Raw genomic sequence first — 72,089 nt, forward strand, 5'->3', positions numbered from 1 at the left:
AGAAGCAGTTCTCACAGCCACATATTTGATTAACAGAATTTCTAATGCTCTTAATTTGGGAGTCTCTCCTTATGAAAAATTGTATGGTAAGGCTCCAAAGTATTTTCATTTTAGAGTATTTGGTTGCACATGCTTTTTCCTCCGTCCTCATACTGAGTGCTCTAAGTTGTATGTACGATCATGTATGTGTGTGTTTCTTGGTTATGGTGATGGACAAAAAGGATATCGTTGTTATGATCTGGTAACACAAAAACTTTATGTTTCTCGTCATATCACCTTTCTTGAACACATTCCTTTCTTCTCTATTCCAACAAGCTCTAGCATTTTAAATGAGTCTGAACTTGTTAAAATTGACCCCTTTACTTGTGATATTGATTTAGAGTCTTCCCTAATTGCTCCTATTTCTTCTCCTTGTTCTTCACTTTATTCTGCAGGTACAAATCTCCCATCCTCCCTGGAGGACACCTCTTTATCTTTCAATCATGTGGACCCTGCATCTTCTCGTTATCCAACGCTACTACGCAGGCCCCCTTCTCATCTTGATTCATATGTTCTTGCATCTAATTCTTGTTATTCTTCTAATTTTGCTACTTTTTTAGTTTCTTTTCATTTCCATTGTGAGCCTGCTTCCTAACTATAAGGAGGCAGCTCTTGACCCTCTTTGGCAACGGGCTATGAATGAAGAACTTGTTGCTTTGTATAAGACCGGCACGTGGGAGTTGGTACCTCTTCCTCCTGATGAAACGGTAGTGGGATGTTGCTAGGTCTACAAGATCAAAACAAGGTCTGATGATTCTCTTGAAAGATATAAGGCCCGTTTGGTTGCAAAAGGGTTTACTCAAAAAGTTGATTTTGATTATGAGGAGACATTTGTACTAGTTGCTAAGATGACATCGGTACGTACTTTGATTGCAGTAGCTTCTATTAATCAGTGGAGCCTCTCATAGTTAGATGTAAAAAATGTCTTCCTAAATGGGAATCTCAAAGAAGAAGTTTATATGTCTCCACCGCTGGTATTTTTCGTCATCCAGGGGAGGTCTATAGACTAAGAAAAGCTTTGTATGGTCTTAAACAAGCTCCCAGGGCTTGGTTTGAAAAGTTCTCTAAAGTACTTTGTTCTTTTGGCTTTCTCTCAAGTGATCATGATTTTGTTTTATTTACTCGTTATACATCTGCTGGGTGAATTATTCTCCTTCTTTATGTAGATGATATGATTTTAAGTGGCAATAATACAAATGAGATTGTAGAATTGAAATCAAAGCTGCACCACCACTTTGAAATGAAAGATTTGGGACCCCTGAGATACTTCCTTGGCATTGAGGTAGCGTATTCTTCTAAAGGTTATCTCCTCTCTCAGTCTAAATATGCAGCTGATGTCATTCACAAGCCTCGTCTTACTGATACTCGAATTGTAGAAACTCCTCTTGAACTCGATGTTCATTAGACCTCTTATGATGGGGTTCCATTGGCGGATCCAATTTTTTCTGTACTATTGTTGGTAGTTTGCTCTATCTTTCCATCACTCAACCTGATATTACATATGCAGTTCATATTGTGAGTCAGTTTGTATCCTCTCCCACTATGATCCATTGGGCTACTGTTCTCCGTATCTAACATTATATTAGAGGGACATTGTATCGGAGTATATTACTTCCTTCTACATCTTCTTTGGAACCTTGTGCTTATTTTGACACTGATTGGGCTGGAAATCCTATAGACCATAAGTCCACAACTGGTTTCTGTATTTTTTTTTGTGACTCTTTCATTTCCAAGAAAAGTAAGAAGCAATCTGTAGTTTTTCGTTCTTCTACTGAGGCTGAGTATCGTGCCATGACTTCAGCTACTGCTGAAATAGTTTGTTTGCATTGGTTACTTACTGACATAAGTGTCTTACTTGCTGAACCCACTCCTATGTATTGTGACAACACTAGTGCTATTCAGATTGCTCATAACTCTATCTTTCATGAACGTACTAAGCATATTGAAATTGATTGTCACCTCACACGTCATCATCTTCACCTTGGTACCATCTCTCTCTCATTCATTTCCTCTACCATGCAGTTGACAGACTTCTTCACAAAGTCCCACACTATTAGTTGTTTCCAGTTTTTACTTGGCAAACTCTCGATGCTACTTGGTGCACCATCGTGAGTTTGAGGGGAGATGTATCTAATATATATATTTAGTAGGGGCATTTTAGTCTATGTAAATATATTAGGTTTAGGTTTATTTTTATTATGTATTTACTCTCTTTGTAGTTGTTGCTTCACACCATTGAATTCTGGCTTGCTATGTGCAGCCCTCTCTCCCTATTTGCAATCTTTGTCTCTCTCTCTCTCCTCTCTTTTGCATTGGATTATGAACTCTAACATATAGTACATTGGGATGTGTTTGCCATACCAAATTACGGACCTCAAATTTATATTTATTTGAACTTAAAATTTAATGTAATTTAATATTATTTTTATCTAGAAATATTCAAACTTATATTTAAAATCTAAACTTCAATATTCTAAAGTCCTAAATACAAAATTAATATATTTTCTGACAAAAAGAAGACAAGCAATGTATTAACAATCAGACCCTTAAATTGAAAATATAATAGTTTCCTATTTTTAAAAACTGATTTTAATTACTTAAATTTATTTACGATTATGAAAAAATATTTGCCATATCAAAAAGTGTAAATTCATAATTGCATGTGAGAATATCCAGAATCCAAAATTTTTGGAATATCCAAAAAATCCAAATCATTGAAGCATCAAATCTGATTCTTTAAAGTTGAAAATTCAATACTCGAAGATTAATGGGTGCGCACGACGCCTGTGCGCAGTCCGCGCCAAGCGCATTCAAGAACTTTCCGTAAAGCTTAAAAACCTCTCTCCCTCCCCCTCTCCCTAATTCTGCAACTGTAGAAAACCCCTACTCCATGAGACCCTCCGGCGGAGCTCCCTTCTTTTCATCCTCTTCTACCACCTCCACCTGCGGTTGCCAAAATGACCCAACCACCCACCGGCCAGACCCCCGCATCACCGAAATCCCCACTGAGTCGTCGATGAAACAGTCCACCAACCGCTCCCACGCAGTCTGCGCCCTCGTCATGGAAGTCACCGCCGTCGAATCGGAAGCCGCGCGGCTGGAGCGCCTCCTCCATCGGCAGGAGACCGTAGACGCCCTACTCGGCGACGACCGCGAGAAGCTGAGGATGAACGAGTCCTTAATGGCGCTGCTCCTGCGGCTGGACACGGTGCCTGGCGTCGATCCGGCGGTGCGGGAGATGCGGCGGTCCGTGAGCCGTCGGATCGTGGGGTTGCAGGAGATCGTGGACGCCATCTGCGACGCGAAAGGGTTCCATTGGAACGGGATTTTGAGTGAGCGGGGCCGGGATGTGGCGCATAGTGAAGATTGTGCTTGCAAGGGGAGGTTTCGTGCTGGGAATTTAGGGTTCCGGTGAGACGTGAAATGATCGTCTGGTGGTATTGTTGTCATCCAAAGGCGGCAGAAGGAGCATTTCAATTTCTAGGAGGGATATGATTTGAAATTTTAGATAAAAGAAGAAGATAGATTATGGAGGTGGAGGAAATGAAACTCCCACAACTGTTCCCCCAAAAAAATAAAAAAACGAAAACGAAATTGGAAAAATGCAAATTGTTTCTCATCCCAAATTATTAAATTTGTTGTTTTTTCTGTAGATCCTAATTTTTATTTTTTTTATTCGTGATAATTTTGAGAAATATGTGCCAAACATATTAGTGGATGTATTAATATTTGAAATTGTCTGGGTCTATTTAAATTAAGAATTTTTTATTAAAAAAATAAAAAAAAGGAAAATGAGAAAGAAATATTTTTTATTGTATTTTCTCTTTCTATCAAAGATTACTAAAAATAAAAATTTTTGTTCTAATATGATTATAAATTAAGAAATATTAAATGTTAATGTTGTATAAAATCAAATTTTTGTTCACTAATTTGATGTATATTTTATTTTCTTTCTTACTTTTTGTTATAACTAAACATGAAAAATTGAATTCCTTTATATATATATATATATATATATATATATATATATATATATTTTTTTTTACTTTTTCTCATATTTTTCAAGTTTCAAACAAAACCTTAAAATAATTTAAGACTTATCGACAATTGGAACTCAATTATTGGGGTTTGTCTCACATAGACTGTGGAAGAGGTTTGGTGGTCAGTTATTAAGTCTTTCTCAATTTTTGTTATAACTAAACATGAAAAATTGAATTCCTTTACATTTTTTTTTTCTTTTTCTCATATTTTTCAAGTTCCAAACAAAACTTTAAAATAATTTAAGATTTGTCGACAATTGGAACTCAATTGTTGGGGTTTGTCTCACATTGATTGTGGAAGAGGCTTGATGGTCAGTTATTAAGTGTGAGAGAAAGTCTTGCCCTATGAGCTAACTTTTGGGGTTGAGAAGGTCCAAGACCACCTAACACTGGTATCAGAGCCTATGATTTCTTCTTAGGAGGAGTTTAGAACCCGATGTGTGAGAGGGAAATTGTTGAGGTTTGTCCCACATTAATTATGGAGAGAGTTTGGAGGTCAGTTATTAAGTGTAAGGGAAAATCTCACCCCATGAGTTAACTTTTGGGGTTGTGAAGGCCTAAGATTACCCACTTGTATCACTTGTGTAAGTGTAAACACACAATATATATTCTAATTTTAAATTTTACATTCAAAGTCTTTTTCCATAATTTTTTGTTCCCTCAAAAGACTAATTATTGTTCCTCGATTTAGTTCATTGGTTCTTGTTAAACGAGGCATGATTTTTTTGAATCATAATGTTGCACAATCTGTGTTCATAATATTGCATTGCTACATTGTAGAGTAGACTAAATGCGGACAATTGCATATAAATTTTTCGAGTTGCAATAAGTTTTGTAGTCTAGAATTTTTATACTACTATCGTAGGCATAAAAAATTGCAATGTAAATTAAAAAAAAAAAACCAAACTTCAAAATATATAAACATTTGACTAATTATACTAACATACTCAAATTAATAAAAATATTTTACATTGGGCCTCAGGAATGGTAAACTTAATAGAGGGACATGGATTTAACTAATTAAAATATTGTTAGCAAACTCCATACACAATAACACGTGCTAAGATATTAGAGCTTTTGGGATTTAATCCAAAAAGTTTTATTCTACTTTTTCAATGTGCCTTCATTAACAAAAAATTGCAATGCAAATATAAAAAAAATTAATTAGTTAAATTAAAATACATAAATATTTGACTAATTATACTAATGGGCTCAAATTAATGAAAAATTTTACATTGAGTCTTATGACCGGTGGACTTGATAAAGGGACATGGGTTTAACCAATTAAAATATGATTAGCAAGCCCATTAGCCCAAACTCCATACACAATAATATATGCAAGACATGAGAGCTTTTGGGATTTAACCCAAATTTAGTCTCAACAATTGAAAAATATTCAAGTTCTCATCAATTTCGTTTTCTTCCAAAAATCCATTGCTCATGATTAGAAGTCCAAAGAATTGTCAACTTATCAAATCAACATATCTTATTAAATTGATCTCAAATAAAATAAACCCAACTTACATAGATTGTCAAATTGATCATCTAAAATATCCAACATCAAATTGTTCGGGAACAACCTTGAGCTCTAAAATTGACAGATCTCACCAAACATATCAAAGATTAACCTTTCATAGATTATCAAATTGATCCTTGCAAAGATCCATCATCTACTATGTCAAATCAATAGATCTTATCAAATCAATCCAAGATTAAGAAATCTATTGATCCTTTAATAGATTCAGTCAATGGTATTATTCATTATATTCATTGCTTTTAAAATATTGCACTCGTAAATAGCCACTATATATAAATGGAATGCTAAAGTTTAGGACTACAAATTTGTTAGCCATTAGAGCATGTCTATAATTTAGGAAACATATTTACAATCAATCTATATACGGAAGTATACCAACTTGCAAAGTCAAAACTTCTAGAATCTTCAACACTTCCCCTCAAGTTAGTGCGTAGATGTCGCTCATTCCCACTTTGTTGAGACCATCATGAAATGCTCGACTTGATACGGCCTTGGTGAGTAGATCAGCAAGTTGTTCTTGAGACGAGACATAAGGTGTTTCAATGATCCTTGCTTCTAGTTTCTCCTTGATGAAGTGCCTATCAACTTCCACATGTTTGGTTCGATCGTGTTGAATTGGGTTGTGGGCAATATCACAAGTTGCCTTATTATCACAATATATCTTCATTGGGCTGTCATGCTTAATATTCATATCTTCTAATAAATTACAGATCCATAATAATTCGCATACTACCTTAGCAATCCGTCTGAACTCAGATTCAACACTAGATAAAGCAACTACAACTTGCTTCTTGCTTCTCCAAGTGACCAAATTTCCTCCTACAAACGTGAAATATCCTGCTATAGACCGCCTATCTTTGATTGATCCAGCCCAATCTGCATCAGTGTATCCTTTGATATCCAGATTATTCCCCTTTTTAAACATAATCCCTTTCCCTAGAGATGACTTCAAGTAATGCAAAATGCGGGTAACTGCATTCATATGTTCTTCGCTTGAAGAATGCATGAATTGGCTTACGACACTTGGTGCATATTCCATGTCAGACCGAGTATGTGTAAGATACATCATTCTCCCAACTAATCTTTGATACCTTTCCTTGTTTTTCGGAACTTGATCCAGATATATGCCTAGCTTCAAATTTTCTTCCATAAGAGTGCTAACTGGACTACATGCTGTCATACCAGTCTCACTTAGTAAATCTAAGACATATTTTCGTTGAGATAGAAAGATACCTTCCTTTGATCTTGACACTTCAATACCAAGGAAGTATTTCAATGGACCAAGGTCCTTCATCTCAAATTCTCGGGCTAGGTGGTTCTACAATGCACTTCTCTCTTCTAAATCATTTCCTATTACTATCATATCATCAACATACATAATGAGACAAGTAATCATTCCTTTATTATGCTTCACAAACAAAGTATGATCTGAGTTACTCTGCTTGTATGCAAATCTTTCATTGACTTTGTAAACCTTCCAAACCATGCTTTTGGAGATTGCTTCAGACTGCATAGGGCCGTTTTTAATCTGTAGACATGTTTTCTGATTATGCGTCTAAATTGCGTAATTAGGCGTTTAAATTCATTCGTTAAAGATTATAATTTTAATTAAATGCTTGATTATGTTCAATGTTTTAACATTGAGCTCAAATTATAATATTTAGATCTTTACTCGATAATTTACGAATTTTCGGTAACTTATTATTGCACGATAAATTTTTGGACATTTAAGCCGAAATTAAAAGTGTACGTGAGCTGGAGTCCGAATTAGGGTTGTGCGCATGAAGCCGAATATTGAAGATCAGACCGTAAGCCACATGCATGCAACTGACAAGCATTTTATGTGGGTCGTGCGTGAGCTTGAGCCCGCGTAGAAGCCTTGAAAAAGGAGCTAAACAATTGTGAAGATGCATGCGTATGTGTGGGTTTCATGCATGTGTGCACTGGGATAAAAACAAGAAGTAGCAGGCCCGTGAGCAAAATAGAAGAAGCATGTGGTGGGCTTGGACGGCTGGTGTGTGTGTAATGGGTTCATGAGATAGCTGAAGCCAAAATGAAAGAAAAAAAAAGGGGGGGGGTCCGGGTCTTGATGTGACCCAGACATGCAAGGTGTGAGTGGGCTTCTTGTGGGTGCTGGGCAAGTAGGGCTTCTTGGGGGGTCTTTAAAAGTTTTTTTTTAACATAGCAAACCAGGGCCTCAGCCTCTCCTTCCCTTTTGCCTCAATTCTCTTCCCTTCTCTCCCATTCTTCTCTTCCTCTCATCTGCCTCACCTCTCTTCTCTTTTCGTGCCTCCCTCTTGTCTCTCAACTCTCAACTCTCTCACCCTCTCTCCCTCTATTTTATTTTTCTCTCCCTCTTTTCTCTTTTATTTTTTTAGCACCTCAACTCTCCCTCAAAACTCTCGGTTATACCCCTCCTATGTGTTGTTGCTGCTGCTATAATTTGCTGCAACCCAAGCCCTCTTCCTGTCATCTGCTGCTTTTCTCTGCCTTGCCTGCTGCCGTGGCCAGCTTCCCCCACAACAGAAAAAACCTGAGAACCTGAGGCTACTGCCGCTTCAATGTGCTATGGGCTTGCTTACTCTCTCTCTCTCTCTCTCTCTCTCTCTCCGTCTCTCTCTCTCTCTCCGTCTCTCTCTCTTTATTCTTACATTAAGTAATTGGTTAAACATTGTTAATTTTCAATTGAATTTCTATTAAAGTTTTGAACTTTTAAATCTTTGTTGGGTTATTATTATTAAAGTCAAATTTTTTTCTTTCTCTTATTTAATATTATCATTAGAGTTAATTTTTGGTTGGTTTTTTTTTTTTTTTTTTTGTTATTGTTAAAGTTCGGTTTGGTCTCTTTAAAAGAATTTTTTTTTTTTTTAAGGATTTAAGCTTTGTTGGGTTCTATTTAATTTAAGTTCAGTTTAATTAAAGTATGAGTTTTTATCGTGTTTTAATTTATTGTTAAAGTTCTTAAAGAGTTAAGTTAAATTCTTGATTGTGTGTAAAGTTTATCTTTTTGTGTTTGATTGAGGTTTTTTAGAGTTGCGTGCTCAAGTTACGTAGTAAAGTTATCGTCTTTAGGCTTTTGTCCGAAGTTCAAACGTGGGATTTATTTCTTGCCTGGTTGATTAAACGTAGGGTTGTGTTTGATATTTAATTTTGTCATTGACTATTTCATTATACCTTTTTTTGTTTCTCGTTATTAATTTAATGCGTGGTAGGATTCATAATTTAAAATTCACGTTATTTTAATTCGTCAAAAAAATCTCAAACGTCTCAAAACCCGAATCTGAACTGTGTTTAGTAAACCTTAGTTTCTTTTTTTTTTTTTTTGGAATTCCGCAAAATTTGGAATTAGATTGCATTCCCTAGAGAGACAATCTGACATTTGGGTTAAGTATTACACGACTGAACTCTTATACTTGGGATAACTTTCGAGCTGCTAATTTTTACAGTGAGTCAAGTTTTTGGCGCCGTTGCCGAGGAATGCCAATTTTAGTTTCAAACTAGTATTTTTCCCGTTATTTTAATTTTTACCATGAAAAAAAAAGTTAAAAAAAAATGAGTTTTGAAGAAAATATGGCTGCACCTGCACCACGCACACTTATAGATTTTTTGCAGCTCATACGAATTACACAACTATCTTGCATCATATTGCCTGAGAATGCATAAAACTTTAACATTAAGCCTGAAATGATATCTATGATACCTCAATTTTATAGGATGGTGTGTGAAAATCCGTATCAGCATTTAACTGATTTTGAGCTTGCATGTATTACATTCATAGATGGGGTTACTATTAATCAGGCAATTAAATTGTGTCTATTTCCTTTTTCATTGAAAGATAAGGCTAAGACGTGATTTAATTCTCTTAGGCCTTATTCTATCTCTAGTTGGGCTGATATGCAAAATGAATTTCTACATAAATTTTTTCTTTTATAAAGAACTCAATTTTTGTAGGAATAGATCAATCGATTCATGCAAGGAGTTGATGAGATATTTCATAAATGTTGGGAGAGATTTAGAGATTTGGTTAACATGTGTCCCCACCATGGATTTGAATCATGGCACCTGGTCAATTATTTCTACATTGCATTGACTCTTGAATCGAAATAGTTCGTTTATACTATGTGTTCAAAATATTTCTTTAACAAGGAGGCTGATGAGGCATTGAATTTTTTGAATCATTTAACTAACTATGCTCAGCAGTGAAACACTAGGATTGATAGAAGACCTATTGCAGTTCAACCATTGAGAGCAATATATGGTGAAAAGTGGTATGAACTGAAAGATGATTTTTATGCTGAGGCACGTATGGATGAACTCACCAGAAGAGTGGAGGCTATGGAGATAGAAAAGGAGAATAGTACAGAGCAACTTTGTAATTAACCTTCCCAGTCCTATGCACCCCTTTATCAGCCGTCATATCATCAGACTACCTTTCAGCGTTAGTATCAGCCACAACGGATCTCTTAGAGCTACACACCTTCAGGATTTCAATTTAATGCAGCACCTGCTCCACCGGAGAAGTCTATTGAGGATGCTCTTTAGTAGTTCATGCAGATTAATACTCAGACCATGAATGAATTGCGGGAAACCATTAATGAGATGAGCATGCAGTTGAATATCTTAGAAAAAGGGGAATTTTCGATGGAACCTCAACCTAATCCTCAAGAATACCAGCATTAATAGCAACAAATACATAATATTTATCTTGAGGAGCAGAACCGTTATTATTTCGAAAAGCGGAAATGAAGTTTTCCAACTTGAGATACCCATCGATAGACCAACAGTTGTCCAGCCACTTGAAGTAACAACTAAGATAGATGAGGTCAAAGAAAAATTAGAGGAAGCGAGCCCAAAATTGAAGAAGTCAGTTAATGTGGAGATCGAGACCAGTAAGGAGTACCAATATGTGGTACCTTACCCTCAGAGATTGATAGCCATGAAACCATCACTTCTTACTAGAGTAAATGTCAAGGAGTGCAATGCTGAAGCAAATCCCTGCAGTGGTAATGTAACGATCCCCCTTTCGGGTGTTGTCACTTTCCCTTAGGGGCCTTGCGCCGATGGCAACAACGGGTACCTATCAGAGCCCTCACTGAGATTGAGGCGTTACGTATCGCCATCCCTCAATTCAGCAAGCCCTCGGGCGGAGAGTCTTACTTCGCCACAATCATTCATAAGCGAGAGTTCCCGAGAATCAGGGGTAACTACCCCTTTGCTCTGATACCATGGCAACCCAAAGGGCGCAGCTAAAGCATACCAGGACACTTACCTTACTCAGTAAGCCCTCAAGTGTTAAATTAATCTCGTACTCATGCATTCAACAATAGTTTACCGGCAAAGGCCCCAAGGATAGGGAATTCTACCCGTCCATACAAGTAGATTCCCTCTACCCTAGTGCGTTATGCAGCTACTGCCACATCTAAAGCTACTAGTGCACTCGCCTTACTTAGCAAGCCCTCAGGCGAAAGGTATACCTCGCTCAATCGTAACATGTTCTATGTACATACATACTTCTAATATCATAATACATCATTCTTTCTATCATTATTCAATCATACACATTTGTTCATATTCATGGCTTAACATTACATTTCACTTTAAGTGACTCTTTCCCATTTTACATTGTTCACATTTCACATTTCATTTCTATTTCATTTCTTTCCCTTTTCATTTCATTTTCATTTCATACTCATTTTTTTTAATTCATAAATACTCGGCATCTTTCCAGCCGTGGTTGGTTAGCTTCGGCATCCTTTCAGCTGTGGTCGGCATATTTTTAGCCGTGGTTGGTTAGCTTCGGCATCCTTTCAGCCGTGGTCGGCATCTTTTCATACGTGGTTGGTTAGCTTTGGCATCCTTTCAGCCGTGATCGGCATCTTTTTAGCTGTGATTGGTTAGCTTCGGCATCTTTGTAGCCGTGGTTGGCATCTTTTCAGCCGTGGTTATTTCCATGATTGTATTAACACTCACATGCAGCATATTTCATATATCATTTTCATGCTCATTTCATTTTCTATATATCTTGCATCTCGTATATATATAACATAATTCCACATAAAATTCTATTTTACTCATGCCACACAATTTAGCAATAAAATTCATACACTGCCAGTAAAATAAGCCAACAAACATTTAATGTTTATATACTGAAAATACCTTTCATTTCTTACATAATTATCCTGAAAATATTTCCCACTTTCATCAGTTCATTTTCGCATATACATATCTAATAAACATCCCTAAACTTAAAAAAAATATATAATTTAAACAGTTGACATTTTACCCATACTGAAACATATAAACGTACATATAACACAATTTATTTTTCCATTAAATTCATAAAAAATCTGAAGAGGGACAAATATGTTGGGGGACAAAGATCTGATAGAGGTAATCAGGGACGTCAGAGTGATTCGTCACCTCCCTATTGTGCTCGTTGTAAGTTGAGGCATTGGGGAGAATGCCTAGCCAGGAACATTAAGTGTTATCGTTGTGGCAAATACGACCACATGGCCCGAGATTGTCGGGGACTGCCAAACAACGCACCCGCTCCTGATCAGCACCAGAGGAATGAGCCACTGCCTCGTGGTGGTCTAGCGCGTGTTTATACCATGGTTTCGGCTGATAGGGATATTGCTCGTGGTGTAGGAGCAGGTATGATTTTATATTAAAGATTGATTTGATTTTAGATTCATAAGCTTATTTGGAATTGTGGAGTATATTGAATTTGTGGTGTAATGATGATTAGGTAATTTTAGAATTTTGTAAAAAGTATTGATTAGCGAATTTCGAGGACGAAATTCTTTTAAGGAGGGGAGAATGTAACGACCAAAAAAAAAATAATAAAAAAAATTATTAATTCAAAAAGTTATTATTATTAATTAATTAATTATTATTAAGAAAATTAATTAAATTAAGAATATGAGGATTGTGGATATATATATATATATATATATATATATATATATATATAAGTATATATGTAAGTAATATGTATAAGTATATATAAGTATATATAAGTATATGGTAAGGTTAAAGAAAGATAAAGGAAAGAAAAAAAAAAGAAAAAGAAAAAGAAAACTTAATGTTTAAGTTTTCTGGTGGAACAAAACAGAAGGAAAGAAAGAGAAAAAAAATTCACGCGCACAGAATAGAACAAGAAGGAAAAAAAGAGAGAGAAAGAGAAAGAAAAATTAAATATATTCTCTCACTCTCCACTCCTCTACTTTCTATGATTTCGCGATCGATTTTTGTCCATTTGAAAATACCATCAAACTCCATTCTTCGCCACCGACATATCTACCGAAGTGGATTTGTCTTAGGAGTAACGTGAGCATATCTCGTGGGGTAAGCCAAATTCTCATTCTTATATCAATTTTTCCTAAATTTTAAGCCAAATGGATGATCGGATACCACCACGAGAATCTAGGGATGATTCTCTACAAGTCTAGCGGAGTGAAATTCTCGTGTGGTTATTGTAGAAATAGTCCAAAATTAAGATAAATGTGTTATTTAGAAATTAATTATTATTTAATTATTATAAATTAGGAAATATTAAAATAATATTTTATTTGGGTTGATTTGATTGAATCAGGGTTCGGGTGAGCGTCGCGAGTATAAGTTTGGGAGCCCTGCAAGTGTAATTCAGGGAATTAGGTAAGGGGGAATAAAATTATATCAGTATTTTATTAAGGTGAACCGGTTATTTACGAGTGTATGAAATTTATTATTTATCTATATAATTTTCACAATAGTCTGATTACTGGAAAAAAAAATGATGATTTGGTTTAAGGTTATATTTGGGATAATTGTTAATGATATAAAATTCGTGTGACAGGGGAGTAATTTTTCCTAATAAATTGAATATGAATTACTGTAGTATTTGGGTTTGCATGTGGGGGTGTTTGAAATGATTATGGCATGATGAATGAGTTGTTATGTTTGACTCCTGTGTGGAAATGTATTGATCTATTGGATTACTATGTGAGAATGTATTAATCTGTTGGATTCCTGTGTGGAAATGATTTGATGCGTCTGTGTGAACTAACTGGTGTGGTTATTCATATGCATCTCAATATAACGTTGACATGAGGAGGTTGTTATATTGCCTATATATAAATGATGATGTGACGTTGGCAGGTCGAGGAGCTCGTCGTATTGTTATTTATATGGGGTAGGACATTGGCAGGTCGAGGAGCTTGTTCTACTGATGTATAACGGGTAGGTCATGGGGATTGGATACTGTGAATAATGCCTGTGTGGGCCATGTTATATACCCTGTGTGGGTAGTGGTGCCTGTGTGGGCCACGTTATATCCTGTGTGGATAATGGCGTCTGTGTGAGCCATATTATATACCCTGTGTGGGTAGTGGTGCCTGTGTGGGCCACGTTATATCCTGTGTGGATAATGGCGCCTGTGTGGGCCATGTTATGTACCCTGTGTGGTTAGTGGTACCTGTGTGGGTCACGTGTAGATAAGAAGTACGTAGGTGCCTGTGTGGGCCACGTACTGACATGTACGCAGTTGCTCTGTGTGGGCCACGTATTGAGGACATTGGAAGATGAAGTATGAGATGCATGATTCCTGTGTGGATGTGTTGTGTGCATGTGAATTTAATTATAGCATAAAAATAATGGTATAGCATATTGTGAATGCATGTGCGTGCATGCGGCGAGGTAAACATACCACTGGGGACTTGCTGAGAAAGGCGAGTGCTCTGTTAGGTAGTTTCTTGGTATCAGTGCAAAGGGATGCTACTTGTATGGGTGGGTAGACATCTCAATCCTCGGAAATCTTCGCCTTTAAAATAATAAAGATGTGTGTACTGGCGACAAGGTAATACTTCACCTAAGGGCTTACTGAGTAAAGTGAGTGCTCTGGTAGGTAGTTTTTAGTACCAGAGCAGAGGGAAGCTACTTGTATGGGCGGGTAATCTTCCCTATCCTTGGGGACTTTCGCCTGCATAAAAATTATGTACTTGTGCATATTGAATGTGTGTGTGATATTGGATGTCGGGAATGTTATTAATGGTACATTTTCTCAGTTGTTATTGATGTTATATGAGAAGCAGTTTATTTTGAGATATAAATATTAAAACTCATTTGTCACACATTGTTATAATTTATTCCACCCTTACTGAGAAGTATCTCACCCTAGTGGATTAACAATTTTTCAGGTTCTTCTGGAGACCGGGTTTGAAGGCTTAGGCTGGGACTGTTTGTGATAGTGTCTTTTTGGGGTATTGTGAGATACTGATATATGTATAGATATATTTGTACGGAATTACGTTTTAAATGCTGGTTGTGGATATAGATATTTGGATGTTGTAGTGTTGGTTTTTGGTTGTTATATAGAACTCTGGTATTTATTTGAGGTTATTTATTCATGTACCGCTGCGTGTATGTTAATTATGGTATCAGATACAAGTAATTGGAACACGTGGCACTCGAGCCCCACTTGGTGGGTCGGGGCGTCACATTGTGGTATCAGAGCAAAGGGGTAGTTAACCCCGATTCTCGGGAACTCTCGCTTATGAATGATTGTGGCGAAGTAAGACTCTCCGCCCGAGGGCTTGCTGAATTGAGGGACGGCGATACGTAACGCCTCAATCTCAGTGAGTGCTCTGATATGTACCCGTTATTGCCACGGGCGCAAGGCCCCTAAGGGAAAGTGACAACGCCCGAAAGGGGGGTCGTTACAGGTAAGGTGATGGGTACACCCGATAAAGAGGGTGAGTAGAATGGTAAACGTTTAAAGGAACCAGGTAAAAATTTTAATGTTGATGCTTCTAAAGAACCAAAGGTAACTGCTTTGAAAACTTTACCTCAAAGACCGGTTTTTAAAAAATTTGTTTTCTAAAAAATACACTGAATAAAGATCATTTCTTGTTAAAACAAGAAAGGCAGTTTGCACATGTTTTGTTTGGTACCTTAGAACGTATTGATTTATTTTAGGCTAACTTTTGTGCAAAAAACAAGATTGATTCATTGTGGCAACTCAAATTTGGAAACTCACTAGTTCAATTTATAGACCTGCACCCATCAGATGAAATTCCTCCAGAGTCTCCGCTAGACAGATTGTGATGTTTTTATTTCCTTTCTTTTCATTTTATTTTGCCTTATTTTATATTTAGTCAATTTTCAAGTACATTTTTCCTTAATTTTAGTTTTTATTTTCCTTTACTTCTCCGCCCAGGTACGCTACACTTCCCTTATTATCATCTCTTCTGTCTCCCCTATGCTTTTACATTGAGGAAAATGTTTCACTTTAGTTGGGGGGGGGGGGATGAGAAAATACATTGAAAAAAAAAATTTGAAGATGGATGATTATGCCTTGATTAACAATGACTTATACCCTTCACATACTTGTATATAACCTAAGAGTTACATACTCAAGTTATTTATGTGTAGTTTCTCCTTACATGATTTATCTAGGAATTGCAACTCCATGAAGGTTGACTGGTAATTCATTTGTGTTAATCTAGTTATATAAACTCTTGTATTTATATGGTATCTCATGAGACTAAAAATACACGTTCACGTGACTTGTAGCACTTAGGGTTCTTTGTGAGCACTGAGAGAGCGCCCATGGCGACTGTGATACCTTATGAGGTATTGTTGAGCCATTTATCGTTCTTTTTGAGTTTTTGACGTCAGCTCAGGGTTCATGAAACTCAAATTTCCTTTTTTTTTCCTGGATACTCTTTGTATACTAGTCTTGGTTTTTAACTTGCTAGCCTTAGAGGTGACATCCAACAGGAAGATAGAAACCTAGGTCTTGTAGCCTACTCAAGATGTGAAGGCTGAGCCACCCCTAGAGATAGACTTATTTCATGGATTATTGTTCGAACTTAATTCACATGGGAAGTATGAAGACAACAAAAGAAGTATAATGATTGTCCTAATTGACTATGTAAAGAAAGAAATTGAAGAATGAGCAAAAGAAAGAAAAAAAAAAAAGAGAAATAGAAATGCACCAGAATGGGGGTGAAAGATTAATACCTACTCCACACAACTACAATAAAAAGTCAGGGACATGACACATATTCTCCATGTATGAAGACTCTTCAATCACCTAATGCTCCAAATGTATTCAAGCCTGGTTTGTGAATAAGTTGATTTAGGGTGGTCTTGGTTGGATATGACGAGTAGATGAGAACATGTTAGGGTGAAGGACCCGACATCTCACAAATAGGCTGGATCCTTTTCAGTCCACTCCAAACATTTATCTTTTGTTCCTTGCAATATGTGGGATGTTTGATCGCGACACTCCTCCTCACATATGACGAGTGAACCTATCCTTTTTGAGTGTTTTTGAGAGTACACCAGTTAGGCTGAGTCAAAACGACCGTTCTGTAGGTGTCCACTGGTATTTTGGGTGTAATAAGTCATACACATTAACTCTAAATTGCTTCGAGATTTCGCCTATTTATACTTGAATTTATGTGACTACATTAACTCTAAATTATAATTGTTGGTTAACTTTATATGAGTATACTGTTCTTAATGGCTATATAATGATGAAACTTACATGATCGACTTGTCTCAGAGTTGCGTGAATTGTGTACGAATGAGCTTGTGTGTAATCTGGATATATTCCTGTATGTGAAATAATATAGTTGTGTCGCACGTGCATTCATTTCATGTTTGTTGGAATTAGTGTTTGTGGTAACCGCCCTAGATTTCATTCACGTTATTTGTTAGAAACTAGTAAAACGTTAATTGGGGGCGTGTGATTACATGTCTAAATTGCGTAATTAGGCGTTTAAATTCATTCGTTAAAGGTTATAATTTTAATTAAATGTTTGATTATGTTCAATATTTTAACATAGTTCAAATTATAATATTTAGATCTTTACTCGATAATTTACGAATTTTCGGTAACTTATTATTGCAAGAGAAATTTTTGGACATTTAAGCCAAAATTAAAAGTGTACGTGAGGTGTACATGAGCTGGAGTCCGAATCAGGATCGTGTGCATAAAACCAAATACCAAAGATCGGATCATAAGCCACATGCATGCAATTGACAAGCATTTTACGTGGGTCGTGCGTGAGCTTGGGCCCGCGAAGAAGCCTTGAAAAAGGAGCTAAACAATTGTGAAGATGCATGTGTGCATGGGGTTTCATGCATGTGTGCGTTGCGATAGAAACAAGAAGTAGCAGGCCCGTGAGCAAAATAGATGAAGCATGTGGTGGGCTTGGACGACTGGGCCTCTGTGCGTAATGAGTTCATGAGATAGTTGGAGCCAAAATTTGATGAACCTTATATCAAAAGTTAGCCAAATTCATACTATATCAAATTTGCAATTTCAATTTCGTATTTTAAATGTTGAATTAATTAAAAAATGTAGAAAGGCCTTTTGAATTAAGGAATAATTAAGAAATGTTCTTTTTTAAAAAAAAGTTAATTTTTAGAATTTTAAATTTGATACTCATGATATTCTTGATTTGATGTTTAATGTTGCTTAAAATGTTGCTTGTGCACTTCTATTAACACCCATCTTTTCTATGATTTAGTTCCCACCACTAACAAATCAGATTCATTCATTTAAGAAATATAATTCTTAGTTAAAACTTTGTTTCATAATACAATTTTTGATGTACAGTAATTACTTTAAATTAAAGTAAGTTATTTCAGTTATAATTTCTTACTTTTTTGAATGTCTTTTGAAATTATTTTCACTATCTTTAAAATAATGATAAAAGACATTGACTTTTACTTAAATTTAACAAAAATACAAAAATATAAACTAAAATTCAAAAAATTTGAGATTTTGAAATATGAGAGATATGTTAAAATCTTAGGAAAATTTTGTACACCTCAAGAAGATTGTGTCTTTTCTCACAAAGGTGTTGGAGTACTTTGCCTTTAAATTATTAGTAAAATCACAATCTCCTTTTTAACATGACTGAAAACGTGTTTGCAACATTCAATTTTAATCACGCTTACTTATTGTCATGTCAATTTATTAATATTTAAAATCACAATTTGTGAAATTGTGTTTAATAGTTATAGGCATTTGCGCGTTATTATTACAATAGAAAACGCAGTTTGAAAGTGCGGTTTTAGCTGTATCGAAAAAGATATTGCTTCTTCACTTCTCGCTCGTTTCCTCCCTCTCAGAACCCTAAACCCTTCCCCACAATGGCTTCTTCTCTTCCGGTCCGCCATGTTCGTCATTTCTGCGCCGCCACCAACTCCACAATCTCCATCTCCAAAGCGAAAGCAAAACTTCGTTCCGAGTATGACCCCGACAAGGCCCTAGAAATCTACTCCTCCGTCTCCGACCATTACACCTCCCCTGTCTCCTCTCGCTACGCTCAGGAATTCACTGTTCGGCGCCTCGCCAAATCTCGACGCTTTGACGACATCGAAACCCTAATCGAATCCCACAAAAAAGACCCCAAAATCACCCACGAACCCTACCTCTCTACCTTGATACGATCCTATGGCCGAGCCGGGATGTTCGATCACGCCCTCAAGACTTACAATCAGATGGACGAGCTTGGAACGCCGAGATCGGTTATATCCTTCAACGCGCTCCTCTCTGCTTGCAACCAGTCAAAGCTGTTCGACCAGGTGCCCAAGCTTTTCTCTGAGATCCCACACAAGTTCAACATTTTGCCCGATAAAATTTCGTATGGTATACTGGTTAAATCCTTCTGTGAGTCGGGTACACTGGAGAAGGCCATAGCGACTCTTGAAGAAATGGAGGAGAAAGGAATTGAGGTAACTGCTATAACTTTTACGACGGTTTTGGATGGTTTGTATAAGAAGGGGGAGAGCGAAACTGCTGAGAAGCTGTGGAATGACATGGTGGCAAAGGGGTGTTCGCTGGATGTTGCGTGCTATAATGTTAGGATCGTGTATGCTCATGGCGGTTCACCAGAGGGTGTGAAGGCCTTGATTGAAGAGATGAGCGACGCAGGGCTGAAACCCGACACCATTAGTTATAATTATTTAATGACTTCGTACTGTAAGGGTGGGATGATGGAAGAAGCTAAGAAGGTTTACGGTGAATTGGAGAGTAATGGGTGCCATCCAAATGCTGCAACTTTTAGGACTTTGATATTTTATTTGTGCAGAGCAGGGGATTTCGAGGAGGGGTATAAGGTTTTCAAGAACAGCGTGAAGCTGCATAAAATTCCTGATTTTGGGACGTTGAAGCATTTGTTGGAGGGTTTGGTGAAGAAATCGAAAATTAAGGAGGCAAAAGGATTGACGCGGACAGTGAAGAAGAAGTTCCCCTCTAACTTCTTGAATGCTTGGAAGAAACTGGAGGAAAATCTTGGCTTGACTTCTGCTGCTGCTGCTGATGATGACGACGATGTGCTCCAGCACCCAGCGAGGCTGCCCTGTAAGTGATGGTGGAACTGTTGCTAGTGGGTATTAAATTGTATTGTTCACCACAGCGTTAGATATTTAAACCAGAGGAGTTCCTCGCTTGGTCTGTGACTGCAAATGATTCAATCTGATTGAAATGTGAATTGTTAGTGTGAGGGACAATGCAGATGAGCGATGCTGGTTTTGGCCCTTGGGTATTGCCTTTGGGAGCCATGTTGAGAGCTCCAAATGGAGATATTTTTTTGCTTAAAAGATGTTTTAAGGTCTCCCAGTTAATTGGTTTCTACAATTTTGATTCTTTGCTTCACCTTTTATCTTTGATTTTAGTGTTGAACATGCCCATTGCAGTGAGCCTGCTACTTGCATTATACAACATTCCTGTGGTGTTACTGGTGTATGCCTTTTGAAACTTGAAACAAATAGTTTTTTGCTGTGTTTCCATTGTAGACTTTAGCTCTCATGTCTTGAACAAGCAATGGGTTCCATTTCCTCTGCAGTTTATTGTCTTGTTAACGTACTGTTGCCATTAGTGGAACTGTGGGTTCATGACTTCATTCATGAATGCAAAAAATCTAATTCCAGAATGACTTTGTGTATAGAATTAAGTTCACAACAGTAACAGTTGAGGTAATGTTCATGAAATATAATCATGAAAAATGCTGGTTATAGAAGAAGAACATACTTTCTCTATTAATCACACTCCTGAATGATTCTCAATCTAGCCCGTGCATTTTATAAATGTTTAGAATCCATTCATGCAAGTCTATAATTGATATGACTTCAAAATTGTTCATTGGTGATTATTTGGGTTACATTTGTGAATTGTCATAGATGAATTTGGAATCAACTTTAAACAGTTTCACTTGGTGAGTTACTGAGCTTTATTTATCAAATTGTTTAAAATTGTTCTCTTTTCCTACAATGATTGATTTCGATCTGCATATATTAATACATCTTGAACATTGCATGCTAGACAATTTATCTCAAGCTTTGGACGAATTCAGTAATGTATTCTGAATGGGCACTCAAAAAAACCTGAAACAGAGGAACACAATTAGAAATTTTTTTGCATAAATTGCATTATATATATTCAAGATTGGTTGGTTGAGATTGATCTCTTCAATTGTTTTTTTTTTTTTTAGGGTGGGTTTGGGTTTGTTTTGTGTTGTTCAGACTGTTTGGTCTTGGATGTTAACTAGGAGCTCATATTTGTCTTTGTTTTTGCTTTTGTTTATTAGTTTTTTTTTTCTCACTTATTATTGGCAGTTAGGTCAACTCCGTTTGGTTGCTATGAAACCTATGACAATGAATTGCAATTTTTGTTTACATCTTCATATTTTTTGAATAAAAAAAGTGAACTGAATAGTAGTTGTAATGATGTCCACACGAAGCGTGTAATGTTCCGCTCTGTTATGGTGGCTAGAGGTTCAGCCTCTACCCACTTAGTAAAATAATTTATTGCTACCAATAAAAACTTTCTTTGACCTGTCGCCTGCGGTAGAGGTCCAAGGATGTCTATTCCCCACTGTGCGAAGGGGCAGTGACTGGTTAAAGGGGAGAGTAAATTAGAGGGTACGTGTGGTACAGTTGCACATCGTTGACATCTGTCGCATTTCTTGACGAGTAAAACGCCTGTCGCATGGCTTTGTGGGCTAGGGCCCTACTGGTAAGGTGGTTTCCACACACTCCTTCGTGGATTTCTCTTAGTACGTATGTCCCTTCCTCATCGTTTAGACAAAGAAGGTAGGGCAATGTTAGAGATCGTCTGTACAGCTCCCGACCTATCAGCGTATACCTTGCTGCTTTTCTTCTCACTTTCCGAGCTTCCTTGTTGTCTTGTGGTAAGGATTCGTTCTGGAGAAATAGGAACAAAGGCGCCCTCCAATAATTCTTGTTGATTTCGGACTCTACTGAGTTAACTTTGTCTTCCTCGTATGATGATTTCCCTATTCGCTCTAGATAAATAGCTTCTTTCCATTTCGCCTCGGTCGCTGAGGCCAATTTCGTAAGTGCGTCGGCCTTTTTGTTTTCTGCCCTTGGTACGTGTTCTATATCGAATCGAACAAATGCTTTCTCGTATTCTTGGGTCTTAACAAGATATTTCTTCATTCTTGGATCCCTAGTTTCAAATTTTCCTTTCAGCTGCTCTACCACTAGTTGAGAATCACTCAATACCTTGATCTGTGCCACCACTAATACTTCTGCCAAGTGCAGGCCTGCTAGCAAAGCTTCATACTCCACATCGTTGTTGGTTGCTGTGAACTCAAGTTTCAGTGCGAAAAGAGTTTCAGTGACTTTAGGGGCCGAAAGGATGAATCCAGCTCCCCCTCCAGTAGCGTTAGATGACCCATCAACATGCAGTGTCCATACGTCTGGCTTAGTGGATGAGTCGGAGAACCTTTCTGCTGTAAAATCAGCGAGCACCTGGGCCTTGACCGCGGGCCTTGGTTGATATTGTATGTCGAACTCACTTAACTCAATTGACCATTTTGTCATCCTTCCCGAACTCTCCGGTCGCTGTAGAATTTGTCTCATCGGTAGGTTTGTTAACACAATTACCTTGTGGGCCTGAAAGTAGGGCCTCAATTTTCGTGCTGCACAAACGATGGAGAACGCGGCTTTTTTCGGCTTTGCAGTAGTTCTTTTCAGCTCTGCTGAGCACCTTGCTAGTGTAATAGATGGGTTGATGCTTCTTGCCTTCTTCCCGAACCAGGACAGAGCTGACGACACTTTCTGTGGATGCTATATAAAGGTAAAGGTCTTCCACATTCTTTGCTTTGGTTAAGAGAGGAGGGGATCCGAGGTACTGCTTAAGCAATTCAAAGGCTTTGGCATGCTCTTTCTCCCATTCGAATCCTCCCTTAAACCCTAGTGCTTTGAAGAATGGTAAGCCTTTGTCCCCTGAGCAGGAGACAAATCTGCCGAGGGAGGCTATCCTCCCTGTCAAAACTTGGATCTCCTTTTTGATCTGTGGGGCCTCCATCTCCAGTAGCACTTTTATTTTATCTGGGTTTGCTTCTATACCTTTACGAGTCCACATAAAGCTCAGGAATTTTCCTACAGAAACACCGAACACACACTTCGATGGGTTCAGTTTCATGTGGTACCGGTGAAGGAGTTCGAATGTTTCTCTCAAGTCTTTGCAATGTTGTCCTATTACCAAGCTTTTTACCAGCATGTCGTCCACGCACGCCTCCATTGTTTTTCCGAACTGATCTTTAAAGATCCTGTTCACCAATCTCTGATATGTGGCTCCTGCATTTTTTAGCCCGAAAGGCATCACCCGGTAACAATACAAACCCCTTTCGGTGATGAAAGGTGTTTTTTCTTCGTCTGCTCGACTCATGGGAATTTGGTTGTATCCTGAGTAAGCATCCATGAAGCTGAGGAGCTCATGCGCAGAGGTTGAATCCACTAGTTGGTCGATTCGGGGAAGAGGGAAATTGTCTTTTGGGCACGCCTTATTCAAGTCAGTAAAGTCTATGCAAGTGCGCCATTTTCCATTTGACTTTCTTACTAGAATCACGTTGCTCAACCACTCCGGGTAGTCTACCTCCCTGACGAAGTTGGCTTGTACTAGCTTCGTCACTTCCTCATCGATTATTCTGATTCGCTCCATTGTGAAGTTTCTTTTTTTCTGCTTCACCAAGTTGGTGGTTGGGGTCGACCTGCAACCTGTGCTCTATCACTGTAGGGTCGATGCCGGGCATGTCCGCGGCCGACCATGCAAATAAATCAGCGAATTCGTCCAAGAGTTCGCTTAGCTCCGCTTTCAAGGTGTCGGGCAAGTGATTCCTGATCTGTATACTTCTCTCCTGGTGGCCGTTCAGTGGTATGTGCTTGACATCTTCATCTACTGTACTGATCTGGGAATACTTTCCTCTTACTTCTAGATCTTCCACCGTTAGAGTTTCTCTAGCCTCCATCTTCCCTTTCAGGGCCATTACATAGCAACTCTGAGCAGCGGCCTAATCTCCATTGACAAATCTTATCCCTTGTGGTGTAGGGAATTTGACTTTGAGGTGGTACGTTGACGTTACCGCCCGAACTGTGTTAAGGAAAGGGCGATCCAAGATGACATTGTATATCGAAGGTCGGTCGACCACCAAGAATTCTGTCAATGTCGTTACCTGCTGCGGAGTCGTCCCTATTGTCACCGGTAACGTGATTATACCCAAGGGGTGAACAGTGTCTCCCCTGAATCCTACCAAGGGGGTCGAGACCGACTTGAGTTGTTTCTTGTCGATCTTCATTCCAACCAGAACTGACCAGAACATGATGTTGGCCGAGCTCCCGTTGTCTATCAGTATGTGTTTGACCATATAATTGGCCACTAGTAAGGAGAGCGCTAATGCGTCATCATGTGGATGCTGCACCCCTTCTTCGTCTCCGCTGTCAAAGGTTATAACGTCATCTTTTCTGTTTGGCTTGCTACTAGTTTCCCCCTTCTCCATCGTCAGCACTTGTTTAGCATATCTTTTGCGTGCACTCCTGTTATCACCTCCACTAGCGGATCCTCTAAAGATCACCGCAATTTTCCCTATGGCCTGCTCTTCCTTCTCTTTTGCGCCATGCCTCTTCTGTTCGATTGGTTCCCTTTGTGGATTTTCTTTCTTTATAAACTTTGACAGATGTCCCCTTCTTATTAGGATTTCGATTTCTTTCCTCAACTGAATGCATTCTTCTGTGTCGTGGCCGTGATCCCTATGGAATGCGCAGAACTTGGACATGTTCCGCTTATGTAGAAGCGTTCGCATAGGTTCAGACCACGAGATGTAGTCCTTCTTTTTGATCTACATCTGTAACTCTAAGTGCAGTACATTTAGGGGTGTGTAGGTGGAGAACTTGTTGTGCTGTCCTCTCATCTTTGAACCTGTCTGCAGCGCACTAGTCTCATGCCTTTTTACAGATCTATAGGAGTCTCCAGATTCTCTGCTATTGTTTCTCCTTTTCCGCTCTATGCGATTTCCTCTCGTATCCATCATCTCCTCCAGGTTTATGTATTTCTCTGCTCTGATCATTAACTTCCCCATGTCCACCGGTGGTTTTTTCCCTAGGGAGTATAAGAAGCTTCGGAGTTGAAGAGCCGTTGTCAAGGCGGTCAAAGCTACCCCCATGTCTAAGTTGCGGATTTCTAGGGTCGCTGTGTTGAACCGATGCATGAAGTTCTTTAGAGTTTCCCGCTCCCTTTGCACCATACTCATGAGATAGCCTGTTGTTTTAGCAACTCTCCGGCTACTAAGGAAGTGGCCGGTGAATATTTATTCCATCACTTGGAAGGAACCAATAGATCTTGGTCGAAGAGTTCGATACCAGTCTCTGGTAGCACCCTTAAGGGTGGTTGCAAAAGCTCGACACATGATGGCGTTGGGAGCCCCTTGCAACTGCATCAACATTTTGAAATTATCCAGATGATCAATGGGGTCAGACAAACCTTCGTATCTTTCAAAAGTGGGCATCTTGAATCCACTTGACAATGGGGCCTCCATGATTTCTTTGTTTAATGGAGGCTCTGAGGACCTTAGGGATGCTTCCCCATAGTAGGGTCTGGTTCTGCCCTCCTTTATCATTTTCTCTATATGCTCTATTTTCTTTATTCTTTCCTCAAGCTCCGTGGATCTTTGTTGGTTGACGTCCACGCTATTTGCATCTTCTACCTTCTTATTGAGATGAGTTTTCTCATCTTTCTCCACTGGTTTGTTAGCTTGCTTGTCGGCGCTGGGATTCTCTTGCGGTTGGGGGAGGACATGCCCTTCTTAACTCTTTTGTTGTAAGAGTTGGTTGACCATGTCCTTCATTTCCTTCTGGAAAGTAAGGAACTCCTTCCTGCTGACACCTGATGACTCTGCGGGCGTGGATTGGATGGATTGGGATGGTTCTTTTGTAGCAGGGAAGGAGGTAGAATTGCGTGAAGTCGGCTTTGCTGGAATGTCGAAAGTCGAAAGCAAGATAATATTGCCTCTTAAAAGCAGGTTCCCACAAACGGCGCCAACTGTTGCGGGATAAAAATAGTAGGGATGCTTCTTCAACTCCCGTGGACCTGAAAGAGGAAGAGAAGAAAGGCTTGGAGGACCCGGGGTGTACTCCGAGGGATCTCTCCGATGCCTAAGTAAAAGGAACGCTTTTAGGGAGGCTAAACGCAACAGTAGAATGGTGTTTTGTCACTTACCTTTGCCTTTTCTCCAAATCTCTTCTTATAGGGGCTTGAGTTGACCGTCGGTTGGCTTGCACTTATTGCACAAGGGCGTGAATCGCTCTCCAGCAATAAGTGCGTACGTCTATTACTCGGTTATTAAGGGCGTTGGCGTGGATCTCTCCTCCTCTTTATTGGGTCGGAGCTAATCACTCGTCCGAATGTCAGACCCGGAGAAAGTGCGAGATAGGCGTTGACCTGTCCTCATTAGCTAGATTATTATGGGTATATCGGTTGCCCCCCCTTCAGTTTCAAATTTCTAGATAGAATTTTGAATAATGGTTTTGTCTGCATCTTTCCCTTTAAAGGGTTTAACGCTCCATCTTGTTCCTCCCTTTTTTTTTTTTTTTCTTTTAGCTGAACAGCTCGTACCGAACTGTTTTGCCGGGCTGCTCGTGCCGAGCTGTTTAGCCGAGCTCCTCGTGCCAAGTTGCCGAGCTGTTTTGGCGAGCCGTTTTGCCGAGTTGCTTGTGCCGAGCTATTAGCCGAGCTCTTTGTGCTGAGCTGTTTTGCTGCGCTCCTCGTGCCGAGCTGTTTAGCCAAGCTTCTCGGCCCGAGCTGTTTCGTCTGAGCTCTTTCAAGAGTTGCTTGGGCCGAGCTATTTCGTCCGAGCTCTTTGAAGAATTGCTCGGGCCGAGCTGTTTTGTCCGAGCTCTTTGAAGAGTTACTCAGGCCGAGCTATTTCGTCCAAACTCTTTGAAGAGTTGCTCGGGTTGAGCTGTTTCGTCCGAGCTCTTTGAAGAGTTGCTCGGGCCGAGCTATTTCGTCCGAACTCTTTGAAGAATTGCTCGGGCCGAGCTGTTTTGCTGAACAGTTTGTGCTGAGCTGTTTGTTTCGAGCTCTTTGAAGAGTTGCTCGTGCCGAGCTGCTTCGTCCGAGCTCTTTGAAGAGTTGCTTGGGCCGAGCTGTTGCAAGGAGGGAATTTGACCGAGCTGTCCGACCTTTTCCCTGGAGTGAAGCTTGGACGACCTGTCCCATGGAAGGAATTTTTCCGACCTGTACCACGAAGGGAACTTGGCCGAGTTGTCCAACCTGCACATTGAGAGTAGATATACCGACCTATTCGACCTGCTTTATGAAGGGGATTTGTCAATCTGTCCCATGGAGGGAAATTGGCAGAGCTCTCCGACTCTATGAAGGGAATTAGTCCGACCTGTCCCATGGAGGGACATTGGCCGAGGTATCCGACCTGCACGGCTGTTTGGCCTTACAAGTCATGCTCGTTATTTGGGCCTTTGCGTCTACTGAGCCGTCTCTTCTTGGCAGTTCTGGCCTCACGAGTCGTGCTCGTCAGTTTGGCCTGTCCGCCTGATGAGTTGTGCTCATCTGTTGGGTTGTTCTGGCCTCACGAGTCGTGCTCGTCAGTTTGGCCTATCCGCCTGATGAGTCGTGCTCATCTGTTCGATTGGTTCGGCCTGACGAGTTGTTCTCGTCAATTTGGCCTATCCGCCTGATGAGTCGTGCTCATCTGTTGGGTTGTCCTGGCCTTACGAGTCGTGCTTGTCAGTTTGTGAGTCGTGCTCATCTGCTGGGCCGTTCTGGTCATATGAGTCGTGCTCGTCTTTTGGTTGTTTCACCTTTCCGAGGCGTCGTTGCACGCTTCTGTCCTGCGAGATATAAATAAAAGCAGGTTTTAAATGCGTTCTACCTTGGGAAGTGGGTTGGAGGAAACGTTCTCATTTATGGTCATCCGTCTAACATTGTGTCCGAGGTGATGTGGTCTTTCCGAGGCAGCGTTTGTCCTTTAGAAGTTGCGTCTGTGCATTTGTCAAAGATTTTTTGTGTCCTTTTCCTCCCTCGAGACGCAATCCTTTTTGTAAATGAAAATTCTTGAGATTCCCGCCATAGGGATTCGTGCCCTCCTCTCTTTATAAAGGCCAGTGGACTCTTTCATTCCGCACTCATCTTCATTCTGAGAGGACTCCTTCTTTCTCTTCTTTTCTTCATTCCACAAGTCCCCCATTTGGTGTTAGGTACGCTTTCCCTCTCTATAGCATTTTTGTTTTGTTGTTCTTCATGTTCTTCATTGTTCTTGCATTAACTTTGTATGTTTGATCTTTTCTTGTAAGATAGCCTAGCTGTTTGTGTGTGAAATTTTACTGTCTTGATCTGTCTTGGCATCTTTTCCTCTTTGTTTTTGCTGGTGCTTGCTCGTTTGATCCTTAGGTATAGGTATTATTTCGTTCAGGCTTTATTTTTCCTATGGAGTCTTCCTCACAGCCTTTAAGGGTTCCTACTACAGTTCGGAGCGCTCATTGTGACCTCACCTCCTCCGACCTGCAGAATGTTCATTATTTTTTTGCCATACCATCGAATATTACTGTTAGGTTGTCATCTGCTTCCGAGTCAGCTCTTGATCAAAGCTCCGAGGAGCTCTGCCTCTATACCGATTATCTAGATTTGGGTCTTAGGCTCCCTTTTCCCTCTTTTGTCTCTAACGTATTACGTTTTTACCGCATAGCACCTTCCCAACTTGTCCCGAACTCTTATCTTTTGCTCACCTGTTTTGCTGTGCTTCTGCTCCGCTTGGGCCATCAACCTACAGTTCCTTTTTTTAGAAGTTGTTTCCAAATGCGATCCCATTCTGCGGAGAAGGAGTTATTTTATTTCAACTCTCTACCAGGCTATAAACTTTTTTCATCAGGCAGTTCTTCCATCCATAACTGGAAGACTCGTTACTTATTTGCCTCGGGAGAGTTGAATTACACGGGCTCTTTTGTCTGGTCTTCTCCTCTTGATGGTAACGTTGTCTATCTCTTTTCCACCTTTTGCAGGGCTTATTAGTAGGTTATCTGCAGACTCATTTTTTTCCTTTCACTCCTTTTTCCTTTGTAGTTCGGGTGCGCCATCTCCTTCCCAGACTTTCCCCCGAAGAGCAGGTCATCCTGAAAAAACTTCGTGTTCTTGGTGAACAGGGTATTATCCCTCATGAGGAGCTGTTCCAAGAGCGTGTCCTCATGTAGTGGGGGATCAGCCCCGTTTCCTCAAGTCATTCATCGCCCCTGATTTTATATATATATATATATATATATATATGTGTATGTTCGGATATTGTCTCTACTGTTGGTGTTTTTACTCATTTTCTCTTTTATCCTTTTAGTGAAATAATCTATTGCTATCACTAAGTGGGTAGAGGCTGAACCTCTAGCCACCATAACAGAGCGGAACATTATACGCTTCGTGTGGACATCAGTGGTTTGCCGTTACGGCATCCCCTGAGCGATAGTTACAGACCACGAGAAGCAGTTCGACAACGACCGCTTCAAAAAGTTTTGTTCAGACCTATCTATTAAGCTCCTCTTCGCGTCAGTGGCGCACCCCCAGAGCAATGGACAGGTAGAGAACATGAATCGGATGATACTGCATGGACTGAGAACGCGACTCGAATCCATGCAAGGTAGATGGGCAGAGGAACTCCCTTCCCTTATATGGGTGTACCATACCATATCTGCAAGGATAAAAGAGAAAAGGAGTAAAAACACCAACAGTAGAGACAATATCCGAACACACACACACACACACACACACACACACACACACACACACACATATATATATATATATATATAATCAGGGGCGGGGAATGACTTGAGGAAACAGGGCTGATCCCCCACTGCACGAGGACACGCTCTTGGAGCAGCTCCTCATGAGGGATAATACCCTGTTCACCGAGGACACGAAGTTCTTTCAGGATGGTCTACTCTTCAGGGGAAAGTCTGGAAAGGAGATGGCGCACCCGAACTACAAAGGAAAAAAGGGTGAAAGGAAAAAAGATGAGTCAGCGGATAACCTACTAGTAAGCCCTGTAAAAGAGGGTGGAAAAGAGATAGACAACGTTACCATCAAAAGGAGAAGATCAGACAAAAGAGCCCGTGTAATTCAACTCTCCCGAGGCAAAGAAGTAACGAGTCTTCCAGTTATGGATGGAAGAACTGCCTGGTGAAAAAAGTTTATAGCCTAATAGAGAGTTGAAATAATATAGCTCATTCTCCGCAGAATGGGATCGCATTTGGAAACAACTTCTAAAAAAAGGAACTGTAGGCTGATGGCCCAAGTGGAGCAGAAGCACGTCAAAACAAGTGAGCGAAAGATAAGAGTTCGGGACAAGTTGGGAAGGTACTATGCGGTAAAAACGTAATATGTTAGAGACAAAAGAGGGAAAAGGAAGCCTAAGACCCAAATCTAGATAATCGGTATAGAGGCAGAGCTCCTCGGAGTTTTGATCAAGAGCTGACTCGGAAGCAGATGACAACCTAACAGTAATATTCGATGGTATGGCAAAAAAATAATGAACATTCTGCAGGCCGGAGGAGGTAAGGTCACAACGAGCGCTCCGAATTGTAGTAGGAACCTTTAAAGGTAGTGAGGAAGACTGCATAGGGAAAACAAAGCCTGAACGAAACAATACCTATATCTAAGGATCAAACGAGCAAGCACCAGCAAAAACAAAGAGGAAAAGATGCCAATACAGAACAAGACAGTAAAATTTCACACACAAATAGCTAGGCCATCTTACAAGAAAAGATCAAACATACAAAGTTAACGCAAGAACAACGAAGAACATGAAGAACAACAAAACAAAAATGCTATAGAGAGGGAAAGCGTACCTAACACCAAATGGGGGACTTGGGGAATGAAGAAGAGAAGAGAAAGGAGTCCTCTCAGAATGAAGGCGAGTACGGAATGAAAGAGTCCATTGACCTTTATAAAGAGAGGGCACGAATCCCTGTGGCGCGAATCTCAAGAATTTCCATTTACAAAAAGGAATGCGTCTCGAGGGAGGAAAAGGACACAGAAAATCTCTGACAAATGCACAGACGCGGCTTCCCAAGGATGAACGTTGCCTCAGAAAGACCACATCACCTCGGACACAACGTTAGATGGATGACCATAAATGAGAACGTTTCCTCCAACCCACTTCCCAAGATAGAACGCATTTAAAACCTACTTTTATTTATCTCTGGCAGGACGAAAGCGTGCAACGACGCCTCAGAAAGGTGAAACAACCAAAAGACGAGCACGACTCGTATGGCCAGAACGGCCCAGCAGATGAGCACGACTCGTAAGGCCAGGACAACCCAACAGATGAGCACGACTCATTAGGCGGATAGGCCAAATTGACGAGAACGACTCGTCAGGCCGGAACAACCCAACAGATGAGCATGACTCATTAGGAGGATAGACCAAACTGACGAACACGACTCGTGAGGTCAGAACAACCCAACAGATGAGCACGACTCATCAGGCGGACGGGCCAAACTGACGAGCACGACTCGTGAGGCCAGAACTGCCAAGCAGAGGAGCATGACTCAGTAGACGCAAAGGCCCAAATAACGAGCATGACTTGTAACGCCAAACAGCCGTGCAGGTCGGATACCTCGGCCAATGTCCCTCCATGGGACAGGTCAGACTAATTCCCTTCATGGAGTCGGAGAGCTCCGCTAATTTCCCTCAATGGGACAGATTGACAAATCCCTTTCATGAAGCAGGTCGAACAGATCGGTATATCTACTCTCAACGTGCAGGTCGGACAACTCGGCCAGGTTCCCTTCATGGTATAGGTCGGAAAAATTCCTTCCATGGGACAGGTCGTCCAACTTCACTCCAGGGAAAAGGTTGGACAGCTCGGTCAAATTCCCTCCTTGCAACAGCTCGGAAAAACAGCTCGGCCCGAGCAACTCTTCAAAGAGCTCGGATGAAACAGCTCGGCCCGAGCATCTCTTCAAAGAGCTCGGACAAAACAGCTCGGCACAAACTGTTCAACAAAACAGCTCGGCCCGAGCAATTCTTCAAAGAGCTCGAACGAAATAGCTCAGCCCAAGCAACTCTTTAAAGAGCTCGGACGAAGCAGCTCGGCACGAACAGTTCGGCAAAACAGCTCAGCCTGAGCAACTTTTCAAAGAGTTCGGACGAGACAGCTCGGCTCGAGCAACTCTTCAAAGAGCTCGGACGAAACAGCTCGACCTGAGCAACTCTTCAAAGAGCTCGGACGAAGCAGCTCGGCACGAGCAACTCTTCAAAGAGCTCGGCCCGAGCGCCCAAGCAACTCTTCAAGGAGCTCGGACGAAACAGCTCGGCTCGAGCAACTCTTCAAAGAGTTCGGACAAAACAGCTCGGCACAAACAGCTCGGCCTGAGCAATTCTTCAAAGAGCTCGGACGAAATAGCTCGACCCAAGCAACTCTTGAAAGAGCTCGGACGAAACAACTCGGCCTGAGAAGCTTGGCTAAACAGCTTGGCACGAAGAGCTCGGCAAAACGGCTCGGCAGCTCGGCACGAGGAGCTCGGCAAAATAGCTCGGTACGAGCTGCTCAGCTGAAAAAAAAAAAAAAAAAAAGAAGGGAGGAACAAGATGGAGCGGTAAACCCTCTAAAGGGAAAGATGCAGACAAAACCATTATTCAAAATTCTATTTAGAAATTTGAAACTGAATGGGGGACAGCTGATATGCCCATAATAATCTAGCTAATGAGGACAAGTCAACGCCTATCTCGCACTTTCTCCGGATCTGACATTCGAATGAGTGATTAGCTCCGACCCAATAAAGAGGAGGAGAGATCCACGCCAACGCCCTTAATAACCGAGTAATAGACGCACGCACTTATTGCTAGAGAGCGATTCACGCCCTTATGCAATAAGTGCGAGCCAACCGACGGTCAACTCAAGCCCCTATAAGAAGGGATTTGGAGAAAAGACAAAGGTACGTGACAAAACACCATTCTACTGTTACGTTTAGCCTCCCCAAAAGCGTTCCTCTTACTTAGGCATCGGAGAGATTCCCCGGAGTATACCCCGGGTCCTCCAAGCCTTTCTTCTCTTCCTCTTTCAGGTCCACGGGAGTCGAAGGAGCATCCCTACTATTTTTATCCCGCAACAGTCTTTGTTTTTGCTTTTGTTTATTAGTTTTTTTTCTCACTTATTATTGGCAGTTAGGTCAACTCCGTTTGGTTGCTATGAAACCCATGACAATGAATTGCAATTTTTGTTTACATCTTTTTTTTTTAATTAAAAAAAGTGAACTGAACAGTAGTTGTAATGATTTATTTCATGTTCTTCTGCAACCAAATGATGCTGTTTTGTGTGGATTTATTTGATGATTTGGGTCTCAAATTTTTCTTTTTTCCTTTTCCCTACTTTTTAGTATCAGAAATGAAGTAGACTCCATTTGGTTGCTGCTGGGAAATGGAGGAAAACCAATTCAATTACTTTTTTCTTTGTTTTTTTCCCCAACTGATAAATAATTGAAGAACATGAAGTGGAAAGAAATTTAGGACTTGTTTAATAGTTTGGAGCTCATATTTGTTTTTAACTTCTTATTATTGGAAGGAGTAAATTCTGTTTGGCTGTTGAGAAAACCAAAGAAAATGAATTCAATTTTTGCTTCTTTTGCCTCTTTCTACCCGACAAAGAATCAAAGAACATGAACTGCAAAGGTATGTGGGATTTGTTTGATAATATCCTTTTTCTTTCGTTCTCTTTTCTCACATGTTACTATTGCAAATTAAGTGGACTCCAGGTTACTGTTGAGAAAATTGAGGGAAATGAATTGCCAATAAAACTGAGGAAAATGAAGAACACAGACTCGATAAAGAATGTAGTAGGAAAATGAAGAACACAGACTCAAAAAGAATGTAGTTAAGAGCAGTCGGTTATCTGTCTGTCCTTTATGCCATGGCTAGCAGTGGCTGGACTGTAATGCCTAACTCATGTTTTTCAACCGTGATGTAATTTTTATGAATTGCTGGCATTTGTGTTCTTGTTCTTGTTTTTGTTTTATTACTATTATCAGTTTTTTTTTTCTTTTTTTAAACAAAAATGTTGGTCTCAGGAATGGGAGGCCTTCACTGAAGGAAGCTCAACCTACATTTTAAAATTTATTGTCATGTAGAGGTATTAGTGATTTTGGATGTATTAAAGGGTATTTTTTTCTAAGAGAAAAAACAGTAATATTAAAGAATATGTTAGGAGCATTGGTTCACAAGATTCCTAAAAAAAAAATTTACAGTAAAAGAACATGATCGATGACATACATGGTTACTCATTGGATTAAGGGGGAGTTTGGCTCTCCTCATTGTCCATTTTAAAAGTAAAAATTAGGTCAGATGTGTTTGATAAATAGCTTTTTTAGCTTTTAAAAGTTAATTTTATCTTTTCTTAAATGAGCTTTTAAAAGTTATAAATTTAAAATTTTTAAAAATTGAAAGCTAACTTTTTTTGACAAACTATTTAATTCTATTGTTCTTAATTTTTTTTTTAGATACTATAAAACTATCAATATATTAATTATATTTTCTAAAAATATATATATATATATATATATCTATTTTAGTCATTTTAACTTTTTTACCAAACATATAAAGTTCTTTTTTCTTTGTAATAACTCTTCTAAAGGTTGGACAAAAATTTTTTATAACATAAAAAAGAAGTCACAAGGAAGTCAAACTAAGCCCTAGTTTCTTTTCTAAGCAGTATTATTAAATTCGTTATTTGGTAAATTTTATCGCTAGACTAGACTGGTGTATTGGAAAAAAATGATTTCCTTTTGTAGTTCACATCTTATACGTCTTTTCCTTAAAAAAAAAAATGCAATTATCTTGGGTTTATTATCCAAAATCTTAATATATAGTTCACATCAACAAGTATTATTTGTATTTTCTTTTTAAAAAGTAGTATTAACACTTAATTTGTTTCTATATAATGCGATGTAGAATCTATTTCCTCTTTTCTTATTTTTCAGTCTTTTTTTGTTTCCAAAGTCAAATTTTAAATTTATCATTTAATGCATTAAAAAAAATACATATAGACCGTTATTAATATTTTTGGAATGTCAATGGCACCTTCTATCCACATTTTCTTCAAACGTTTATTAAATGAAATGTGTGATAAAATTTTAGAATGCCATGTAATAATGGAGGATGATGATAAATTGTAATAGTATATCTCTTTATGCTTCAACATTTGAAATAATAAAATAATAAAAGTGAGAATATAAAGTGTAAAATACTAGTTATTATATTGACATATAGTACATTGGGACGGGTTTGACAGGCCAAATTATGGATCTCAAATTTAGATTTATTTGAATTTAAATAAAATTTAAAGTAATTTAATATTATTTTTATCTAAAATTTTTCAAACTTATATTTAAAATCTAACTTCAATCTCCTAAAATCCTAAATACACAATTAATATATTTTATGACAAAAAAAAAAAAAAAAAAAAGACCGGCAATGTATAAACAATGAGACCCTTAACTTGAAAACACAAAATTTTCCAATATATTAGAGTCGAGCAAGTTGACTTTAAAACTAATTTTAATTGCTTAAATTTATTTACAATTATGAAAAAAATATTTGCCATATCAAAAAGTGTAAACTCACAATGAATCCAAAATTTTTGGAATATCCAAAAAATCCAAATCATTGAAGCATCAAAACTAATTCTCCAAAGTTGAAAATTCAATACTCGAAAATTGATGGGTGCGCATGACGCCTGTGCATATTCCATGCCAAGTGCATTGAAGAACCTTTCATAAAGCTTAAAATCCTCTTCCCCTCTCCCTTTCCCTATATTCTTCAATTGTAAAAAACTGCTACTCAATGAAACCCTCCAGCGGAGCTCCCTTCTTCTCATCCTCTTAGGATACTTTGCCTTATTCTAAGGCTTGCCATATGTAACATTAATTGACCCTTAATTTTAGGAGATTCTTTTGCATATACTTTCCATTTATTTGTCCTCTAATTGATATGTAATTATTTCCATGCAATCTGTAATTCAATATAAATGGGAAATACTCACCACTTTACAAGTGTGGTGGTTTCATCAAACCTTTTCATGGTATCAGAGCCAAACTGGATTAGCATCCCCTATCTGATCCCTTCATCCTCCCTCCCAATGGCTACCAAAACCTTCCCCACCCTTCTCCCTTTCAACACCTTAATTCACATGGTCACCATCAAACTTTCTTCCACCAAAGAGCCAACTCCTTCTCCTTCAGGCTAGCCAAGATTTATTAGGCTATGTTGATGGAACCATTGTGCCACCACCTAGGTTTGAACCTGCCGACTCTCACACACCAAATGACAAATTGTTAGCGTTGGTGGCTACATAATCATGTAATGTGTCTTGATGATATTAACCTATTTGTTGTTCTTAGTGCATTCCATCTTTGCAGATCATGTTTAGTACAGGTACAAGTATCAAATACATGAAGGTACTGGATCAAAGGCAAAGATCGGACCGAGTAGACGTCAAGAAAGAAAATCAAAATACCTAAAAAGAGTCTATTCACCCCCCTTTGACTCTATATACTCCCAGGCCAACTATTGGTATCTGAGCATACCGCATTTTCACAAATAGTTGGCGTGGAAAGCTGCTGATCAACACCTCCTCAATCTCCTCCTTTCCTCCCTCACAGAGGAGGCCATGGCAAAGGTTGTTGGCCTCTCCACCATACGCGAGGCCTTGCTTGACTTGGAGAATACTTTCAGCCACAGTTCAAAGGCTCACAATATTTGCCTCAAATACAATCTCCAGCTGATGAAGCGTGGTACCAGACCTGTTTCCATCTATGCCCAAGCTTTCAAGGCCCTCTGTGATCAACTCTATGTGATTGGTCGACTTGTTGATGGAACCAATAAGGTGCACTAGTTCCTCCACGGTCATGGCGATGATTTCTCTTTCTCCACTGCGTAAATGGCGCTCATGCCTCTCCCCAGTTTTTCAAATTTAGTTTCTAAAGTTGAGAGCTTTTAGCTATTTCAGAAGTCCCTTGAGACTACTGCTCCTCCAACTACAATGTTCACTACCGCAAATCATGGTCCTGAGCGGTACCAGCAAAGCTCCTTCCACAACTTCTATGGCCAAACTAGTGGCCATGGCTATAACTTTGCAAATTGAGGCTGAATCCACTCTCGTCAAGGGCACCGCTCTCCTCGCTGGCAAATATGTCACCTTAATGGTCATTATGCTGATCGATGCAACCAACTGTATGCACACAACAAGTCAAGTGCTCATTTTGCGTAGGATTTCATTGGTTCATGCTCTCTAAATGGACCCGAGGCCTCTGATTGGTTCTTGGACACTTGGGCTTCAGTCCATATGTCCAATCACTCATCCATTTTGGATCAGTCCACTCAATACATGGGCAAGGACTCAGTAATTGCGAGGAATGGTGCCTCTTTACCCATTACACATACTGGTATCCTCTCTCCTGCCCCAAATATTCATTTATTAGATGTCTTTGTTGTTCTTCATCTCACTAAAAATATTATTTCAATTAGTAAATTTACGTCTAATTTTCCTTTATTCGTTACATTTACTAATAATCTTTTCATTGTTCAGAATCATCAAACAAGAAGAGCAGTGGCAATCGGTAAGAAAGATGGAGTCTTATATGTGTTGGAGTGTGACAACTGAGAAGTAAGGTGTAATCCCAAGAGAGGGGTGAATTGGGTTTATTAAAATTTCTTTAAAAATTTTATTCGACAAATTCCTTGATTTAAGAATTAACCCAACGAATTAATATTTAGCAATCACACAATCACAATGATATTGATTTGCAACCCTACAAGCACAACCAACAATCCTTTTAAGTTAAGTCAACAACTAATCCAAGTTCAATCCTTTAATGAATGAATGATGATAAAGATCAGTTTGAATAAAATCTTAGAATATTCAAAATCTAACTTTTCTTTCAATCAATGAATAGTTAGAATAAATAATTTCAGATGTTTGATTTTACAAGATTTGAAACTTTCCTTTAATTGATAGAGCAAGATCAACTTTAGCAGTGTAGTAAAATCAATATTCAAGATTATTTCTGAATTTTTCAAACCACTTAACAACCAAATAATGATAACCAATATGTTTCTTGGTTTTAAATATGAAATAAATTCTGTAATTCAGTGGGCTTCAAAATTTGATAATCTGATTTTTTTAATCAATCAATCAATATAGTATGTTGATTTCAAATATGGATCAAAGTAAGAAACTTTAGCAACTCTAAATATTTAGCAAGTGTTAAATAATCATACACGCAAGTTATATGTTTGTAGAAAATTAAAGAGAGTAGGGAGACGAATTGAAGACCGTATTTTTTACAAGGTTTGGCCAGCAGCCTACGTCCTTGCCCCAAGCAACCGCTATGATGATTTTCCTTTCCAACTTCTTTATAGGCCAAGTTACAACCTCTCCGTATCAAGTGGAGATCCCTCTCTAACAAAAATACCCCTTCTCGTTAGCTAATGATTCAACAACCCTGAATCGTCAAACAACAACAAAACAAGAAACAATTTTGTGTACAAGTAGAACTCTCTCAACAAGAGCAGATTAGTACAATTGAAAATCAATATACTTCAATCAATAATCAATATAAAAGAGTGAAGCTCAGATTATTATCACTGGGATTCTGATTTGATTTGAAAATGTTAGTAGAGAATGATAAGAAAACATGAATAAGAAATCGTGAGTTATATCAACATAAACACAACAAGACTTCAGAAAATATTTGAGCAAGAAAGCTTTGAACTTTGTAATTCGTATAAGCTTGATTATAGCTGATTGTTGTTGGTGTTTGTAATTCGTGAAATTAACTTGTATTTATAGATTTAAAAAGTGTATAAACGTATTCCCCAAGTTACTTGAAGTATTTCCCAAGTTGTCTCAAAGATTGGAAGTCAAGCAAACAATTTTGGAAACTTCTCTCGCTGTTTTAAAATTTAAAAACACGAAGGTGAGTCGCCTAATCCCAAAGGGTCAGTCGCCTTTGCCTTGAAGTTACAGTGTATTTTGAAAGTCAGTACTGGGTCAGTCGCCTAAGCCTTAATGGTCAGTCACTTGAGATAGCTCTATTTGCATACTTAAAAACACATAAAAATGTCAGTCACCTGATGAAACTTCCTCAGTCGCTTGTCTTGCCTTCAGCTTAAGGTTTTTTTTAGCTTTTTGATTTCAAAACTTTACTTGGGTTTTGGAAAGATATAAGTAAAACTTTAAAACATTTTCCATGATTTTGAAATAAGGTCTCTAAGTCATTTAACTTTTCCTAATAGCTTCAAACAATTATATTGAAATTTTGAAGTACTTACATAAGACTTCTTATAAACTATTACTCTCTAAGCGCTAAGTCTTCATGCATTGGCTTCCATTCTTTGTGTCTATCTTAAGCTTTTCCTTCAATTTACTTTAGCTTCATCATGAGTGATGTCTCTAAGCATAATCGTCATTTTTTTTTCCTTTAAACACTTGAGCTTGATCTTTTATGAAAGCCTTTGAGCCTTGAAACTTATCTTAACCAAACATGTTAAGTTCCTTTGATTTGTTATCATCAAAATAAGATTCTGAGCTTTATTAGGCCAATAGCAACTCTGCTTTTATTTTTGTCCTTAGGAATAAATCTTTACATGCTTCCTATGATTTATGGACATGTGAATCATTCTATTATTTCTTATTTAAATAAACAAGGATATTTTTATCTTACATCCTTATTGCCCACTCCAAAATTTTGTGTAGTACATGTCAACTTGTGAAAAATCATCGTTTTCTTTATTCACGTAATGAACATAAGTCATTTCATGTGTTAGATATTATTCATTGCAACATATGGGGCCCTTCCCCCATCAAATCAAGTTTGGGATTTGCCTATTACATTCTCTTCATTGATGATTATTCACAGCTCACTTGGTTTTATCCTTTGAAATTCAAATCCAACTTTTACGATGTTTTCACTTAATTTCAAATAGTTATGGAAAATCAATATTCAACTCATATCAATTTTTCAAAGTGATGGCGGGGTCGAATTTACTAGCACTTGCCTTAAAACTCATCTTCATACCACCGACATTCACCATCAACTTTCCTATCCATATACACCCGCCCAAAATGGTTGCGCTAAACAAAAACATCACCATGTGACTGAGACCGGCTTGGCACTTCTTTTCCACTCTCACCTTTCTCCTTGCTTTTGGGTTGATGCCTTCAATACTGCAGCTTACATCATCAACCATTTGCCCACACCACTTCTTGGAGGCAAGTCACCGTTTGAGCTTTTATATGGTTCCTTTCCAAATTATGAAAATTTTCATCCTTTTGGTTGTCAAGTTTATCCTTGTGTGCGTTATTATATGCCTAGAAAATTTTATCCTCACAATATTCCCTACATTTTTTTGGGTTACAATCCATCTTATAAAGGGTTTTGTTGCCTTGATCCCATCACCTCTCGGCTCTATATCACCCGACATGCTCAATTTGATGAAAATCATTTTCCTTTCATCGATACCTCTTAAGCTCAACCCCTTTCCTCTCTACATTTTTCCAAAATTTTGGAAACCAGTCTTCTCCATACAGACCCCCTCCCTTTTCCCTTACACACCATTCTCTATACATTACTCAATCCGAATCTACCCCATATGCTATCTGTACTGACCCAGTGGATAAGTCTTTGTAGGCAACTGATTCTTTTGCAAGTCCCTCTTCACCGCATCCGGATTCTATCCCGCCCTCTATTGAGACATGAACCGCTCCTTATGTTCCTACTCCTGCATTTTCGTTAGGTTCTCACCCTATGCTCACACGAGTTAAAGCTAGTATTTTCAAAACTCGCCATCTGGCAAACCTTGGTGTCTTTGGATCCTCTATACTTCTTTCTGCTCTTCTTGTCTCTACTAAGCCTAAATGATTCAAATATGTTTCTAAGAATCCTACTTGGCATGCTTCCATGGATGAAGAAGTTCAAGTCGTGCAAAATAATCGCACTTGGATTTTGGTCCCTTAACTTGCAAACACCAACATTGTGGGCTCCAATGGTGTTCCAGACCAAATATATACCTGATGGATCCATTAAGCATCTCAAAGCACCTTGTTGCCAAGGGCTATACATAGGTATATGGTCTTGACTACACTAACACTTTTAGTCATGTTATCAACACTACCATTGTTTGTGTTGTGCTTTCTACTACTGTGACCAACAAATGGTCTCTTCGTCAACTTGACGTCAATAATGTGTTCCTTGATGGTACTCTCACTAAAAATGTTTATATGAAACAACCTCCTAGGAACATTGAAGAAAGCTCTCTATGGTATCAAGCATGCTCTTCGTGCCTGGTTCCATTGCTTAAGTTTTTTTCTCTTTCAACTTGGTTTCTCTTACAGTCATGCTGACACTTCTCTATTTTTCTTTCATAAGAAATCTGACATTATCTACTTGCTTCTTTATGTAGATGACATTATTGTTACTGGAAACAACTCATCTTTTCTTAATAATTTTACTTGTAAGCTCAATTCTGAGTTCGCCAATAAGGATTTGGGTCCTCTCAGTTACTTTATTGGCCTTGAAGCTTCTCCAACTACAGATGATCTTTTTATCAGTCAACTGAAATATGCACAAGATATTCTTACTCAAGCTCAGTTACTTGATGGAAAACCTGTCTATACTCCCATGGTTGTTTCCCAACACCCGTTTGCTAATGGTCCTCTGTTTTCGAATCTCACTCGTTATGGGTCTCTCGTTGGTGCACTACAATACTTGACCATTACATGCACCGAAATTCTCATGTTGTCAACTCTATTAGCCAATTTCTACATGCTCCAACTGAAAATCATTTTCTTGCTGTTAAGAGTAGGGCACCCTCCATTTTGGCCTTACCCTTTGCCCATTTGTAACTCCTGGTGCTCTAGTTTCTTACTCTGATGTTGACTGGGCAGGATGTCTTGAAACTCGTCATTCTACCTCTGGCTACTCTATTTATCTTGGTGACAATTTGGTTTCTTGGAGTGCTAAGAAGCAACCTACTGTATGTAATTCTAGCTGTGAATCTGAGTATCGTGCTCTTGCGCACACTACAACCAAACTTATTTGGCTTACGCATCTTTTTCTTGACCTCTAGGTTCCCATTCCACAGTGGTCTCTTCTCTTATGCGACAACAAAAGTGCAATTTTTTTTAGCTCCAACCCAGTTCCTTACAAACGAACCAAGCATGTTGAATTAGACTATCATTTCCTTTGAAAAATTTTTGTCTCTAGCAAACTTCACATGAAGTATGTGCCCTCTCACCTATAGGTTGCCGACATCTTCACAAAAAGTGTTCCTCGACCCCTTTTTGAATTTTTCTGATACAAGTTTCACGTTTGTTCCAATATGACACCCAGCTTGTGGGGGGTGTTGAGGATACTTTGCCTTAATCTAAGGCTTGCCATATGTGACATTAATTGACCCTTAATTATAGGAGATTCTTTTGTATATAATTTCTATTTATTTGTCCTCTAATTAATATGTAATTATTTCATGCAATTTGTAATTCAATATAAATGGAAAATACTTACCACTTTACAAGTGTGGTGGTTTCTTCAAACCTTCTCAACCACCTCCACCTATGGTTGCCAAAATGACCCAATCACCCATCAGTCTGACCCCCGCATCACTGAAATCCCCACTAAGATGTCGATGATAGTCTTCCAACCGCTCCCACGCGATTTGCGCCCTTGTCAAGGAAATCGCCATTATCGAATTGGAAGCCGCGCAGCTAGAGCACCTCATCTATCAAGAGGGGACTGTAGACACCCTCCATGGCAATGATCGCGAGAAGCTAATGAATGAGTCCTTAATGATGCTGCTTCTATGGTTGGACATGGTGCTCGATGTTGATATAGCGGTGCGGGAGATGCAGCGGTTCCTGAGCCATTGGATCGTGAGGTTGTAGGAGATCGTGGACGCCATCTGCGACACGAAAGGGTTCCATTGGAATGGGATTTTGAGAGAGCGGGGTCGGGATGTGGCGTAGAGTGAAGATTGTGCTTACATAGAGAGATTTTGTGTTTGGAATTTAGGGTTTCAGTAAGCCGTGAAATGATCATCTGGCGTGATTGTCGTTGGCCAAAGGCGGTAGAAGGAGCATTTCGATTTCTAGGAGGGATATTCATATAGCTTGTATTTTAGATAATAGAAGAAGATATATCATGAGGTGGAGGAAATTGCAACCAATTGAGGAAATGAAACTCCCACAACTATTCCCCCAAAAAAATAAAAAAAGGAAAAACAAAATTACAAAAATGCAAATTGTTTCTTATCCCAAATTATTAAATTTGTTGTTTTTTCAATAGATGTAAAAACTAAGGTGTAGTCCCAAGAGGGGGGTGAATTGGATTTTAAAAAGTTTCTTTTAAATCTTTTTATAAATTCACAACCTTTTGTAAATTTAGCAAACACACAAGAATGTTTTGATTTTTAATACAACCACAATCCACATTCAATACCAACACAAACCAAATACTTTCAACAATGACAATTGGTCAACCAAATAATCAATCAATCAAACATTATATACTTAACCAATATATGAGCTGCAACACCTCCAAAATTCAGCGTTTGCAAAACTCAGCATAGAGTTTGATTAAAGCCCTGTATTTATGGATCTTATGCACTTACTTTTAACTAAGGTTTCTACAAATGATTGATCAACATACTCCCTTTAAGGTTTCCACAAAAGATCAATCAACGTACTTCCTTAAATTAAAAGTTTTTGCAATCTCAATTGTCTCAGCTTCCTGCACTCAGATACACAACCACACAATTTATATATACTGAAAAATTAAAGAGAAAGGGTTGAGAGTGAGATCGACTTTTTTATGAGGTTCGGCTTATACTAGCCTATGTCCTCTCCTTAGGCAAGACCACTTAAGGATTCCACTATCACATTCCTTTATGGGCGGAACAAACTATTACAATCCCTCCTTCAATTAGGGTAGAGCCCCCTCTCCAAGCGATACCCCACGCTTGGTACAACGATCCAATAACCCTGAACCGTCAAGAAAACAAAGAGACAAGAAAAAATTCTTGTGTACAAGAAGTGCTCTCTGATAGAGATGGTTAGTACAAGATTAAGCACAACTAATACTTTAAAGTAAATATCAAATAGAATGAAATTGAAGCTCAAGGAAGTATGTCACCGGGATTCTTCTTTTGATTTGTATCAAATCTCAAGAGATTAGCTTTCAGATCAATGATTAGAGATTCAGTTTATTTCAGAAAATTCTTAGCAAGAATATGTGAGCAAGAGGGCCTTGAGAGAGAGTGAGCAATATAGCTTGAAAACTAATTTTTAATTCTTGGTAATGAATTTGATTTGAGAAACCATGTATTTATAGGCTCAAAAAGCGTTAAATTTATGTTGCCCAAGTTACTTGGAGTGTTTCCCAAGTTTTTATAAAGTTTGGGCCACAAGCAACTAGAGTTTGAATTTCAAAAGCATTTTAAAAAACTAGTCGTTTACGAGGGTCAGTCACCTGAACCCACCGTGGTCAGTTTCCTGACCTTTGAACACAGTGTAAATTTCCAGTTCAAAATAGGGTCAGTTGCCTAAGGTGCCGAGGTCAGTCGCCTGATCCTTCACTACTTGTTCAAAATTAATTCAAATAAAATGTGAGTCGTCTAACCAAACACAGGTCAGTCATCTAAACAGTTATAAATTCTATTTTTGAAGTTTGTTTTCAAAACTCTTAGTTGTCTTGCTTTGATGCATTTAAAGTATATTTTTCGGGGTTTTCAAAGTAAGGTCTTTAAGTCCATATTAATCCCTAATGAGTTTAAATGCATTCAAAATGATATTTAAAGTGAAGTACTAACATAAGACTTCCTAAAAACATTAAAACTCTCTTAAACTTAAAGTCTTCATGTATTTCTTTGCTTTGAGTTATCTTTGCTTTGAGCTTGAGTATTATTTAAAATTCATATGTCTTCACCATCTTGGATCTCTTTGAACTTTCATTTGATCACCTTGTGAGTGGAGAATAGCTTTTTGATTCTTGTGATCTTTGGACTTTCATTTCTTGAACCTTTTGAACTTGTTATAGTAGGTTTCCTGAAATATCATCACTTAAACCATAACTTGTTAAATTATCCTTTATTTGTAATCATCAAAACAAGATTTGAAAGTCATGTTAGGCCAACAAGATGTTGTGAGGATTGGTGTAATCCCAAGAGGGGGGTGAATTGGAATTTTAAAAACTTTTTCTAATTATTCAACCGATTCACAAATAATATCTCAATCAAAATTAAAAGCGTGTATAATAGTCTATATCAAGCATGTATGTAAAACATTCACAACAATATATACAACATACATATGTGAAAATTTAAAGAGTAAGGTTAGAGATAATGACACTGAGATTTTTACAAGGTTCAACTATCTTCACCTACGTCCTGGCCTCAAGCAAACCACTTGTGGATTTCCACTATCACACTCCTTTAAATAGGGTGGAGCCACTCGTTACACACTCCTTATAGGCGGAGCCACCTCTCCAAACGATATCCCCTTGTTTGACCCACTCCTTATAGGTAGAGCCACCTCTCCGAACAATATCCACTCACTCGGTAATCTCTTATTCTAGGCAGAGATACCTCTCCAAGATATCCCCTCACTTGGCACGGTTCACAACCCAAACCACAAATATAAATGATTTGTTAAAAAATTTGCGTACAAGAATGCTTCTTCAAAAGCTAATTTGTACAATGGAAAAATACTTCTAAATGCACTCTCAAATAATTTTAAATATGAAACTCAGTAGAGTAGGGTGATCCTCTTAAAAATATTTTTGCAAGAAAATGAGAGTATGGAAAATGATTTTCTCAATATGACTTTTGAAATATCAACAAGCTTTTCAAGCAAGTATATATGAGTGAATATATGCTCAAAGCTTTCGTGTATAACTCACAAGATTTTCTCCAAAAAGTATTTTCAAAATGAAAGTAGGAGAAATATAAATTTGATCTTTGAAATATCACAAGAGTAAGAAGCCTTTGAAGCAATATATATGAGTGAATATATGTTCAAGACTTTCAATAATAACTCAAAATTTTTCTCTAAAAATGTTTTCAAAAAGAAAGTAGGAGAAATAAGAATTTGATCTTCAAAATGAGCATAAAATATGTTTGAGAATCAAAGAATAATCAAGTAATCTCTCAAAATGTTTTTCTAACATTCTCCAAATGTTTAAGCTTTGTATTTATAGGCAAAAACCCTTTGTAACTGTTTTATGGCCATTGGGAATATAAAATAGAAGTTTATTTTTGAAAACTAGTTGTTTTTCGGCCAATGGAGTTCAGGTCTCAATGTTAATTGTCTACAAGTCACCCCATTTTGTCGACGAATCACATGTGCTAAAAAACATATTTGGCTATTGGAAAAATTCATCGATGAGTCGTGCCCATTCGTTGATGATTCACCTGGGCAGAAACTCAATAATGCTTACTGGATTTATTAGTCGATGAATGCACTACATTAGTTGACTATTCCGCTGTTTTTCACACTAATAAGCCTTCTTTTAACTTCAAACCTTTTGTATGAGTTTTGCATTTTAAATAAAAGGCTTTTCATGTAAGATTGGAGTTCCTAAGGTCAGTGTAAAGCTTCACATTTAAATCAAATGATATGCATGCACAATTGAAACCTAATTAATAACAATACAACTGAAAAATATACAATACTTCAAGCTTTTGCTCTTTAAATTCCCATGGAATGCACCAAGATATATATATTTGTTGATGTTGACCTAATTGGTCATATCTCATTTTGATAATGACAAATACCTTGATACTAATGTTTGCCTTGAGCTTGCATGCAGGTTCACTCTACGCATGAAGTTGAAAAGATTTCTATATCATGATGGCGTATGGTGACCCCCAAGGAATATTAAAGAATATTATGCTTAATTTTTATTTGTAATTTGTATATTCTTCATTTTGGACTGTAACGTATTATGGTCTGTAATAACGGCATCATACATGATAGGACTTCATGCTTAGGTTGCCTTATATTGACCTTTAGGTTCCTACACACTTAATGCATAGAACCCCTCTAAGCTCACATATCATCAGGGGTAAATTTAAATTAAAGTATGGACCTTAGACATAAAATCATAAGGACTTCGGGCGACCAAACTAGGCAAGTCAAATTGCCTCAGTTGACCGAACAGTTGACTAGTCAAATAGTTGACTTAACTTTGGGGGACCCAACTCAAATGACTTGAGTGTCTACGGTCGACCGAACTTATACCCTTACTTTTTCCAATGTCCTCGAGCGCCCGAACTTGTAGTTCATTTTCAGCTCGGGCGATCGAACATGCAAGTTCGACAGACCGAACTTGAGGATGGGCGACCGAACCTCGGACATTTTGGAAAATCACCTTCGCCAGCAAACCGAACTCATTTTCAAGCACCCAAACTTAAAAATTTTCCTCTTTCTCATGTGTCTATTCGAGCGACTAAACCTATGGCTCAATTGACCAAAACTCTCAGGTTGGCCTAATTTTTACCACAATTAATTGGGGTTAAATAGGGTTAATTTCTTAAACACAATTTAAAAAATTTTAATAATTCCCTGAGTGTCCCTAACAGTTATAATTTTGGCCTTCTCTATATATATGGGTTCATTTGCACAATTAACATAAGATTAGCATTTGGATTAGCCTAAAAATTAGCCTAAAAATCCTCTGATTTTTTTAGTGCATATTTATCAAATTCAAAGCCCATACACTTCTTTTGTCATTCCTTTGATAGATTAAGCTTCCTAAGAGTATTCTTGAGTGATTCTATTTGCTTAAAAATTCTCCTTGTTCTAGACTGATTGATTGTTTTTATTGGGAGTTTTAGCCAAGGTTTTTCCCTCTGTTTAACTAATAAATCTTTGTGTAAGAAAACCTTTGTAGCTAGTGATTCTTTGCATCTTTGTTGCAAGACTCATCAAGCTTGTGGTTTTTGATTGTGCAAAATCTTTTTCACAAGCATACTTTTCAAATATCTCTTAAGCTATTATTTTGAGAAACTTATCTTTGAGATATTTTGAATACTCTAGTTGGAACTCTTTGAAACTTGTGGTGATTGATTAATATTGATACTTTGTTTCAAATATTGTTTGAAAATACACTATAGGACTTGAATGTATTTTTACATTAGATTGAGTGTTAGCACACTTCATTTGCACTAAGCATAAATTCTATCATCTGTGTGTGCATATTTATCTGGATTATATTGTGGTACATATTTGCTTATATAGAAGCACTTTATTTGTACATCAAAATTTGAGCTGATTAATTGTATACCTGATGTGTGTTCTAAAGAGGGAGACTTGCCTTGTGAAAAGTCTCAGATTGGCTTTGACCCGGTTAGGAAAGTTAGGTGCACCATCCTGGTAAGGTGTTGTATACGGTGCCGCTCCACCCGTGAAGTGAGCCTTAGTGGAATCCTTGTGCTTTTGAGCCAAGGTAGAGACATAGGCGCTTTTGCCAAACCTCAATAACATATTCGGTGTCACTTTTACTTTTCCTGCATTATATTCTGCATTGTGCTTGATTTAGTTTCCTTGCTGAATATTATGCATATCTGATTGACACGTTATTGTATGTAATTGAGAGATATTGGAATTGTGTTGGATATACTGAAATTGATTAATATATCATATTTGCAACATCATATATACTTAGACTGCCCCTAGGTTGCGTAATATTGTTGCTAGACTGGTTGACCTAGGAACAAATTTTTAAATCTCCAATTCACCCCCCTCTTGGGATTGCACCAAAGTCAACAATTGGTATCAAAGACTTGCTACCTAGACTTAATTGTTAGTTTGTAAAAAGATCATGATGGCTCGTGTTGGTGCATCTCCTTCGTGTGAGGAAAGGTTACTCACGAATCCTCCCGTGTTTTGCAGTGAAAATTTCACTGTATGGAAATTTAGAATGACTATATTTGTTAATACAAATAAATTTTGATGCCATGAACACCTTGCTGCATGCTTTAGATTCTAACATTCTTTGTGAAGTTATGGCATGCAATAGTGCTACAAAGATATGGGAGGAACTTGAAAAGAGATATAGAGCAACTAAGCAAGAAAAAGCGATCACTCTTTGTGACTCACGCTCAAAGGATCTTGAAGGAGAAAAATGGTGTTTTATAGTTTTAATTGATGATAAGGTAAATTCGCCGCCTTCTACTTTATCAAATAATGCTAGTAATGATTCATGTGATAATTCTAATGATGCATTTGATACTAAATCATGTGATAGTTCTGGTAGTAAAAGCATGCCTACTTATGAAGAATTGCAAGTTGAATACGTAAGAAGGGTCTAGGACGTATTTCTTCAACATGGAAACGTGGAATACATCATGCATCCTGGATAACATAGGTGGTAAAGCTAGCCTGTAGGCAATCGGCCCCAAATTGAATAACCCTTTTAACTGAGCTATTTTCAGAAATACACGATTACCAACATCAAACTCTAATTCCTTGCGGTGGGTATCAGCGTAACTCTTCTGTTGGCTCTGAGCTGCACTAATTCTATCTCTGATAAGCTGAACCTTATCATGCGCTTGTTGAACAAGCTCTGGTCCCATGAATCGTCGTTCATCCATTTCATCCCAAAATAAAGGAGAACAACATCTCCTATTGTAAAGCGCCTCAAATGGTGCCATGCCAATGCTGGCCTGATAACTATTATTATATGTAAATTCCACTAATGGCATAAACTGAGTCCAACTACCCCCAAATTCTAGCACGCACGTTCGAAGCATATCTTTTAATATCTGGATCTTCCTCTCAGTCTATCCATCTGATTGAGGATGGAACACCATGTTAAAAGATAACTGAGACCTTAGAGCCTCCTGCAAACTCCTTCAAAATCATGACGTGATGTGGGTCTCTATCTGACACTATAGACATTGGCACACCGTGAGAACGGACTATCTCCTGAATATATATATCTCTGTCAGTCTGTCAATGGAGTAGTTGATCTTGATAGGAAGGAAATGGGCGCTCTTAGTCAAACGGTTTACAATCACCCAAATCGCATTCTGACCATGCAACGCCGATGACAACTCTAAAATAAAGTCCATAGATATATTATTCCACTTCCACTCCGGGATAAATAGCGGTTGCAACTGACCTGCCAGTCTCTAGTGCTCAGCTTTTATCTGCTGATACGTCAGACACTGGGCTATATACTCTGCAATTTATTTCTTCATACCACTCCACCAATAAGACTCACTAATCTCAATACATCTTCATACTGTCGGGATGACCTGTGTACAAAGATCTGTAAGCCTCCTCTATAATGGTCTTCCTGATGTCAGTATCGGCATGAACACATAATCTAGAACAGAATCGTAAAGGTCCGTCATCTATAATACAAATTCCCCCCCCCCCAACCATTCTGCACTTTGACCATTACCTTTTCTAATTCTAGATCATCTTTCTGAGCTGCTTTAATCCTTTCCTGCAGAGTAGGTTGCACCACTAAACTAGCAATACAAACTTGAAAACCACTTTTGATCAATTCTATACCAAATCTTTCCAGATCCATCATGATTGAATACTGAATCCCTATAGTTGTCAACGCTGGTCCCACCAACTTCCTGCTCAAATCATCAGCTACCACGTTCGCCTTCCCTAGGTGATAACTGATAGTGCAGTCAAAATCTTTAATGAGTTCTAACCACCTTCTTTGCCTCATATTCAGTTCCTTCTGAGTGAAAAAGTACTTTAAACTCTTGTGGTCGGAGAAAATTTCGCACCGTTCGTCGTACAGGTAATGCCTTCAAATTTTCAATGCATGTACTACTACAGCTAATTCAAGATCATGGGTAGAGTAGTTCTTTTCATACTCTTTCAATTTCCTATAAGCATACGCTACTACTTTACCATGCAGCATTAATACACAGTCAAGTCCCTTCAAGGACGCATCACTGTAGATAACCAGTACTGGTGCCGTGACAAGCCTCTGCTTCAATTCCTGAAAACTCTACTCACAGCTGTCGTCCCACTCAATTCTGACATTCTTTCTAGTCAGTCGTGTTAGAGGTCCTAATAGCGCTGAGAATCCCTCAACGAAATGTCGGTAATACCCAGATAACCCCAAGAAACTCTTGATCTCCTGGACATTCCTCAGTCTAGCCCAATTCACTACTGTAGTGACCCATAGAATTTATAATATTCAAATAATAAAAGGAAGGGAGAAAAGGAAATAAAAGGGGGGCACAGCAGGTCTTTGTTAACGAACGCTTCGCGTTCGTCGATGACGCAGCATATTGGACTCGTTGAGGAGGGTGTAATTCGTTAACGAGAAAATATTGAGAGAGGTTTTGGGTGATTCTGAATTTCGTCGAAGAGGAGAGAGTTCGTCGATGAGCTGTCTTCATGACTTCGTCGACGAGGTGACGTGGCTCATCGATGAGGGCGAGTGTATAAGTAGTTCTAAACACCATTTTTTTTTGTGGATTTTGGTCACAAAAATCTCTTCTCTCTTCCTTCGGTTCTCCTCACTTCTCTCTAAGATCTCGGGCCTATTTTATGCCGGTTTGACGATTTGAAGCCACCACGATGCTTCTGGGAAAGTTCTCTGCAAGTCTGCCGGAGCGGATCATTGGTGGAACGAGTTTGGAATTCATCCCAGATTTAGGGTAAGACTTTTTATTCAGTATTTAGCTATTTGACAATTGTAGAAAGCGTAGTACGCGTAGAAATACTAAAATTTAGTTCTAGGGAATGTCATTTTCAGGGTGTTGATCGGGGAACCCTGTGGGTACAGGACTATTTTCTTAAGGGGGCTTTTCAGGAATCCGATAAGAGAATAAACTAAGCTAGTTATTTTATGAAAATGTATGTATACTATTACAGCATCTGATTTCAGGAAAATAAATATATTTATATATGCTTTACGTTTGGGAAATACTGTTGCAAAAGATGATATGTTTAAATACGTATGAAACCTATTTTGTGTGGCATGAGTAAAATTTATAATGAAATACTATTTTCTGGGAATATGAGAAAGATATGAATTTTTATAATGAAAAACCGGCGTAGGGGTCAAGAATTTTATATGATTTGTCGTGTACGGGCTGAGCTATGGATATGATTTGCCATGTATAGGTCGAGCTATGGATATGATTTTTCGGTGTATAGGCCGATCTATGCATATGTTTGCCAGCGTACAGGCCGAGCTATGAATATGTTTGCCGGCGTACGGGCCGAGCTATGGTAAAATATGAAATATCGACGTACAGGCCGATGATTTTCATGATATACGTATAAATGCAAAATGATATGATGATATTGATTTGGCAATTATAGTATGAAATATCCATGTATCACAATTTGATTATATGCTATATGTTATCAGAACCTAGTTAGCTTGGTTTAGGCTAGCACTTGCACAGTACCGATGCTATGTGTTCATGATTCATCATGATATTTGTGTTAACGCTGCTGTACAGAGTGGCATGAGGTTAGATGGTCGATGTGGTTTTAAGAAGTGTGAGCGCCCCTGGTGTACGGACCAGGTCTGGCAGACCCATCGGACTTACCGACTATACTTTTGGCTTCGCAGTGGTCGACCAACCATTATCAGGTCCCGCCTTCGGGTCACACAACCCAGTCATGTGGGGGTAATACATGACAACAACCAGCTAACCTACCAGGGTTGTTTTCGTATTATATTATATGAGATGAATTATGTTTATGAAAATCCTTTATGTTCTACTTTTGAATGAGTATATATATTTTCCTAGATATGATACATATAGTTTTACTGGTTATGGTTATGTATATGGTTATATATATAACACAGAAAAGCTCATGTTGCCACACACTAGTATTAGTTTATTTTCCCTTACTGAGAGGTGTCTCACCCCAAAATTTCATAAACATTTCAGGAGCCCCAGATAGAAGAGTTGATAAAGTTTCTCTGAGATAGTTACGGCTAGTTTGCCCTCTCTAAAGGGTATGTATGTTGTGATAGGGTCAGATGGATTTTATGGGAAGTGACCCCAGGACTCTATTGGGTGCTTTATGTATGTAAATACAATGGATATAGTAACTCTGGTATTGTGATGGATGGCTTTGTGTTTATGTTATTATGATTGTATGTTTCCTGTTGCTTAGGCTTCTGTTGTGTGTTTCTTATGTATCCCTAGAACCCACTGGTCCAGGTGGATTATGATCTGCTGGGTTTGTTATATGGGTTTAATTATATTATGGAAAAAAAAATATGAAAATTAAGCAGGTCGTTATAGTTTGGTATCCGAGCCTAGGTTGCTAGGTTCTATAGACTTTAGAGTGTAGCAGAAACAATACTAGAGTATAGGAAATGATTTAAGGTTTTATTCTACAGTATAGAGGCAAGACTTCCATGGTGGTTTCTGTGTTTTTCCTAGGGTGACGATTTTAGGAAAACCATAGTAAACTATTGATGGGTTATGCTTCTAGAATGTAGGACAAGGGTAAGAAATAAATTGAGTGTTGAGATAAGAGGCTAGGTTAAGTGGGTAAATTATAAGGATAGGATTACTGAGTTGCGTTTGTTGTTTTTCAGGAAGGATACAAGGGAGGTAGTGCCCATGCGAGTGGCAGTGATGGAGCAGGGACATCAGATGCAAATGAGACCGACTTTGAAGTGGTATTACGTAGCGCGACTCAATAGGTTATGGATGAGATCGCTAGGAGCTCGAGGGAGCAAGGTGTTCCGTCGGTTGGCCATGGGTGCACTATTGAGAAGTTTACGAAGATGAATCCTTTAACCTTTTCAAGAGGAGTCAATCCTACAGCCGCTGAGAACTGTATGCAGGAGATCGAGAAGGTCCTAGTCGTATTGCAGTGTACTAAAGAATAGAAGGTCCTCTTCGCCACCTATAGACTTACAGGAGAGGTCGAGAAATGGTGGATTGCTGTGAGGCTTCTGGAGTAGCAGAGGACTATGCCAATTTAGGGAATTTTTCTTTGCTAGATATGTTCCAGCTACTGTCAGGGAGGCTAAAGTGGAAGAGTTCCTGAGTCTGAAGCAAGGACAGTTATTAGTCCAGCAGTATGCAGCACGTTTCATCAAGCTCTCTCATTTCACTTTGTACATTGTCCTTGATAAGGCAAAAAAGGCGAGGCAGTTTGAAAGAGGCTTGAGGCGGAGTATTTTCAAGTAGGTGGTAGTGCTGCGGATCTAGGATTTTGTTGAGCTAGTCGATAGAGCAGCCTTGGCAGAGGTTGGTGAGAGTTTGCATGTAGAGGAGCAGAGTAAGAGGAAGAGATCTGCATCTACGGGCTACCAGTAGGGTAATAGATAGAATTAGTGGAGGAGAGCAAACCATGGTAGAGGGCAGAGGCAGGAGATTGGATGTCACGAGGTTCAGACAGTATAGGGTCCTCCTGTTTGTCAAACTTGTGGTAGGAGACACTGGGGAGAGTGTCTAGCAAGTAGGGTGGTCTACTATCGCTATGGTAGATCGGGACATATGGTGAGAGATTGTCCTATACTACCATATGCAGCTCCAGCCCCTAAACCATACCGAGGAGGTTATCAGGCGCCACGTGGGGGCCAATAGAGGAATACGACTCCAGCCAGAGTGTTCATGAATATGATTTTTCATCCATATTTAGATTAGTTTGTTGTTATCTTTATTGATGATGTACTGGTCTACTCGAGGAGCTATGAGGAGCATAAGACACACTTGAGGTAGGTTCTGCAGACGTTACGGAAAAAGAAGTTGTATGCTAAGTTCAGTAAATGTGAATTCTGACCTGAGAAAGTCGTGTTTTGGGGGCATGTTATCTCAAGAGATGAAATTTCTATAGATCTCAGTAAGGTTAAGGCGGTAGTGAATTGGGCTAGACCGTTAGGAACGTTCTAGTGACCCGAAGAATAATAGTATTTAAATAATAATGAGTGAGAGAAATGGAAACAGAAATAGAAGGAGGCAGTAGGCTTCATTGACGAATACAGGAATTCGTCAATGAAGGCCTTCAGGATCTCGTCGACGAGGTCCCATTTCATCGACGAGAAAATACCAAGCGAAGGTTTTGGGCTACTCTGAATTTAGTCGACGAAGGGTAAGATTCGTCAATGAATTTACTAAAGGACTTGTCGATGAGGTGACGTGTCTCATCAACGAATCTGGCCCTATTAGTAGTGAAAACTCGGATTTTTTTATCAAATTTCAGTGCTCTCTCTCTCTCTCTCTCTCTCTCTCTCTCTCTCTCTCTCTCTCTCTCTCTCTCTCTCTCCTACTATCTCTTGCCCTTCTCTTTTCGATTTCGGCCCTGCCAATAGTTGTATCAATGATCCAAAGCCACCACGATGCTCCTGACAAAGTTCTCTACAAGTATGCCGGAGCAGATCGTTGGTGAAACAAAGTTGGATTTCATCCCAAATTCAGGGTAAGGCTTTTTAGTCCATTTTTGGCCTTATAACAGTTATAGAAAATGATGTAGGTGAAGAAATATTGATATTTTGTTATGAAAAATGTCGTTTTCAAGGTGTTATGTAGGAGGCCCTGCAAGTGTTAGGCCAGTATACCATAGGGGTTTTCCAGTAGTCAGGTAAGGAAAATATGCTATGCTAGGTAATTTTAAAATATTATATAGTTTATTAAATTATGAATATTATGTATTAAAGTATGGTGTGACTTGAGAATATAAATATAGTACGGAGATATGTTTTATGAATTTCAATACCATGATTATACGAATTCTAGTACCATGATTATATGAATCTCAGTACCATGATTATATGAATTTCAGTACTATGATTATGTGGTTTTCAGTATTATGATTATACAGTTCTCAGCACCATGACGTATGGGTTACAGTTACAGTTTATTCAATATCATGGTTATTACAGTTATTTCAGAATCATGGTAAATCATATAGTTGTATACAGAGATATATTATATAGTATCAGACCCTATTGGACCATACAGCAGAGCACAGTACCGTTGCTACAGATATTATGTTATGTTATGAGTGGAACCACCTATTTAGATAATACGTGCTAGTAGGTCGATCACCTAGGCCCTTGATGTGGATAGACTCCCCATCAGATAAGGGTTGAGGTGGGCATATCAGACTAATGGAGTATAGTGATTTACCCTGGTCGGCCAGCCAATGTAGATCCCGCCTACGGGCCGCACAACCCTTTCATGAGGGGTTAAATCATGACACACAATTATCCATAGGGAAATTTTTCAGTTACTATTATGTATATACAAATTTACAGAAATAGGGAACAAACTTATGTACACTAGAAGTATTTTGAATAGTAACCTACAATACTATTATGTTAAGTAACATGGAAAGGGTGGTGGATTTTATCACTTGTACTGTAATTACATATTCAGTTATACGTGATTATATGTAAACAGATTTTGAGGGTATTTTGGGAAATAGATATATGTGTATATTTTGGGAAAACATGTTAGTACTCTGGTATTGGTATTGTATATATATTTACATATGGTTATGTCTACATGATTTCTACTTCTCGCTGCTTAGGTTAATGATTAGGTTTACCCCCAGTATGGTATCAGAGCATGTAGAATGTCATAGTATAAAAGAAAAAAAAAACATGGAAATTAAGTAAGTCGTTACAGTTTGGTATCAGAGCTTAGGTTGCTAGGTTCTGTAGACTTTAGAGTGCAGCAGAAGCAATACTTGAGTATAGGAAAAGGATTTGGGGTTGTTCGGTTGTCTGGATACAGGATTACCATGGTGGTTTTTGTGTTTTCCCTAGGATGACGATTTTAGGAAAACCATAATAAACTATCGTTGGGTCATGTGTCTAGGTGACAGAACTGGATATTGAGTTAAGGTTAGGGAAGGTAATTAATTTTAAGTTGGTACAGGATAGGTCCGTATAGGAGATAAAGTGCTTAACTATGTTTCTTGTTTTCAGGATGGACTCAGGAAGTAGTGGCATGAATGCTAGGGAGGATAGGCCAGGACCTTCCAGCATAGGTGGAGGAGATACAGATGTTGTACTACATAGCGTCACTCAACAGGTGATGGCTGAGATGGCCAGGAGCTCTGGGGAGTGTGGTTGTTCGATTGAGCAGTTTACGCGGATGAAGCCCCCATCCTTTTCTGGAGGAGATGACCCGACTATAGCTGAGAATTGGGTCCAGGATATCAAAGAGACATTGGCGGTGCTTCCATGTATGGATGAGCAGAAGGTAGCATTTGCCACATTTAAGTTGACAGGGGAGGTGAAGCGCTAGTGGAGAGCAGCGCGTCTGATAGAGGAGCAGAGGCCAGTTCTAGTTCTAGTGACGTGGGACCGATTCAAGGAACTGTTCTTTAAGCGATATTTCCCTGCTATAGTTCGGAGTGCGATGGCAGTAGAGTTTCTGCATTTGGTACAAGGGCAGATGACTGTATCCTAGTAAGTGGCTCGGTTTGTCTAGTTGTCGCGTTTTGCTCCACATTTAGCACCTGATGAAGAGAAAAAGGCAAGGAAGTTTGAAGAGGGAATGAGGCAGAATCTGTTTAAGCAGGTGATTGGTTTCAGAGCTCAGACATTCACAGAGGTTGTAGATAGAGCTGCGATCATTGAGAGTGGTATTCAGAGGGGTGTAGCAGCTCAGAGTCAGAGGAAGAGGCCTACGCCTCAAGGTTTTTCAGGTTGGCACCAGTAGGGGTCCATGGAGAGGAGGTCACAATAGGGGAGACCAGAGGCAGATGGCAGGATCTCGTGGGAACCAGGGTGTACCATCTTACCCGGTGTGTTAGACGTGCGAGAGACATCATTTGGGGGAGTGTCGGGTAGGTAGAGGTGTATGTTATCATTGTGGAAGACCCAGTCACGTGGTACAAGAATGCCCAGGTTAGCAGGACCAGGTTCCAGCTCCCAGGCCCTATCAGGGAGGACATCAATCAGCTCGGGGAGGATACCAGGGGCCTCGTGGTGGCCAGCAGAGGAATATGGCCCCAGCGCAAGTATATGCTCTGATGCCGGGTGATGCAGAGGCTGCTAGGGATGTGGTGACAGGTACATTTATTGTTTTATCACATCCAGTCATTGTTCTTTTTGACTCGGGTGCTACTCATTCTTTCATTTCTGCATTTATGTTAAATTATCTGAGAGTGAGACCCAGTCATTAGATATAGCGCTGTTGGTAGATACACCATCAAGATCAGTGATCAGATGTCAGAGGGTATTTAGGGACTATCCAATAGAAATTCAGGGGAAAGTACTACTAGCAGATCTTATTGTGTTTGATATGTGTGGGTTCAATATAATACTGGGTATGGATTGGTTGGCTGCCAATCACACCAAAATTGATTGTTTCCAGAAAGAAGTAATTTTTAGACCTCCTGGAGAGTAGGAATTCAGATTTGTTGGTTCACGGGTACGTGCTCCAACGCAATTGGTATCCGCCATGCAGGCGGGCAAATTTCTCTTGGATGGAAGTCAGGGGTTTATAGCATTTTTGAAAGAAGCATCTGAAAATGAATTAAAGATTGACAACACTTCAGTAGTACGAGAATTTCTAGATGTTTTTCCAAAGGAGCTACCAGGGTTGCCTCCAGTGCACGAGGTAGATTTTCCTATAGATTTACCTCCAGGGACAGCGTCGATTTCTAAGGTTCCTTACCATATGGCTCCAGCTCAATTGAGAGAATTAAAGGAACAATTACAATATTGTTGAATAAGGGGTTTATACGACCCAGTGTATCACCATGGGGAGCTCCAGTGTTGTTCGTAAAGAAGAAAGATGGGTCCATGAGGATATGTATTGATTACAAGGAGATAAACAAGGTTACTATTAAGAATAAATATTCTCTACCCCGTATAGACAATTTGTTTGATCAGCTCCAGGGTACACGGATATATTCCAAGATCGACCTCAGATCCGGGTATCATCAAATGAGAGTAAAAGCGGAGTACGTCGCGAAGATAGCCTTTGGGACCAAGTACGGGCACTATGAATTTCTCGTTATACCGTTTGGTCTGATGAATGCCCCAGCCGTGTTCATGGATTTGATGAATAGTGTTTTTCACTAGTATCTAGATCAGTTTGTAGTAGTTTTCATTGATGATATACTGGTGTACTCGAGGAGTTTTGAGGAGCATGAGGTGCATTTGAGGCAGGTGTTACAGACTCTCAGGGAGGAGAAGCTTTATGCCAAGTTTAGCAAGTGTGAGTTCTAGCTTGAGAAGGTAGCAGTTTTAGGTCAAGTGATCTCAGGGGACGGTATTTCAATGGATCCCAACAAGATTGATGCAGTGGTAAATTGGGCTAGGCCAAAAAATGTGCAGGAAGTTAGGAGTTTCTTAGGACTGGAAGGTTATTACCGTCGATTTGTGGAGGGATTTTCAGCTTTGTTAGGACCTCTCACGCGATTGACTAGGAAAAATTCCAGATTTGTGTGGGATGAAGAATGTGAGTAGAGCTTCCAGGAATTAAAGCAGCGGCTTATCACTACACCAGTTCTGGCGATTCCATCGGGAGGTGATGGTTATGTTATTTACAGTGACGCGTCTTTGAAAGGGCTTGGTTGTGCTGATGCAACATGGTAGGGTGATAGCATATGCGTCCAAGCAATTGAAAGAATATGAAAAGAACTAACTTACTCATGATCTAGAATTGGCTGCGGTTGTACATGCACTGAAGATCTGGAGGCATTACCTTTATGGTGAGAGGTGTGAGATATTTTCTAATCATAAGAGCCTAAAGTACTTCTTTACACAAAAAGAGTTGAATATGCGAAAGAGGAAGCGGTTGGAACTTATCAAGGATTACGACTGCACCATCAGTTACCACCCAAGTAAAGCAAATGTGGTGGCTAATGCACTAAGCCGTAAATTAGGAGACACAATACAGCTAGCAGTCGTAGTTCAGCATCCAATTCAGATGGATTTAGAAAGACTCGGTCTAGAATTAGTGGAGGATGATCCCCAGGCGCTTATTTCCAGTTTGGTTGTATAACCCACATTATATGAAAATATTAAGGCTGCTCAGAGAGATAATCCAGAGTTAGTGGAGGTGTTTGCCAGAATACAAGATGGTCAGGGAGAAGAATTCAGCATTTCTGACGATAGGGCTCTGAGATTTCACACTAGATTGTGTGTGCCTGCAGATGACAGTATTAGGAGGATGATTTTAGAGGAGGCACACAGATCTCTATACATTGTTCATCCTGGCAGTACGAAAATGTATAGGGACCTACGGGAGTATTTCTGGTGGAGTGGCATGAAGAGAGAGATAGCAGAATTTGTGCGGTAGTGTTTAACGTGCCAACAGGTTAAAGTTGAGCACCAGAGGTCAGCTGGTCAGTTGCAGCCACTTTTCATTCCCGAGTGGAAGTGAGACCACATATCTATGGATTTTGTTACTTGGCTGCCGCCGGCGCTGCATGGTCAGAATGCCATCTGGGTAATAGTTGATAGGTTGATGAAGACGGCACACTTTCTACCTATTAAAATCAGCTACTCTATGCATCGGTTAGCAGAGATATATATATACAGGAGATTGTTTGATCCCATGAAGTGTCAGTATCCATAGTCTTGAACCATGATACACGTTTTACATCGCGATTCTAGACGAGTTTACAGGAGGCACTAGGGACTCAGCTAACATTCAGCACAGCTTTCCACCCTTAGACCGATGGTCAGACTGAGAGAACAATTCAGGTATTAGAAGATATGCTTTATGCTTGTGTGCTAGACTTTGGAGGTAGCTGGATTCAATTTTTACCGCTAGTTGAATTTGCTTATAATAACAGTTACCCGACTAGCATCGGCATGGCACCATACGAGGCATTATATGATAGGAAATGTCGATCTCCTCTTTTCTGGGATGAAGTAGGCGAAATGCGAGTATTGGGTCTAGGATAATTTAGCAAGCGTGTGATAAAGTTCGACTTATTCAGGATAGGATCAGTACAGCTCAGAGTCGGAAGAAAAGCTACGCAGATACTTGCCGCCAAGAACTGGAATTTGAAGTGGGTGATCATGTATTTCTAAGAATAACTCCACTGAAGGGGATATTGAGATTTGGGAAGGAAGGTAAGTTGAGCCCTAGGTTTGTTGGCTCATTTGAGATACTTGAGAAGATTGGGTCAGTAGCCTATCGGCTAGCTTTACTGCCATCTCTATTTCGAGTTCATGACGTATTTCATATTTCTATGTTAAGAAAATACATCCCAGATCCTTCTCATATTATCAACCATACAGAATTGGAAGTCAATGAGGCTTTAGCATATGAAGAAGCTCCAGTACAGATCCTAGATAGGAAAGAACAGGAATTGCGCAACAAGAAGATACCACTAGTAAAAGTTTTATGGAGAAACCACGCGATTGAAGAAGCCTCATAGGAACTTGAAGATGAAATCGGATGGAAATATCCCTATTTATTTGATGAATTATAGTATTGATATATATGCTAAGATGATAATTTTATTTTGTTAAGTCCAGTGTAATTGTAATGTAGAGTATAGGTTAGGTAGTATTTTGGTTTTGGGGGAAATTTTATTTTATGGTTGTAATTTCCCAAAACTGCCCATGTAACCACGGTATTCCTCCGTTGTAAGTAAGGGTAGGTAATAAAATAAGTAGACCCTTTTCTTTTACTAGATGACGGAGTGTATAGATAGAGATGCAGATAGTAAATTTTGAGGATGAAATTTTATAAGGAGGGGAGAATGTAGTGACCCGAAGAATAATAGTATTTAAATAATAATAAGGGAGAGAAATGGAAATAGAAATAGAAGGAGGCAGTAGGCTTCGTCGAAGACATTGCATTTTGGAAAATATAATTTCAAGGATTACCAGGCTTCGTCGACGAATACAGGGATTCGTCGACGAATTTATTGAAGGACTCGTCGATGAAGTAACGTGTCTCGTCGAGGAATTTGACCCTATAAGTAGTGAAAACTCGGATTTTTTTATCAAATTTCTGTGCTGTCTCTCTCTCTCCTCTCTCTCTCCTACGGTCTTTCTCCCTTATCTCTTTGATTTCGGCCCCGCCAATCACCAGATTGACTATTCAAAGCCACCACAACGCTCCTGGCAAAGTTCTCTGCAAGTCTGCCAGAGTGGATCGTTGGTGAAACGAAGTTGGATTTCATCCCAAATTCAAGGTAAGGCCTTTTAGTCCATTTTTGGCCTTATGACAATTATAGGAAATGATGTAGACGAATAAATACTAATATTTTGTTCTGAAAAATGTCATTTTTAGGGTGTTATGTAGGAGGCTCTGCGGGTGTTAGGCCAGTGTACCATAGGGGCTTTCCAATAGTCAGGTAAGGGAAATATGCTATGCTAGGTAATTTTAAAATATTATATAGTTTATTAAATTATGAATATTATGTATTAAAGTATGGTGTGGCTTGAGAATATGAATATAGTACGGAGATATGTTTTATGAATTTCAGTACCATGATTATATGAATTCTAGTACCATGATTATACGAATCTCAGTACCATGATTATAGGAATTTCAATACTATGATTATGTAGTATTCAGTATTACGATTATACAGTTCTCAGTACCATGACGTATGGGTTATAGTTACCGTTTATTCAGTATCATGGTTATTACAGTTATTTCAGAATCATGGTAAATCAGACAGTTATATACAGAGATATATTATATAATATTAGACCCTGTTGGACCATACAGCAGACCACAGTACTGTTGCTACAGATATTATGTTATGTTATGAGTGCAACCACCTATTTAGACAATATGTGCTAGTAGGTTAATCACCTAGGCCCTTGACGTGGACAAGCTCCCCATCAGATATGGGTTGAGATGGGCAGATCAGACTGATGGAGTATAGTGATTTATCCTAATTGGCCAGCCAGTGTAGATCTCGCCTATGGGCCGTACAACCCTGTCATGAGGGGTTAAATCATGACACACAGCTATCCACAGGAAAAGTTTTCTGTTACTATTACGTATATACAAATTTACAGAAACAGGGAACATACTTATGTACACTAGAAGTATTTTGAATAGTAACCTAAAATACTGTTATGTTAAGCAACATGGAAAGGGTGGTGGATTTTATCACTTGTACTGTAATTACATATTCAGTTATACATGATTATACGTAAACAGATTTTCATAATATTGTAGCTCATTTGCCACACACTAGTAATAGCATATTTCGTCTTATTGAGCGTTGGATCATCCTAGTGTTGAATCATTTTTCAGGTGATTCGGGTAGGCAAGCAGACGAGGCTCGCAGATAGAGGGACTTGAGTAGTGCCCTGTTAGTGAAGTGAGTATTGTGGAGGATTTTTGTATATCCCAGTATAGTTGAGGGTATTTTGGGAAACAAATATATGTGTATATTTTGGGAAAACATGTTATTACTCTGGTATTGGTATTGTATATATATTTACATATGGTTAGTAGAGGTGATGGACAGAGTGTAGAGTGTCTAGGGGGAGGAATTCAGTGTTGCAGATGACGAGGCTCTACAATTCCGTTCCAGGCTATATGTTCCCGCCGATCCTGATATTAGAAAAACTATTTTAGAGGAGGCTCACAGATATTTGTTCACAGTTCATCCGGGTAGTATGAAGATGTACAAGGATCTACGAGAGTTCTATTGGTGGAGTGGTATGAAGAAAGAGATTGCTGAGTATGTAGCCCAGTGTTTGACATGCCAGCAAGTAAAAGCTGAGCACTAAAGGCCGGCAAGGCAGTTGCAGCCATTATTTATCACAGAGTGGAAGTGGGGTCATATATCTATGGATTTTGTGTTAGGACTACCAATGGCGTTGCATGGCCAGAATGCCATTTGGGTGATTGTTGACTATTTGACTAAGACCGACCACTTTTTGCCTATCAAGATCAGCTACTCTCTCAACAGGTTGGCAGAGATTTACATTCAGGAGATAGTTCGTTCACATGGGGTTCCGGTATTTTTTGTGTCAGATCGAAACCGACACTTTACGTCACGATGTTGGAGGAGTTTGCAGGAAGCACTAGGGTCTTAGTTGTCTTTTAGCACGACATTCCATCCTTAGTCGAATGGACAGATTGAGAGGACGATACAAATATTTGAAGATATGCTCCGAGCATGAGTATTAGATTTTGGGGGTAGTTGGACTCAGTTCATGCCACTGGTGGAATTTGTGTATAACAACAGTTATTAGACCAGCATTGGCATAACACCATTTGACGCTTTTTATAATAGGATATGTCATTCTCCTTTATTTTGGGATGAAGTGGGTGAGTGGCGAGTTGTGGGACCAGAACATGTTCAATAAGTGCGTGATAAGGTTCAACTCATCAGAGAGAAAATTAGTGCGACTCAGAGTTGACATAAGAGTTATGCTGATAATCGCAGCAGGAATTTGGAATTTGATGTTAGTGATCATGTATTTTTGAAGATAGCTCCGTTGAAAGGGGTTATGAGGTTCGACAGGAAGGGTAAATTTAGTCTTAGGTTTATCGGTCCATTTGAGATTCTAGAGAAAGTGTGGCCAGCAACCTACAGGCTAGCTTTGCCACCTATGTTATCCAGAATTCACGACGTATTCCACGTGTCTATGTTGAGGAAATATGTCCCAGACCCTTCTCATATTATCAATTATAGTGAATTAGGGTTCGATGATTCACTGGTGTGTGAGGAGGTACCAGTACAGATTATGGATAGAAAAGTACAGGAGTTACATAACAAGAAGATTCCTCAGGTAAAGGTTTTGTAGAGGAATCATACAATTGAAGAGGCTTCTTGGGAATCCGATGAGCAAATGATGTAAAAGTATCCGCACTTATTCCAAGAAGTTTAATCGGGTAAAATGTAAGTAGTTTGCTAGTATTTCTTTTGCAGGTACATGTAAAAAGTTTAGTTAGTAAGTAGCATTTTAGTTTTGAGAGAATTTTCTTTTGTATATGTAATCGCCTAGGACTCAAAATGTAACCACGGTATTCCTCCACCATAAGTGAGGGTAAGTAATAAAATAAGTAGACAGTTTTGCCTTTAAGGGATGATAAATTATATGGATAGTAAATTTCGAGGATGAAATTTTATAAGGAGGGGAGAATGCAGTGACCCAAAGAATTTATAATATTTAAATAATAAACGGAAGGGAGAAAAGGAAATAAAAAGGGGGGCACAGTAGGTCTTCGTCGACGAACGATTTGCATTCGTCGACGACGCAGCATATTGGACTCGTCGACGAGGGTGTAATTCATCGATGAGAAAATACCGAGAAAGGTTTTGGGTGATTCTAAATTTCATCGATGAGGAGAGAGTTCGTCGATGAGTTGTCTTCATGACCTCTTCAACGAGGTGACGTGACTCGTCGACAAGGGCCTATGTATAAGTAGTTCTAAACGCCATTTTTTGGTGGATTTTGGCCGCATAAATCTCTTCTCTCTTTCCCTTCGGTTCCTCTCACTTCTCTCTAAGATCTCAGGCCGATTTTCTGCCGGTTCGATGATCTAAAGACACCACGGCGCTCTTGGAAAAGTTCTTTGCAAATTTGCTGGAGCAGATCGTTGGTGGGACGAGTTTGGAATTCATCCTAGATTCAGGGTAAGGCTTTCTACTCAGTATTTGGCTATTTGACAGTTATAGAAAGCGTAATACGCGTAGAAATACTGAAGTTTAGTTTTGGGGAATGTAGTTTTCAGGGTGTTGATCGGGGAACCCTGCGAATGTAGGACTGTTTTCTTAAGGGGCTTTTTCAGGAATCGGGTAAGGGAATAAACTAAGCTAGTTATTTTATGAAAATGTATATATATTATTATAGCATCTTATTTCAGGAAAATAAATATATTTATATATGCTTTACGTTTGGGAAATACTTCTGTAAGATGATATGTTTAAGTATGTATGAAACCTATTTTGTGTGGCATGAGTAGAATTTATAATGAAATACTGTTTTCTTGGAATATGATAAAGATAAAGCATTTTTATAATGAAAAATCGGTGTATGGGCCGAGAATTTTATATGATTTGCCGGCATACGGGCCAAGATATAAATATGATTTGCTGATATATGGGCCCAGCTATGGATATGATTTGTTGGCGTACGGGCCAAACTATAGATATGACTTTTTGGCATACAGGCCGAGCTATGGATATGTTTGCCGGCATACAGGCCGAGCTATGGATATGTTTGCCAATGTACGGGCCGAGCTATAGTAAAATATGAAATACCGGTTTACGAGTTGATGATTTTCATGATATATGTATAAATTCAAAATGATATGATGATATTGATTTAGAAATTATAGTATGAAATATACATGTATCATAATTTGATTATATGCTATATGTTATCAGAACCTAGTTGGCTTGATTTAGGCTAGCACTTGCACGGTACCAATGCTATGTGTTCATGATTCATCAAAATATTTGTGTTAACGCTGCTGTACAGAGTGGCGTGGGGTTGGATGGTCGATGTGGTTTTAAAAAGTGTGAGGACCCCTGGTGTACAGACCAGGTCTGGCAGACCCATCGAATTTACAGACTGTACTTTTGGTTTGGCATTGGTCGGCCAACCATTGTCAGGTCTCGCCTTCGGGTCACACAGCCTAGTAATATGGGGGTAATACATGACAATAGTCAGCTAACCTACTGGGGTTGTTTTCGTATTATATTATAAGAGATGATCAATTATGTTTATGAAAATCCTTTATGTTCTGCTTTTGAATGAGTATATATGTTTTCTCAGATATGATACATACAGTTTTACTGGTTATGGTTATGTATATGATTATATGTATAACACATAAATGCTCATGTTGCCACGCACTAGTATTAGTTTATTTTCCCTTTCTAAGAGGTGTCTCCCCCCAAATTTTCATAAACATTTCATTAGCCCCAGATAGGAGAGTGGATAAAGCTTCGTTGAGATAGTTACGACTGGTTTGCCCTCTCTGAAGGGTATGTATGTTGTGATAGGGTCGGATGGATTTTATGGGAAGTGACCCTAGGACTCTTTTGGGTGGTTTATGTATGTAAATACAATGGTTATAGTAACTCTAGTATTGTGATGGATGGTTTTGTGTTTATGTTATTATGATTGTATGTTTTCTACTGCTTAGGCTTCCATTATGTGTTTCTGATGTATCCCTGGTACCCACGGGTCCAGGTGGATTATGATCTGCTGGATTTATTATATGAGTTTAACTGTATTATGAAAAATATATATATGGAAATTAAAAAAGTCGTTACAACTACCGTCTCAATCTTACTAGGATCCACAGATATACCATCTCCTGAAATGACATGCCCCAAAAACACAACCTTTTCAAGCCAGAATTTACATTTACTGAACTTAGCATACAACTTCTTTTCCCTGAGAGTCTATAAAACTTGCCGCAAATGCATCTTATGCTCCTCATAGCTCCTCGAATAGACCATTACATCATCAATAAAAACAACAACAAACTGGTCCAAGTATTGGTGGAAAACTCTATTCATTAGATTCATAAATACCGCAGGAGCATTCATCAGGCCAAACAGCATAACGAGAAATTCATAATGTCTGTATTTGGTCCTAAAGGTTGTCTTTGATACATCCTCTGCTTTCACTTTCACCTGATGATAGCCTAAACTGAGGTGAATCTTAGAATACACCAGTGTACCCTAGAGCTGGTCAAATAAATCATCTATAAGGGATAAAGGATACTTGTTCTTGACTGTCACCTTATTAATTTCCCTATAATCTACACACATCCTCATAGACCCATCTTTTTTCTTCACAAATAATACTGGAGCTCCCCACGGAGATACACTAGATCATATAAATCCCTTTTCAAGCAAATCTTGCAACTAATTCTTCAATTCTGCCAACTCTACTGGCGTCATTCGGTAAGGTACTTTAGAAATCGGCGCTGTCTCTAGAAGCGGATCAATAGAAAAATACACCTCATGATCAGGTGGCAAACCTGGTAACTCATCTTGGAAAAACATTCGTAAATTCCTTTACTACTGGCGTACTAATTAGTTTCAATTCATTCCCTGACATTTCCTTCATAAAGGCAACGAATCCCTAACAACCATTCAGCAGTAGTCTCCTTGCCTAAATAGATGAAACTATCTGAGGTAGAGATTGCACTCATGACACTATGAATCTGAATTCTGGTCTTCGTGGAGGTCTGAATATCACTTCTCTCGAATGGCAATCTATACTAGCAAAGTTAGCTGTTAGCCAATCCATGCCGAATATGACATCAAACCCATACATGTCCATCACTATCAAATCAACAGATAAAATTCTCCCGTGGATATCAACTGGACAACCCTAAAGCACCCTACTACTCCTCACTGCTGACCCGGTCCATGTAGATACCAACAATTCAGTGTCTAACAACTATGTTTTTGCCCCACATAGTCTAGTGCACTCCAGTGACACAAATGAGTGTATGGATCCTGAATCAAATAATACAATAACTTTAAAGGAAAACATGCTAACCATACCTGTCACCACGTCGTCGGCCGTCTTAGCATCACCCGGCATCAAAACAAAAACTCTAGTTGGAGCCATATTTCTCTGCTGGCCCCCATGTGGTGCATGGTAGCCTCCCTGGTACAATCTAGGAATAGGAGCGATATCTTGTGGTAAAGGGCAGTCTTGCACCAAATATCAATGTCTACCGCAACAATAGCCGATAACTCGTCCCACTCAACACTCTCCTTAGTGTCTCCTCCCACAAGTCTGACAGACAGTAGGATTCTGCACTATATGAACCTCATGATCCCTAGCTTCCTGTCTCTGCCCTCTATGTAATGCCCCGAACCCTTAAACCCGGGTCCGATGCATTATACCCGATAAAATCCCTAATAAATCATATTCCATAATATACGCAGCGGAAAACATGATTATAATCTCCATATAACATAATACCAAAGTTTACTAATTCTAACTACCAACCATAATAAATTAATCATCCACCAGTATTCAAATATATACATTTCTCTAAAACATTATCCACTAATATCAGTATGTTTTACAACTATCCTTTCATAACTGAGTTAAAGCATAAAGATATAAAACATAAAATATACATATCAGAATTAACATAAAAATATACCATTTTTCTTAAATCTTCCAAAAAATGTTATAAAATCTTGAGCTCTCAAAGCTCGATCCTGAGAAATCCTGAAAAAAAATGAATTCATATTCGGGTGAGACACATCTCAGTAAGGGAAGAAACCATATATTAAACTCAGTGTGTGGCCATCATGAGATTATACATATCATTTTATAATATTTGCAAATCATTAACATAATACTGAAAGTCATTTTCTGATCCTAAATAAACACATGCAAATGTTTAACCCACGAGATTACCTCAGGATAAAGGTGATTACCCGCCCATACAAGTAGCACCCTTTTGCTCTGATACATTTAGCAACCCGAAGGTCACAATTTAAGCATACCAGGGCACTCACCTTACTCAGTAAGCCCTCAAGTGTTAGATTGATCTCGTACCCACGCATTCAATAATAGTTTACCTGCAAAGGCCCTAAGGATTGGGAATTCTACCCGCCCATACAAGTAGGTTCCCTCTGCCCTAGTGCGTTATGTAGCTACTGCCACATCTGAAGCTACTAGTGCACTCGCTTTACTCAGCAAGCCCTCGGGTGAAAGGTACACCTCGCCCAATCGTAACATGTTCTACGTACATACATACTTCTATTATCATAATACATCATTCTATTCTGTTATTATACATTCATGCACATTCATTCCCGTTCATAACTTAACTTTACATTTCGTTTCACTTTAAGTGGCTCTTTCCCATTTACATCATTTACATTTGTCATTTCATTTCATTGCCATTTCATCGTCATTTCATTGCATAACATTTCATTTCATTACTTCGTACTACAGCTGGTCTTTAGCCATCATCAGTTAGTCTACGTAGAAACATGCTAAATCTGCTAACACAGCTCCTTTTAGCTGTTATCAGTTTACACAGAAGTGTGCTAGATCTGCTAACATGGCTCTCTTTCAGCTATCTTACATTTACATGATTGCATTAACATACACAGGCAACATTGTCCATATCATATTTTATTTTCATTACTTTACTTACTTAGCCTACATCTCATACATTTAATATATATTTGCACAGAATCTCATGCCACACAATTTAACAATAAAATTCATATATTACCTGTAAAATAAGCCAACCAACATTTAACATTTATATACTGAAAATACCTTTCATTTCTTACTTAATTATCTTGAAAATATTTCCTACTTTTATCAGTTCATTTTTGCATATACATATCTAATAAACCGCCCTAAACTCGAAAAAATATAATTTAAACAGTTGGCGTTTTACCCATACTGAAACATATACACGTACATATAACACAATTTATTTTTCCATTAAATTCATAAAAATTATGATTTAATATATATTTTTCCCCTTACCTGGTTTCTTGAACTACGCTAACAGGGACTCTGAAAAATACCTGCGGCGCTCACCCGGACCCTGAATCAAAAATTCCTAACTCCAATAAATTATTCCTGAATAAAATATTATTTAAATATTTCCTAGGGCTATAATTCCTAAATAAATAAATATACCCTTAAATTTAGCCAAATTGCCAAATTTCCCAAATCCCACTCTCGCTTTGGAGTAGGGCTTAGAAATCCCCAATTGAAAAATTACCTATATTAAAATGACGACAACGACGATTAGGACCCCGTGGTAGTGCCTGATCGTCGATTCAACAGCAAATTTAACTAGAAATTGAGAAATTGGGAAAAATTTACCTTTCCCTAGGAGCAGTACTTAAGTAGTTCCTACGACAAATCCGCTCCAGTAGAAATGTCGGTGGCGGAGTTAGGAACCCAACGGCACCTTCCTTTTTCCGATCGGTTGAATATTCATCGAGAAATGAGAGGAGAGAGAGAGAGAGACGGAGACAGAGACGAAGACGGAGAGTGGAAGAAGAAGAAAGTACAGAGAGACTGAGAAAGAGCGAAGCTGAGAGATGCAGTTGATGGAATTGGATTTCAAATTGAAATCCAATCCATCTTATTACCTTTAATATATATTATTATATTATTAAATCTTATATATATATATATACTTTAACTTATATAAATATATTATAATAAACTAATATATATATATATATATATATATCTTTATTTCAATTTTTTTTTACTATTCTTTTATTTATTTAATTAATTTAATAATATTTAATTAATTCATTAATTAATTGATAATTACTCATTTTGTTTTCATACTATTTTATTTATTTATTTATTTAATACATTAATTTAATAGTGTTTAACCACTTAATTAATTAATTTTTTTTTTCGGGTTATTACACTCTACCATAGTTTCCTCTCCTCCACTGACCCTGTTTATGACCCTGCTGGTAGCCTGAAGTGTAACAACCGCGACCCGCCACATGGGTCTGGAGTGCTACTTTATTGATGTTAGTGTACTTGATACCTTATTCATCAAATATAAAACATACATACGCAGCGAAAATAAAATATAAAATCCTCGAACTACATTACCAAAGTTCTAACTATCTTTATACACGAATATATCCATTTTCACATAATTACATCCTATAAATTAAATAAAAATAAAATATCTATCTACACACTACCCACATAAAATTTATGCCACTAGCCCGGTTCCTCTAGCCTGCTAAACCTGATCTCTAGGATTCCCTGAAAATACAGTTTGTAAAGTAGGGGTGAGGCACAGTTCAGTAAGAGAAAGACTAAGTTAATGTCAATGTGTGGCCAGCATGCATTTAGTGTACAGAAAATAACCTGTTCACTAAATAGATAAACACATTTATGAAGACATTCTTATTTTACACTCACACACACAATTAGCCGAAGATATGGAGATTACCCACCCATACAAGTAACTTTCCTCTGTTTTAGTACCATTACTACTACTAGGGCACTCACCTTTCTTAGTAAGCCCTTGAAATTATCTTATTAATTAACCGTATTCACATAAATTAACAGATATGCATATAAGACACTCCCTGTGACAAACATGTCATTTACTTTCCCATGGCACAGGTTATGCCGCCCGAAGGCTGGACTAAGCCTGGGTGATTAGTACAAACAAAGTCAAAAATAACATCTTCTGTAAACACATCTACAAGCATCCACAGCAAAGTTGCAGGTCTAACGCCCTTGCTTCAACCTCACGCAGGCAGTCG

General features: G+C 38.7%; 2 protein-coding genes and 1 long non-coding RNA gene across 3 annotated transcripts; 2 read left to right on the forward strand and 1 right to left on the reverse strand.

The window, feature by feature from the left end:
- The first annotated feature begins 2,844 nt into the window (after positions 1 to 2,844).
- Positions 2,845 to 3,690, forward strand: LOC131145972 (BAG family molecular chaperone regulator 5, mitochondrial-like). The gene has a single exon (XM_058095177.1). The coding sequence runs from the start codon at positions 2,930 to 2,932 to the stop codon at positions 3,452 to 3,454; it is 525 nt and encodes a 174-aa protein (XP_057951160.1). The 5' UTR covers positions 2,845 to 2,929; the 3' UTR covers positions 3,455 to 3,690.
- Positions 3,691 to 18,664: 14,974 nt separating this feature from the next.
- On the forward strand, positions 18,665 to 20,251 carry LOC131145981 (small ribosomal subunit protein mL103 (rPPR7)-like). Its single transcript, XM_058095187.1, has one exon. It carries the CDS (start codon positions 18,763 to 18,765, stop codon positions 19,981 to 19,983), a length of 1,221 nt encoding a protein of 406 aa, XP_057951170.1. The 5' UTR covers positions 18,665 to 18,762; the 3' UTR covers positions 19,984 to 20,251.
- Positions 20,252 to 38,066: 17,815 nt separating this feature from the next.
- Positions 38,067 to 43,109, reverse strand: LOC131159547 (uncharacterized). The gene is made up of 2 exons (XR_009137814.1): positions 42,475 to 43,109; positions 38,067 to 38,369 (listed from the first exon to the last, which is right to left on the reverse strand). It is a non-coding gene; the product is annotated as an uncharacterized LOC131159547 (long non-coding RNA).
- Between the last annotated feature and the right edge of the window lie 28,980 nt (positions 43,110 to 72,089).

Source organism: Malania oleifera, chromosome 1 (assembly GCF_029873635.1).
Source record: "Malania oleifera isolate guangnan ecotype guangnan chromosome 1, ASM2987363v1, whole genome shotgun sequence".
Taxonomy (NCBI): Eukaryota; Viridiplantae; Streptophyta; class Magnoliopsida; order Santalales; family Ximeniaceae; genus Malania; species Malania oleifera.

What these genes read in the sequence shown, in the direction of transcription:
- LOC131145981 (XM_058095187.1), top strand. Translation starts at nt 18,763, where the DNA reads ATGGCTTCTTCTCTTCCGGTCCGCCATGTTCGTCATTTCTGCGCCGCC.
- LOC131145972 (XM_058095177.1), top strand. Translation starts at nt 2,930, where the DNA reads ATGAGACCCTCCGGCGGAGCTCCCTTCTTTTCATCCTCTTCTACCACC.